At 42.0% G+C, this 70,819-nt stretch overlaps 3 protein-coding genes across 5 annotated transcripts; 1 reads left to right on the top strand and 2 right to left on the bottom strand.

Moving 5' to 3' along the window:
- Positions 1 to 19,565: 19,565 nt before the first annotated feature.
- On the top strand, positions 19,566 to 26,486 carry MRPS22 (mitochondrial ribosomal protein S22). The gene is made up of 8 exons (XM_059854908.1): positions 19,566 to 19,665; positions 19,898 to 20,058; positions 20,804 to 20,968; positions 23,068 to 23,211; positions 23,677 to 23,760; positions 24,693 to 24,838; positions 25,919 to 26,027; positions 26,311 to 26,486. The coding sequence occupies exons 1-8, from the start codon at positions 19,566 to 19,568 to the stop codon at positions 26,401 to 26,403; spliced, it is 1,002 nt and encodes a 333-aa protein (XP_059710891.1). The 3' UTR covers positions 26,404 to 26,486.
- A 523-nt stretch (positions 26,487 to 27,009) lies between these two features.
- Positions 27,010 to 40,773, bottom strand: COPB2 (COPI coat complex subunit beta 2). 3 transcript variants are annotated; one of them, XM_059854905.1, is made up of 22 exons: positions 40,615 to 40,773; positions 39,326 to 39,463; positions 39,014 to 39,100; positions 38,011 to 38,137; positions 37,302 to 37,450; positions 36,042 to 36,188; positions 34,901 to 35,000; positions 34,629 to 34,771; positions 34,212 to 34,411; positions 33,833 to 33,943; positions 33,490 to 33,578; positions 33,308 to 33,414; positions 32,885 to 33,028; positions 32,111 to 32,241; positions 31,632 to 31,839; positions 31,296 to 31,406; positions 30,281 to 30,495; positions 29,912 to 30,004; positions 29,652 to 29,832; positions 29,472 to 29,540; positions 27,745 to 27,837; positions 27,010 to 27,366 (listed from the first exon to the last, which is right to left on the bottom strand). In XM_059854905.1, the coding sequence occupies exons 1-22, from the start codon at positions 40,615 to 40,617 to the stop codon at positions 27,271 to 27,273; spliced, it is 2,742 nt and encodes a 913-aa protein (XP_059710888.1). In that variant the 5' UTR covers positions 40,618 to 40,773; the 3' UTR covers positions 27,010 to 27,270. The 3 variants fall into 3 exon arrangements, with proteins under 3 accessions (XP_059710888.1, XP_059710889.1, XP_059710890.1); XM_059854906.1 differs by having other exon boundaries at positions 27,745 to 27,834; XM_059854907.1 differs by lacking the exon at positions 27,010 to 27,366 and having other exon boundaries at positions 27,799 to 27,978.
- A 17,492-nt stretch (positions 40,774 to 58,265) lies between these two features.
- RBP2 (retinol binding protein 2) lies at positions 58,266 to 66,503 on the bottom strand. Its single transcript, XM_059854861.1, has 4 exons — positions 66,384 to 66,503; positions 63,618 to 63,796; positions 60,481 to 60,582; positions 58,266 to 58,749 (listed from the first exon to the last, which is right to left on the bottom strand). Exons 1-4 carry the CDS (start codon positions 66,454 to 66,456, stop codon positions 58,696 to 58,698), a joined length of 408 nt encoding a protein of 135 aa, XP_059710844.1. The 5' UTR covers positions 66,457 to 66,503; the 3' UTR covers positions 58,266 to 58,695.
- Between the last annotated feature and the right edge of the window lie 4,316 nt (positions 66,504 to 70,819).

The following is a 70,819-nucleotide window of genomic DNA, read 5'->3' as shown; positions in this document are numbered from 1 at the left end:
GCAACGCTGTTATTTCAGAGCAGCAAGAGCAGCTCAGAGCACCTTGACCCATCCAAGGAACACCTTACCCTTTGCTTTACTGTGCTGCCAGGTTTTGCTTCTTTTCATGCAGTGTCCTGATGAAGCTTTAATGTGTGGGAGACAAGGCTATTGCTGTTTATCAGGCCCTTTGAAATGTCCAAAGGCATTGCCAGCACTGGGAAGCACAAGTTTTATTGAACTGACTCTCCAGTGAACTCTCTACACCAGGGGGTTTTTGCTTCCCCCTCTCCAGCCCCCCCAGTTGGTTTTCTAATAAAGCAGCAGCTGACTCAGCAGGTATGCCCTGCTCTTTTCATTATCATTTTGGGAAGCTTAGAGGACAGGGATGCTGTGGAAAGCAGCTTTTCCAGTAAAGGGGAGTGATGGTTTTGGGGGAAGAGCATCTTAAAAAATCACTTTTTAGTAGCTTTGAGTTGCATTGCTTCTGATCCAGTTTCTCCTCCACGCTGAGGAGGCAGAAATGACAGCACTGAGGGCAGAGGGAGGATTAAGGGGTGACCCTCTCTGTTACTCACAGCTCCCATTCCCATGGATATTCCCTGGGAATACTGATTTTTAAGCCTACACAAATTCTGAGCCTGGTTCTAGATCAAGGTTTCAGGAAGGTTTTTAAGATGGGGTGAGTCTGCTAGAAATAACAAACAATAAAATATCCACTGGAATGAAACTAAAAATGCTTTTTGTGATTCCAAAGCATCAAGGCAAGCACAACAGCATTTCTTTTAAAACTGCAAATTAGAAATTTTAAAAAAGCCACAAATTTTTTTCTTACCTATTCCATATATGTGTAAGGGCTGCTGCTTCCATGTGTGTGAAGACTAGAAAGAGCTTTAGCTAAAATGTTCTGCAAGAAAATTCATCTTCTGTTGTCTGTCTAAAGCATTTTGGGATACACCGGGTAATCTAAGCAGTTCTACTCCATTTTTTTACTGTCAAGTTCTACATTTATCTTTGCTCACTTTCTGAGAAAACAATGAAACTGTTTTTGAAGTGGCACAATAACAGATGTTTCTAGAAAGAGAGTGATTTCCTTTCCAGAGAATACTGCACAATTGATTTTCAGCCTGCATTAAAGCACTGAATACAGGTGGTTTGATAATAAATCCTTATAAAATCATGTAAGCACAATGGTTAAAAATTCAACTTTAAAAATAATTATTAGAAAAAATAAATAATAATGATCAGCAACTAAGGGATGTTAGTACCTATTAGATATAACTGAGTGAAACCCACTCATTTGAGCCAAAGAAAAAGAAAAGAAAAAAAACCTCTTGCCCACCAGCTTTGGATGATTGCTTTGCAGAGTTGCAGAACAGCCTGGATTATCTGGGGGGAAATATCACTGCAAGTCTACCCTGTCCATGCCATTAAGAATGTAAAGAATTTTAAACTGCAAGTGCTGACACATGAGCAACTTGGCAAACAAGTAACTGAACAAGAGGTGGAATATCAAGCTTTCTGATAAAAGCTGCAGCTGCACTGCCTAGCTCCTGCCTCCCTTGCTGCCACCAGCTCAGAGATTGCATCCACCTGCAGGCAGCAGAGCCTTGCCTGGGAATTGCTGCTCTTCCCCAGGAGTTCTGCAGCGGGGAAAGCTGCTCTGGCAAAGTGGGGTGCCCTTGCTGGGGGTGGCTTTGCAGCCCTTGCGTGGTTTGTAGAGCTGGGGTAGGTTTGGGTACACAGCTCCTGGGGTGAGCACTTCATTCTGCTTAGGAATGAGTTCATGTTTACTGTGGAAACCTGGTATAAACCAGCTCCTTCTTGCCTGGCAGAATTGGATCTGTAAGTCAGGAAGGTATTAAAATAGGTCTGTCCTTACCCCTGAAATAGGCACTGAATGTACACAAAGGACAAACAGGAATTAGGAAGTAAAAATTAGCCATTTTAGGCAGTAAATTGACAGTGGCTGTTCATGGTGACCAGGTGCTGTGGTACTTCCACAGACAGCTCCAATAAGAATTGAAGGTGGATGTTCCTCACCACTCATATAAAATTGAAATCCTGTGCCTGTGCTAAACATCACTGATTACATTTTTAATTGCTACTATTTTATTATATCCATTAATGATTTATGCATATGCACCACATAAAGCAGTAGATTTGAGTTTTTCTCATATTTGCAAATTGCATATAGCTATGTGATGGTTATAATTTTATCTTCAATCCTGAAAAGCATCAGTTAAGTTTCATTTGGGAAATTTAACTGAATTTTAAAAATTTCTTTGCATCTCAGATCAATGTAGAAAGAAACAATTGAAACCAATGACTGCAATGAGATGAAGAAAGAAATTGTGGCTGCAGAACTATCCAGATGCAGCCAGCTGCTGTTAGGGATATTCTAGTCTGGCAATCAATCCTTAGTCTCATAGAACTAAACAGCTTTCTGACTTCAGAACTATGAGGTTTGTTGATTATGTCTTTGAACTCACATAGTCCAAGTACAAAACAGCTGTTTTTCACAAAAAAAAAAATCAGACTTACTAAAAACGGCAGCATGAAGAGACCTGATGGTTTCTGCTAACACCACTACTGCATGTAGTCTCATTAACCAGGCAAAACCATTGTAAGCAACTAGATTAAATAAAGAGAAAATTATGAAAAAGATAGAATATTCTGACTGAAGCTGGTTTATATTCTCTTTAACTTGCCTTAATTGCAATGAAAATGAATTGCTAATCCCATCACTTTGGATTCATAAGGCATTACAGAAGTAAAAACAACACTACAGCTACAGAGACATGTAAGTATTTCTAAACTTCAAAGATAAAAGGGAGAATAGAGACAACTATCAAATGAACATGGAGCAGTTCAGCTCTGTGCTAATTAGAACCACAGCATACTCTTTCTTAAAAGCATATTCAGACTGAAGTTTTACCTTTTGAGTGCTAACTCTATTAATGCTTTGTTACAGTCTAAGAATTTGACAACCACCTGGCTTAAGACCCTTCCCCTTTACACTGATTTAAGCTGGAGTTCAGTATCTGGATCTGTGCCATGCTGCTCTCATGTTCATTAAAGCTGTGAGTGAGATGTCATTCCTATCACCATCATCCTCCAAATCCTCATCTTCGTTATCCTTCTGCCTTGTAATGGGCTCAAGTGAACGGTGCCATTCCTCAATTCGATGTTTTCTGTTTCATTTTGCAGGACAGTATGTGATGTATGTACTGATTCAGAATCAGTACAGATGTTACAGTGGTAGCACTCACCCCAAAGAATAACTCTTCCCACAACTAAAAGTAATCAATCTTACATGAAAACAATCGCAATCCAGCTGGCTGTCCATTATCCACTGAATTGGGAAAGAGGACAGTAAAGGGAAAGCCATGGCTGAAGTGGGAGCCAGGAGAGTAAAGGGAAAGCCATGGCTGAAGTGGGAGCCGGGACAGTAAAGGGAAAGCCATGGCTGAAGTGGGAGCCGGGACCGTAAAGGGAAAGCCATGGCTGAAGTGGGAGTCAGGAGAGTAAAGGGAAAGCCATGGCTGAAGTGGGAGCCAGGAGAGTAAAGGGAAAGCCATGGCTGAAGTGGGAGTCAGGAGAGTAAAGGGAAAGCCATGGCTGAAGTGGTTTCCAGCCTGCATGGTGCAGAGAGCTGTGTGGGGCCAGGCAAGGCCCCAGGATAGTGGTGAGTGGAGGGAACTCATCCTGCAGAGGAAAGGACTCCTGCACATTGCTGCTCACTGCTCTTGGCTGTAGAAGGAACCAGGAGATGTAGAAAAGCACCTGCCCTCTTGTGGACCCACATCTGCCCCATGGAAAAAGCTTCTTGGGCCCAAGAATGTTGGGGAGAGTGCACCAGGCAGGTCTCTTTGGGTGTCCCTCATGTCAACACTGGTTGGGTTCCACTCAGAGCAGCTCTCTGCAGACTTGTGCATCAGTTTCTGAGCTGGAAGTTAGGCTTTGGTTTTAAACATCTGTAGAGCACAAACCTTCAGCATCCTGCTTATGAAATTGCCCACTGAAGTCTACAAAGGTTTTGCATCCAAAACAATTACACCTTTAATAAGTGATCTAAATGTCATCTTATAAATTAGGAAGAGGGTGTTCACACACAAAGCTCATTTGTTCCCATGTTTCTGTTCAGTTATTTAGCAACAAGAAGATAGAATGAAATTCCATAGCTGTACTGCATTAGAAATGCTGTCAAGACTGGCTGAAGATTACTGATTCTGCTACAGTTGGAATTTGTACAAGTAATGTTATCTAAAGAAGAACCATATGACGGCAAATAGAGAAGCACAGAATGAAAACTATTAAAGTTTAACCTAGCGGCAAAGTAATTTAAAAAAAAAGAGAGACATTCAGCAATCCATGTGAACATCTAAGATACCCAAAGAGCAAACCAAATTCCTCCAACTTCTCTTTATCAAGCCCTAGTAAAAGTCATTGTATGTTCAGAGCATCTCATCCAATGATAGATCCACTAGTTACTTTCCCTTGCTAATGCTGCATCTGTTGATTTATAATTCATTGAAGAGGATCGATGCTTGAGAATAACAGAACATGCCAATTTTACAAAGTGGCATATGCACAAAGGAAAATTACTTATCCAAATAATTTAACTTTATCAGTATGTATTATCTTAGCACAGGCAGTTATTATTTGATATGTACCAAACCTGCTCCTATGAATGCTATTTAGATTAGAAGTATGAGCAGTTTAGTTTGAAGAGGGTCTCAGACAATAAATTACCTTCACCTGCAAATACTCACTTTTATTGAGTTTTGCTTGTTTAAATGCTGGAGTAGTGGTACTCAGCCTTCCCACTGCTTGCTGTACAACACTCACGCATGTTCCATAAAATACAACAAAAAAAAGTCACAGGGTGAATAGACACAGCCTAACATATGGCAGCAACTTGTGCAGTGAACTGGAGCAACAGTAAATCAGAAAAAGAATAATAATACTGGACAGCACTTTTCTCAGCTAAGAAATTCTGGGCCTTGTAGTTACAGCACAAGCGAAGGAGACAGGAAATCTGGGATTTATTCTGGGATCTGTCACAGATTTCCTGCATGGCTTTAAGAAAGTCCTGTGGGGTTAACTTCAGCCATGGGCTCTTGTTCCTGTGAGAGCAGCTCATACCCATATCTCAACCCTGCTTTACAGCGTGAGCTAATTAACACTAAGGGAGGTGATATTGTACAGAAGAAACAGCAGAGCCAGGTCTAATGCAGGTGAAACTGTAAGATCACAAGCAGCCTGGGCAATAATAATCCAAACACCAAGGCAGGCAACACCCCCCTTCCCAGGAGCTGGCAGGGAGGGAATAAAAAGGATGCGCACTCCAGCCAGAGAGAGAGCAGTTGTGACACTGCTGGAATCAGGAAACAGAAACTTATCTCCACTGGAAGCCAAGACTTCATTTCCCTACTTTCTTCCAAGCCTAAAAACTAAAGGGGGACATAGAGGGCTTCTAATTTCTTGAATGGCACCTCCTTTTCGGTTGTCACACAGAGTACGTTCTCCTCGTGCAATCCAGCTATGGGAAACCAAGACCCTCATTCCTCCAAAAGGCACCTTCACATGCTCAGCTAAGTTAGCCCTGAGTTTTCAGTTCCAGAAAGCAGTATGATAATTTCAACACGTCAGCTTTATTTCTCAGGCCTGCATGGCTTAATGTCTGAGATTTGAGCAAAAACAGAATAAATCCCATGTGTTCCTGTTGGGAGCTGATACCCTTTTGGGTTCTTCTGGCTGTAGAGATGGTTCCACTCACTCTCTGAGGACTACCCCCTAATCCAAAATAAACCACTTCATGTTTTAGGTCACTTGCCTGGTGCTCCCAGATGATCCCTTTTCATCCCTTGTGTTCTGAGCCATTTTGTTTCTACTCAGTGTTGCTAACTGCAAGGGAAGTAAAACCTCTAGAAGACAGCTCAGTGATGCTCTCCTGTTCAGTTAACAAGGATCTGGAAGCAGGCATTACCCAATTGAATTTCCTACCCTCTAGCCAATAGGGTTATTGAATCACAGCAGGTGTTTCTACTTGTTTCATGATGTTAATAGATGTTTGGATGCTAACCGAGTTTGTAATGCATTTGCAGCTTTTGGTTATTTATGGAAAATGCAGTCTAGAAAAGCCTTATTTTGACTTTGATCTGTATGAAGAATTTATCAAAATTCTGTACTGATTTATTTTAGTATGTGCATCAAACCTTCAGCTGAAGAATGACATGTTTGAACTTTCATTTTCAGAGAAAGACAAGACTGCAATTGGACACTTGGGTCATAAAATAATATTGCATCCCAATATCTTAAATCATCCTCAAGAAGAAAGATGTGTCAACATAGAGTTGCAACCACGTAACCCTAAATCACAGCTTTTGGTACAAATTGTCTTTATAGACAGTTGCGGGATTAAATTTCTAGGAGACCTGAAACCACATTTAACCACTGAAACAAGTGACTAGTGATCCTATTCAGTCCCACAGCAGCAAATTCTAGAAATAAAATAGGAAGCAGGATAACAGCTTGTGTCCTGAGCTTCAGACTCAGCTTTGAATTCAGATTTGATTACAGATGGAAATGTAAACCTTAAAATCAAAGCTTTATAACAGAACAAAAAGTTCAGCATACAGGGGCACAGGTTGCTTTTTTCCACTCTAAGTCTTCTCCTGGTGTGGAGGCAAATCCCATCCCTACAAACCCTTGCCCTACATTGAAATTGTTGTGTCTGTGTGCTCACACTCATCCTCTTCCTCCTCAGCGCCATGTGCAGCTTCACCTTCCAAGCAGCATGCAGGAAGCAGAGTTCCTGAGCAAATTCCAACATCATGCCAAACACATGAACCTCTTCCTGATTTAGGGCCACTTATCAGCCCTCTTATCCACTAGCTCCTCCAGAGACCTACAGGAATATTCCCAGTTACAGGTCTAATCGCCCATCACAAGCATTAAGCATTACACAGATCCTAAAGAGCTGCGGTGTCAGACCACACCAAAATAACTGGCAATGGGCTTAGGAGGCGCTTTCCCCTTCCTCAGGGCTCTAAGGAACATAGAACAAAAATATTCTGGACATAATTTTTCAGTTTAAATCCACAGTGACTCTAGAGACATTGACAGTGAAAAGATTTCTGACCTGAGGTATAAAACCAACATCTTCCTAAAGTCTCCAGGTTTAAGTTCTATGACTCTTGGACACAGCATAGGCCATGCAAATGTCTGTCCTAGTGAAATGCATCTGATTGCCACTTATTGTTCCAATTATTTTTTCCTCTGATGCTATATCAGAATCTTTAAGAATCTCCTCAGAAAGTTGAAAATTTAAGTTTGTAGTAAAAATCTCTTCTATGGTGGAGTTTAAGATGCAAGACAGTCAAATATGTAGAAAAATTAAAGATGATGAAATACTTCTTGGGCATGAGATGCATTTTGTGTAAGTTTTAATATTGTCTTTTCCAGAATTCACATCCATCTACCTAAACAAACCTGGGTCACCTGCATCCACATTTTCTAGCATGAGTTTTGCTACTTGTCCCTATTCTTGAGTATGTGTTAAATGCAGTTATAAATTACCTGGGGCTGCTCGTGTTGGCCTACAAGGGGAGTTCCCCCAGCCCCACACTGTCAGGGCTCAGCTATTCCAGCTGATGGGGACATCATGGGACTCCTCCTTCAGAGCAAACACTCCCTGCCCACAGTCCATTACTTCCCAGGAACACCAAAACCAGGCTCCAGTTTGGAAACACAAAATGAGAGAGACTTTTCACATCTTCATTTGAGATTAGAAAAACAAAAAGTCTTTCTTTATTGTAGTTCTAAGAATGACTCAAACTTTTGAAACAAAACATTGAGTGCTGCTCTTTTATAGCCTTGGTCTGTCTAAAGCACCTTGGGAAAACTTCTCCACACTGTACTAACAAAAGAAAAGCCTCCCAGTTATGACTGTATCAAATTTGGGGCATGTCTTTTTCACTGTGTTTGTGGGCCTCTAATGCTGACACCTTTCTGAGAATACAGGACCACAAAAACACAAAAGAGAGGCTGAAGGTGATGCTGCAGTTATGGTTGGGTCATTCTAAGCATGGGTATGAGGTTCAGCTCACCCAGAAGGGATGGGCAGACCAGATTGTTTACCACATAAGAAAAAATGCAGAGAGTTTTTAATAAATATTTTTTCATGCTGTTACTGCATTTTGACAACAATGTAATTTTGTTAAAATATTGTAAGAATAGTTAATTACCTCAGAGCACTCCTTCAAAATATAAACTGAGTTCCACAGAACAGTTCCAGAAAATTGACATCAGAACAGTGCCCATCTGTTTTTCTTCCTAGAAAACTAGTACCTCAGAAATGAACTGAAATTAGCAATCACAAAGATTTAAAAAAAAATAAATCTCCTTCAAAAGAGGAAAATGTGTGAGCTAAAGGCAACACAGTCAATGACTGGATAATACGTTATCACAGTCCTGTCTAAATTACAGTATTGTAACTGTTTTGTTCTCTAATATATTACATTTCCAGTTAGTTTTGTGTTATAGCAGACAGCACCTTTAGAATATTTAATTTTTTTTTTCATTTAATATGTCTTTATTGCCATGAAACAGACCCTCAGCCAGAGTAGATTCTTGTATATCATAAACTTTACCAGTTTGTAATTTTTTGCCAGTATCTTACACTATGCATTTAGGAAATTACTGAAAATCTTACATAGATCTTCTAGAATGCAGAGGAAGCATAATGATCCCTTTCTAATTATTGCACTTTGGCTTCCTTAGGTTATTTGTTTAGCATGAAGATTTGTTTATGTTCACTGATACTTTGCTTAAGTTTATTCTTCATTTATTTAAATTTGCTGTTTCAAGGATATTTTACTGAACACTCCTTGTAAGACCTTCAGCTGTGGCCACACACATCCTGAAATTTTCTCTCTACCTAATCCTGCCTTATGTCATAACACAGTATATATATATATATATTTACGCATTATATATATTTACACACATATATATATATGTGTATGTATTTATGTATATATATATATATATATATATATAGTGTTGTATTTACAACACAAATTTCTTTCAGCAAAATATACTGAGTATTTTGTATGTTATTTCAAAAAGCTTGTGGAGCATTGCACAGTGTGTGTGTATACATAAACATGTGCACTTGCTAACCCCCTTAAGAACATGCACAGAGCTATTGTTGAAAATTTTCATTAAAACTGTGTAAAGGAAGTCCATCTGCCACAGCTCAGGATGTCCTGTTTCTCTGAGGGGCTTCAGCTATTGCTTGGCCATTTTCTCACTGAAAACATAAGCAGGAGACTTGAGGGCATTTAATCTGCTATTAAAACAAACTGATCTGGAAAGGGTGCTGTGAAGAGTTTTCCCCCAGCAGCTGAGGAGGCACGGACACCTCCCCAGACACAGCAGACTCAGTTTTGTGTCCTCTGCACTGGTTCCACCAGTGGGAAGGATGGGAGGAAAAATTCCTTCTGTAGGGAGGGCACATCATCTGGTCATTGAGATAACATCAAAGGACAGCTTTGTTCCCAAGCAATATCTGTGCCCTGCTTGCTTTCAAGGCAGACCACAGCAGGGCCCAGCCAGGCTCTGAGGGCTCCTGAAGTGGGCTGGGCTGCAGCTCCTGCCCTGCCCCAGCCTCCTCAGCACAGGTGGCCTCCCTGGCAGAGGGAAGGCACAGAGACCCTTGGCTTTTAAAGCACAGGGAACAGTTTGGAGTTAGCATGGGCTCATGGCATACATCTGCTTGCTCTGAGACTGATTGCTTTGCTATGGCCAGTTTGGATTCTGACTTTCTTTTGAATCATTGAAAGAAAACCTCAAAATTTCAAACCTCGGGAAAATTCTTTCATGATTCATTTTGTTTTACTTTAGCACTGCTCTCCAAAATGTTCAGCTTTAATTTTACAGTTGATCAGTCTGCAGGAAGTCCCAAATCTTATTTCCACTAAACAAGGGCTTTTCTTGTTTGTGTTCCTCATTGAGAAATAAAATATTGTAGCCATGAGAGTTTTACATTTACACACAGTTGTTATGAGTACCCAAACCAAAATGTTTTTGGTGGGGACTGGTGTCAGTCCCAACCAAACAAAACCAAATGCCACAGGGATACGCCCTATTACCAGGAAAAGAAGAGGAGGACAGAAAGAGACAATGGGTGGAAAAAAAGGAAGTGCACAAGGGGTCAAAAATGTCAAAATAAAGCACCGGTGGGGAACATGGAGCAGAGAGACCAACAGCAAAGAAGAGACTGGGGGCAGAGAAGGGTCATTAATAAAAGCTATAAATATCTTAGTTTTCCCATCCAAGCTTTCTTTCCCAATGGAATGACTGCTGGTGTTTATCACAAGACAGCCCTGGATGTTGCACTAGGATGGAGAAGGCAACAAGGAGACACTGGAAATCAAATGTCTGCTCTGGGCTCTGCCTCTCCTTTTGGGCATGGAAAGTAGCATTGCCTCTGAGAAGAGAAAGAATGAGACAGTGCTCCCTTCATCCTACATTCCAGCAGGAACCACAGGCCATGGATGGCTCTTCCATTCCATCAGAGCACAGCTGAAACAGCCTTTTCATCCTCCTGTCGCAGAGGCAGACACACCTGCAGACACAAACCCTTCCTGCCCCACGGAGAGCACTCCAGTGCAGGGGCAATCAACCATTCTGGGATCCTGGGCAGAATGCCCTCCCCTGATAGCCACGGTGGGCCCTCACCATTCCAGATTTCCCCCTAGTCTGAACAGCAATAATACACTCCATGCAAAATTCCTCAAGAAATGATTTCTGCCTGCCTGTCTGCAAAGTGAGTTCATTGAGCCTGACAAACATAGGGCACCAGCTTATCTTGATAAAAAGTGACCCTCACAGGCTGGTCAGGAGGGAGACCTAAAGCAGAGGTAGGTTATGACATGGAAAAGTAGCAACACACCTCAAGGGGTTCAGCTTCCTTTCCAAAACACACACAATATTTTCTAGAGAGCCTGTGCAGGATTGGGCCCTTCAACAATTGTCACTTGTGTAAGGTCAGTGGTTTTGAAGCCACTTCTTTTGAAGTCATCCAAAAGCATTCAAACACTGACAGAGTAACAGCTGCTGCACTGGTTCTTCTCAGGATGGCTCCGTAGCTCAAAATAGGCGTATAAGTTTCCTATTGCCACCTAACACCTTTTGCTTCTACCTGAGGTTTTAAATGTCCATTCTCATCATTGCCCTGACACCACGTAAAAGGTTATTTGAGGAGAGAGGGAAGGGCAGCATCCTGTCATTCCTCCTCCTTCTTTCATGGTAAGGAACACGCTGATGATGCCAGGAACTGAAAATTCTGCCTTTTGATAGATGAACCAATTGGAGAGCTTTACAGTAGACCAAAAACCAGGTAAATGTTGTACTCACCAGTCTAACTCATTAAGAAATGTTCCCCGCGTAGTCATAATGCAGGAAAAAAGAAGTTTGCAAAGCTTTTAGACTGCAAAAAAGGAGCATTTACACATTATAATTGTTTTCATAATAAGAAGGCAATATTACAAATATTTTTGAAACACGAGGCTTCCCTCACGTGTTGAGACTTTTGCGGCTGCCGTTCCCTGGGTGTCGCACAGCCACATTGCCATCTAGCGCCCGAGGCCACACCCGCAGCGACAGCGAGAACTCGGAAAGGATATTCCAAATTAGTTCACAATAACAAACACGGATCAGTTTTGTTTTTCACAAGTGCAGTACTGATGATAAAACAATCGCATCTAACAGATGACAAGGAAGATTTTTTTGTTAGTGTTTTTTTTTTTTTTAGTAGGACTGAGGAAACTATGAGGAGAAAGCAAAAGAATGTCTGACTATAAGCAATTTTGAACTATCATTAGTAGGAAATATAATAATATTTAGAGAATATAGTAAATTGCACATATTGGTTCAGCATTTAGAATAAGTTTTATTGGGTCTACAATGAAAAAAAGAGAGAAGAAAGGAGCTGGGGAGAGTGAACAACTAATTCAAGTGATGCTCTCTGCTTTAAGGGCAAATATTCAGTCCTTCAGGCAGAAATGTGCATAAAAATTGCACAGTTAATTGTGGACTGTTACAAAAAACCCTCCAAGCAATACTCTGCTTAATTTGCATGTATCAATCGAATTCTCCCCTGCCTCCCTACAAAAGTGAAATTGTCTCAGTACTGCCAAACTCTCCTGTGAAACACCCTTGGCTTGGCTGCATCTCAGTAAAATACCTTGTAAGGTTTAGGAGAGGTCCGTGCTGCTGCAGAGACTCAAAAGGGATGGAGTCCAGTTTGCTTTTCCATTTAGGCTCCCTTTCAGAGTCAGATCCTGAATTTCTGTGTCACAAACTACTGTGCTTTTAATCAAAATTCACAAGAAAATTATTGACTCTGTTTAGTGACCGTTATGAAGAACAAAATGTTTTTAGGGAAAACTTGAACAGAGGGAACAGGAAAGTCTTAGGTCAGTTTTGAGCAGATATAAAACTGCATCTTGAGGCTGCAATTACCTGAAAAGCTGTGACAATCTGGAGGTTTGCTGCTAACAAAGTGGGAAGATTCTGCTTCCCCTTTTTCCTTCAGAGGATCTGGAACTGAGTGGGTCCCTCTGTAACTTGACTCAGCTCAATAACCAAAAAAGAAAATTGATTAATTGTTTTCATTGGATAATATACTGAAGGTGTTTATGAAAAGATATAATGTGTGTATTTGGAGTGGGTGTAAAGGGAAAAATCAGACAGCCTGCCCAGAAACAGGTAAATAAAAGGGTAAATAAAAACACTAAGACATTCCTTTTTCCTGTGCAGTTGTAAAAAAATTAAATAAATAAAAATATCTAACCAGACAAAAACACTTGGACTTCTAGCACTTTTCACTTTTTACTTTAATTTTCAGTCTACTTGCTTGCTGAAGGGTTGTTTTTTATCCCCTTCCCCAACAATGACAGAATTCCCTGCTCTGTGTGTCCCACACTCATCCCTCTGACAATGGGGACACCCTGCACTGTGCACAGGGCAGTCAGGCCTGTGTTTTATGTTTCTGTCACTAATATTTCCCCTGCCATGCTTGGCTGTCTGCTGGCTTTTTTTCCCCTTAAAGCATTTCATAAAACTAGATGCCTCCAGCTGCCCAGCTACGTTACTTATTAAGATATGAAATATGTGCCTTCACAAAATGCCAGCACTTGTTCTACCCCAGTGCACAAACCCTGACATCTGTTAGTGCCCATTCCATTTCTGCAGAATGCTGTGGGCAGCATGCAGGGCATGCAGGAGAAAGCCCTGTGCAAATGCAGGGCTCTAACCAGAAACACTCTCTGAAAACCCCCAGAAGCATAAATGCAATTGCTTCCTCAGTGCACAGGTTTAAAACAATTTATGAAGAGCATACATATATATTTTGTCCCAAATACAGCAGGGATAGCATCAGCTGAATCATTTTTTTGTTGGGGCTCTTCTGGAAATCATCTGGTGACATCTTGTTCTCCAATCAGACAGTTTGTCCAAAAATGGATGGGAGCTTTCCTATTAGCTCCAGTGAGCTAATAAAATGTCAAGAGGTTTACTTGGAAATAAATGCAGAAAACAATCTGGTAACTATTTGGCCAAATTAATTATATTTCTGTTTTGGTTTCTAGAATTTTCTTGCTTCCTTTCTACTTAAGCAAATCAGTTAGAACAAACACAACTGGAAGGTGTTCTTGTGAGATTGTCTCTTCCCTAAAGAGCTGAATAACCATTTTTCCCGGACCTAAACACAACCTTCATATCAAACAGGTAAATAGAGCTGTTTGATTAGCAAATGAAAATGCTTCTGCTTAAAATGAAAATGAAAAAAATGTTGGATTTTACAAGTCTAACAGGAATGGCTAAGATTTTAGCTGACACAAAATTCTTTTAGCTCTGCTTCTGTGAGATAAAAATATCTTTTACTTTCTGAGGCTTTTCTTTCACTTATTTGATCCTGAAGAAAAGATAGTGTAGATTTATGTGTTGTTTGTCCTGGAGAGCACAGCTGGTTTAGCTTTTCTGTCATACCCCCAGGATCCTGTCTTTAAAACAACTTTTTAAAATGCACAGTGGGTTTGCCTAAGCAAATTTAATTTGTATTACAGTCTGGATCCAAAGGAAGGAATAAGAAAAACAGAGAAGGAGAAAAACAAACACACAAACAGATCTCCAGTGCCACCTTTAAAAGAGAGGTGATTCTATTTTAAATAGTGTGATATTGGTATGAAATAGTTAAAAATGTTGGCCCTATCATGCAGGCTATTTATATATATGATAGCAAGCCAAAGGTACACATTGCCCTTATCAACAACAACAAAGTAAATGAAAAAGTGCAGACTGTTAAATAGCAAACTACAGGAGCTATTTCCACAAAAAATTCAACTGGGGAAAGACAGAAAGAAGAATCAAGGTGACAAAACAAATCATAATAAACCCAGATGAATTCAAAGTAGTATGAAGACAGGAAGGCTTAGGGGTACTATGAAGAACAATTAAGAGACTTAAAGAAATATAATTGCATAAAAAGAGAAGTAAAATTGTAAAAGAATCCCAGACAGATGAGTCTCAGAGGGAAAATAACTTGAGAAGGGAATGGCATGCAGATAAGAGTAGTTTCTTGGCATCACTAAGCAACAAGATTGTTGGTGTCAAACTGGGAAAAAAATAAACAAACAAATTTATGGAAATGGAACCAGTTTTGGAGAAAAAAATAATGTATTTAACTGTTACAAGTCACAAGAAGACAAATATATTCACCTTCTGAGGCAACTGAAGAGTGAAGTTGTTGCCTATTAATAAAATCAAGAAAGGCTGGAAGAAACAAAACTTGGCTGTTACCACTGAGTGGTATTAAACCAGTTTATAACTAGGAGGATGTGCTTCTTTGCCAGGTAAAATCATTGATAAAATAATTAAATAAAAAAACATAAAATGAGACAATAGCCCAGATGAAACTTGGATTTTAAAAAGCAGGAAAACCAGACCTCCAGGCTTCTTTGCAAAGATGACAAAACATGACAAACTGTAACTAGCAGACCCATGGGATTTAGATTTTTATGAAACCTTTGAAAACAGACCTGGCAATACACACAACACACGTCTAGGTTTAATTTGGACAGTTTTGGTTTCAGAAGATTTTCTCAGGTGTCAGGTTTCAGTGAAAAACAGATAAAAGTACAGTTATGAGAACAAGGTATTGACTACTTGTGCTAGCAACAAGAGAGAAGGAAAATATTATAATTAACCTTTGAATTGGAAGGTGCCATCTTCTCCTAATTTTCCTGTGCCCAAAAAACAAAACAAACCAACAAATCTGCCAGGAACACTGCTCTTCCTTCTCCTGTGAAAACAAAGGGGTCAGGCACATCCCACCTGCCCACACATAACAGTTTGTGCTGCACACCAGATTTAGTTCACAGTGCCCTGGCAAGTACTTGGATTCAGAAGGACAGGACTTGAAATAGTGATGGAATGTAGAGGGAGGTTAAAAACTATTAAGATTGGGAAAAAAACCAATTACTGAAACCATGGCTTACTTTGAATAATACTGAATATGTACTATTATTTCTTTCCTTGATGACTATTTTTAAAAGATAAGTATTACGAGAAAGGAATAATAAAATTAATTTGAAAAATAGAGACTCCTAATTCAGAGCCCGCTGGAGTTAGGAAAGGACTTTAATGGGCTTTGGCTCAAGCCCTTAGAGTGTAGCAAAGAAAACAATATAAACTGAAGTGGGATTTATATCCCTACTATAAATAATGTATGTAATCTCAACTACTGGAGACGGTCTTTGTGTGTATCTAATTCATCATTATTAAAGTGAGATTATGGCAGCTTTATGCGAGACAGAGGCAAATGTGGGTCATTAATGAAAACAGTTTATTTACATTACCGCTGCAGCTCCTCAGGCACTTCCCTTGCTCTAAGCCCTCGCTCCTGCCCCGCCGTGGCCCACAGGAACACAGCACAGAGCGCGGGCAAGCGTGCCTGAAACAAGGCTGAAAACTGAAAATAAAGAGCACGGATAATCCTTCCTGTTCTGCCATTTCCCCTTCGAATTGGAAACACGGATGCCCAGTACGGCCCAAATAAAACCTCGAGGGGCATTTGGTCTTCAACCTCTGCTGACTAGGAGCACTTTCTAAAAGTGACAGCACCAAAGGAACAGCTTTGGGAGCCTTTTGCAGCAGGGTTCCTCAGGCCCTCACCCTGGGCATGTCTGCAGCAGCAGAAGGCAGCTGGCACACAGGGTGAGAATGCTGCAGCTGAGCTCCAGCACCTGAGGTTCAGTGGGCAACTTTGAAAACAGGCAATTCTACTGAAAATGACAACTCCAACAATTTTAGCAAAAAATACCCATTCCCTCAATGCACATGGTGAAACCAAACCATGTGTAGTATTTAGTTCCTTTAAAAAAACTAATTTGATGATACAATAAGGTTTGTGTCATCTCTCTTATGTCAGCACTCTACGCCTTCTCTGGAAAAAAAAAATTATCTTTAGACTAATCCGTGCGGGTTCAGTAAAAAGAGCTTCCAGTTTGGTCCATTTTGTCCTTCAGAAAAATATTCCCCAGGATTGCCAGATTTTTTCTTATCAGGATGAAGAGAGTGAACTGTTAACTCTAAAAAGGCCACACCATCAACTGTGAACACATGCACAGCCTGACTGGGTTCACTCTGTGTTCTTCACATAACAACTGGATGCACAGTTACCAAACCTGACATTTTGTATTTTTCTCTGTATTTTTTCCAAAACTTCCAATACTTCCAAACAACTTCTCACTACAAATTTGACATATTTATGGCTCAGGAAGACTAGTAAACCACAGCCCCTTATTTTATCAGTTATATAGGCAAAGCAACACAAGCTCCTAAGCTCCTCATTTGTCTCCTCTTTCCCTGAGATGTCAACCAACCGGTGCACTCTCAGCAGCAATCTGATCCTTCTGCTATCCTGAAGCTGCCAACAAAAAGGAAATTAATGCCAACTGTGCAGGTGATTTTGTATAGACACTTTCCCTGCAGAATCCAGACTTGGACCACCAATGGGTTTCCCTGGGGACATCTACCCATCATCAGATGGTTGTAATTTTCCAACAGCCAACTGTCCTGAGATGCATTGAAAATAATAACAAAAGCTCAGAAAAAAATCTTTATTTCATTATTGATTTTTACACCACTGATTTCTCAAGCTGGTGTTCTGTTTTTAACTACATCAAAATAAAATATCCTACTTAAAGCTGTTACTTCAGTACAAATTTAATCCACAATAAAATATAACCAACCTACCCATTATAAACGATCCTACTTTATAATTATGTTAACCTGCTATACTTCCATCTACAGTATAGTTAGTTAATATTTCCTTTCATCCCACCAGCCAAAAAGGTTAATCCTCACAGCAGCTGTTACTACTCCAGTACAGACTGAATGTGAATTTAACCTCTCCTGGATATTGCCCAATAAATTCTGTTGTTTTTCTAAGCACTTCTGTGAATTAAAATGGACATTGGCTTGCCATCCAAACTCATGAACAGGTCTGAAGTGGCTTTTAGGCACGTCGCCAAATAACTTCCCAATTCCCTTATAGGGTATAGCTCTCACTCCAGAGATCTTCCATGCAAGAATTGAGAAACAACACCTTCTCCATTTCATCAAAATTATTTTTCATTTCCTTAGCATTTTTAAAATAAATTCTGCACAAAATTACATTAAAATAATATTAAGGGTTTCATTTGCCCTCTGCAATACCCAGCCATTTCAATTTAGTTGTAGCAAGGCAAATATGAGAAGAACATATCCTCCTGTAACCTTCCTGACAAGGCCAGGATATTGAAAAGCCTGAATAATAAATTCAACCCAGAGCACGCGTTTGGATATAAGGCTGAGAAAAACAGGAATACTCCCCAGCACAAAAAAGATCAATTCCAAGAAACAATACACTTTTTAAAGCTGATAATTAACTTTATTTTAACTAAAACCAATATATGTTAAAAAGTTTTCGTTCTCTCCCAGACTTCAATCATCATTTTCAAAAGTAGTATAACTTAGATCTGGCAAAGCCATGAACAACCCTCTAAAGTTTAAAACAATTGGAGATCTACAGAGCATAAGCACCTTGCTCTCATTGCCCCTCCTGGAGATGAACTCTTTCCTGTCTGAATGGGAAGGCAGGAGCCAGCTTGCACTGATGGGTGGCTTTTGATTTTCTGAGGTGTTCCAGCTCTTGGACAGAGACTTGCCTGCTGATAAGAGAATCATAGACTGGAAGAGACCTTTAAGATCAAATTCTGTTTCACATCTCCCTGAGCACAGTCTGTAAGACTGAAATTCACAATAGAAGATATACAGAACAACTAGAATAAATAAACTTCAAGTCATAATAAACTTGCAACCCGCTGAAACAGGCCCAGTTATAAGACGTCAGTATACTCTCTTCACAGACATTAGAGCTATACATTATTAAGTATAAAGCTAATTTTGGTTTTATGGTTAAGTGCAGTTATGTATTTTCCTTCTTTTACAAGAGCGTTAAAGCTCCCTGAACATGAGGGCAGCAGTTCCTCACTACCCGCGGCACTGTAGCCGTGGCCGCGCTGACGAGGCCGGTGCCCCGCACAGTACAGGCTCCTCGGGATACCACGGAGGGCCGGACTGGCGCAGTCAGAGCCAGGTGGGGTTTAATGGGCGAATTCCCAGCGTGTTCCTCCCCCTGGGGCAGCCTGCCCGGCCGCGGGGCCGGGAGCTGCCTGTCCCTCGCAGCGGGCAGCCGCCGGTGCAGCGCGCCCACTGCCGCCCGCAGCCCTCCGGACCCGCGGATCAGCAGCGCTTTAATCCCGCACGGCGGCCTCAATTCCACCGTTTTTCCTACTACGGAGACTCCCTGCTAAGGAAGGGAGCCCGCAGCCCTGCTCTGTGCCCTGGGCGGCTGAGGGAGCCGGGCACCCCGCGCTCCTGCCAGGCTTGTGCCACAGCCGCAGAATGGGCTCTCCGCTCTTACCAGGCCCTCAGCAGCGTTTTAATGGCACAAACGCTCTGGGAGCGCTTGGAGCAGCAACGTTCTTGGCCTTTGCCTCGGGGACAGTGCCGAGGGACCGCGTGTCTCCCTCACGCCGGGAGGAGACTCAGGAGACCTCATAACAATCTACAGCTTCCTCATGAGGGGAAACGGAGGGGCGGGCACCGATCTCTGCTCCCTGGCGACCAGTGACAGGACCCGAGAGAACGGCCTGAAGCTGTATCAAGGGGAGGTTTAGGTTGGATGTCACGAAAAGGTTTTGCACCCACAGTAGCTGCGCACAGGATCTGCAGGGCAGTGGTCACAGCACCAAGCCTGTGTGAGTTCAAGAAGCATTTGGACAACGCTTTCAGGCACAGTGCTACTCCTGGTACACGATGTGACTCTTGGCACAAGGTGTGTCTGCTGCGAAGGGCCTGGAGGAGTCGGGCTCCCTTCTCCCGCTGGGTCCCTGCCCGCCCGGGCTGCTCCGCGGCTCCGTGACTCCATTTCCCGGCGCGCCGCGGGGCGGGAAGGGGCGGGAGCGAAGATGGCGGCGCTGGGGGCGCGGGGCACGGCGGCCCTCCCCGCGCGGCTGTGGGCGCTCTGGGCGCTCCCCGCGCGGCGGGCGCTGGCGGCGGATGCGGGCGGTACGCGAGGGGACCCGGGGCATCCCCAGAGCGCTCCCGCCTGCCTCGGCCTCGGGGTCCAGCCGCCCCGCGTGTTGGTGTGCGGCTGCGGTCCCCTGGGGAGGGATGCGGGTCAGGCCGGTGTGGGGCCGCGGAAGGTCCGGCGGGGCGGGGGGAGCCGTGAGGGCAGGGGGTGTCCCCTCGGTGACCGTCCCCTCAACCTCCGGGTAACGGCGTGTGCCCTCTCCCGCAGAGGGAAAGGCCGCCCAGCCCAAGCCTGCCTTCACGGACGAAGCGGTTCAGACGCTGCTGTACAAAATGACGGGACTCGACCTGCACAAGGTGTTCCGGCCTGAGAAAAAGGGCCTCAAGCCGCCCCACTACAAGCTGATGACCGAAGCTCAGCTGGAAGAGGTAGGCTGCTCTGCTTCCTTCGGAACTAAGTGTTGATTTTAGCAGAATACCTGTAATAGCCCAGATTTCTGCCTTCCTTACTGATGCGTTTGAAAACATACTGGTTTCTTTTCTTTGTTTCAGATTGTTCCCTAAATGAGGGTAAATCAGTGTTTCTTCACTTGGAATAGCTTGGTTTGTCTAGTTTTGTGCGATTTTGATGGAATATGGAAGGAAATTTGATATTTTTTTTCTTGAGTGACAGTTTCTCTTTATTAGCCTGTTATGCTTCCTAACTCTGTCAAATACCTTCATCTGATATATTAGTTATAGTCCTGGGAAATCCTTTGACTGCTTTTTTTCCCTCTCCTGGTCTGACTTCATTTAGGATGACAAAGGGCTTGACTTGAGCCAGTTCTGCTGTAGCCACAATTAAAGCTATATACAAACTGTTGTAGTTTGTGCTTTGGGGGAAATTTACCATGGAAAAACATCTGAAATAAACTTGGTGTTTGCAATAGTTTGTCCATTGTAGTTTTGTAACTTCCTTCAGCATTTTGTCCAGGTTTTAATAGTGGTAAATTGTTTACACGAAATTCACCTACCAAGAGGTGGAATTGGTGTCTCCTCTTTTCTCAACTGCAGAAGAAAAAAACCAGGCTTGTCTAAATGAAAATATTTGTCCTCAAATTGTACATTATCTTTCCTATCATCCATAGGATGATATTTTCAATTGTAAAATTAAACTTTTTTTTCCCCCTACAAGGCCACAAGAAAAGCCATTGAGGAAGCGAAAACAAAACTAATCATGCCTCCCGTTTTGAATGAACGAGAGCCAATTGATGATGTCTTAGCAGAAGACAAAGTCCTTGAAGGAACTGAAACTGCAAAATATGTGTTTACAGATTTAAGTTACTCCATTCCACATCGTGTAAGTAACGTGATCAACATTCTTAATTTGTTCTCAAAATAAGCTTTAATGTGAATGTGGGTGGATCAGTTTGCAAAAGGGCTGAGGAGTCAGTCTGGTACAAGGCAGTAGAGAAAAATGTATTTCTAAATACCTGCTTCTAGCTGATAATCATAAATTACATTCTGCTACTCAAAAGCAGGCATGAGAAAGCTGTGTGGTAGGTAGTTAATTATTTTATAAGCAGGTGCTTGTGATATGCTTGGAGTGCTGAGTTCTTCCATGCTCCTAGAAGCTTTTTGTAGGACTGGATTCCTTTGTAAGATGGAACTACTCCACACTTGCAAAGATCTGGAGGAAAGCTGTGGAAATGATGAATGAGTTGCCAGGAAAGCTGTAAAGAAAGTCTAATGGAATTGGGGAGTATAAGGATAAAGTTTCCTTTATGTAATGAAACATCTCAATTGTCTTTAAGTGCCAGTAATAAGAGGCCAGAAAAATTCTTAACTACCTTCTGATTCCAAGAACCTTTCATGGTTCAAACATGCATATAGTGATGATCCTGTGAAATGAACTGCCCAGCCTTCCATCTATTGCTCTGAGAGCCTTCTCCAGGAAACTGCTGTTTGTTCTCCTGCTGCACCATTGTCTTGGTTTGAAAGACAGGTGTCTGCTAGGGAAGGCAGGAGCCTCCCTTGGAATGGAGAATGTAAACCCCCTCCCTCTGAATAATTACAATTTTGAAATTAAGGGGCTCTCAGGCAAAGATATCGGAATAGGAATAACAGTTCTTTGATAGTATGTATAGCACGGCAAACAAAATCCAGTAACTGTGGCATTAGCACAAACAGAACCAGGGACCCGGTAACTCCTCTCGAGTGCAGGCCCTTCCCCCTCCGGTGCAGTCACGGTCACGGCCGGCAGGAATGAGCGACATCCCGGGCTGGGGCTGCGGTGTAGCAGAGGTTTCACGGCGGCGGCTGGAACTGCGGGACGGTGCCGGCTGCGGCTTGGGGAAAGGCAGAGCAGGAGCAGAGAAACAGCGGGGCTGGGGCAGCGGGGCCCGGCTGCGAGCAGGGCAGGGAGAGCGGGGTTCGGGATCCCCGGGCACTCGGGGTTCGGGTTTCCCAGAGAGCACTCGGGGTTCGGGATTCCCAGAGAGCACTCGGGGTTCGGGATTCCCAGAGAGCACTCGGGGTTCGGGATTCCCAGAGAGTGCTGGAGGTTCGGGATCCCCGGGCACTCGGGGTTTGGGATTCCCAGAGAGTGCTGGAGGTTCGGGATCCCCGGGCACTCGGGGTTTGGGATTCCCGGGACCCTCCAGGTTCGGGATTCCCGGGCACACAGCAGACGGTGCTCGGTCCCTCAGGGCTGAGCTCCAGCGGTGCCGGTGAATTGTCCCCGCAGTAAGCGACAGCCTGGCTGCCCTCACCAGCCCAGTCTTTTACCTGCCTCCATTGTCACAGTATCTCTGTCCCCCCAAGGAAAACTCCCAAAAACCAGAGGAGTTCCCCCTCCCCACCACCTCGAGCACCCAGCCATCAGTGCTTCTTACCAACTCAGTGGGAAAAAGTTCCACAAGTAAAAAGGAAAGAAAAACCCAACCCCCAACAACCATACTGAAAACTTTCCTGTCCAACAAACTTTCCCATTTGCCACCCTAAAGCAGTTATGCTTGTAATCTAAGTATATTGTTTAATTTGTTGGTTTTTTTGCCTTGCACTTGCTCTTACTTGATTCTAGCCTACTTCTTGAGAAAAGGTACAAAGGTGCACAACACTTGCATTCCTAATTTTGAATGTGTTATTAAAAGATAAAATCAGGCTAACTCACTGTCTGGTGTGAGTCATGTTATCTCTAAACTTCCCACAGGCATGGCTTTCAGTGTTGGCATAGCACAGTTGTCAGACAGTAAAACCAAGGTGCAAAAGCAGCACTTATTCAGCAGGTAGTGAGGCAGAAATGATGAATCTGGCATATGGCAACAGTCAGTGAGAAACTGGTGTTATAAGGGTGACTTTAGGAATAAAGGACTTTGACAAATGAGAGGTTTTTTAGGATGGTTCTGGCTATGAAGAGAGAAGGCTTTTGACAATGTTTGGTTTTTACCTCATTTGCAGGAACGTTTCATTGTAGTTAGAGAACCAAACGGGGTGTTACGCAAAGCCACCTGGGAGGAACGAGACAGGATGATCCAGATATTCTTCCCAAAGGAAGGGCGCAGGGTGATTCCCCCAACATTATTCAAGGATGAGAACCTTGGGGTAAGCTCTTCTTGGCTTTGAAACTGAGCACTTGGACTTCATTGCAGTCTGATAGTGAAACTGCTCTCTGGGCAGAGTAACACGGAATAAGCTATTCTGCATAGGTGTGTTTAGTGCTTGAATTCTGTTTTGAACAATTGCCTTTCATTGTAACTTAGTTAAAATACTTGAAACAAAGTTCCAGGCTAGGGCCCAGAAAATCCTGGGTAGGTGTAAATACTGTGTCATACTAGAAATAATTGTACGTTTAATCTGGAAATGTGAACTGGTGTTTCAGAATCAAAAATCAAGAAACATTATATTAATGTCATCAAGGCAGTTGCTGTACTTCTGTCCATGTTGTCTTTTGATGAAGGGGTTACTCATTGTGTTGTCCAGAACAGACGTGTGGCTGCTGTTTTGATTTTGGAGAGTTGGGATTGTGGGATTACATAATCTACCCCTGAATCCAAGCTGTTGTTTCAGACTGTATTTCAGCAAGACCGTCACGAAGATGTCCTGAACATGTGCATTGCTCAGTTTGAGCCAGATTCACCTGACTATATCAGAGTGAGTTCACTTTCCATTTTTCTAGCAAAAAAAAGATCCTAGTGGAGAATTGTAGGGTTTATTTTGTAAACATAAATATTTATCTGGGAGCAGAGGTGTTGGTCAGATGTGCTCTAATTTCTCCCACATAGATTATCCTTGTGATGACTTTGGGGTTTGTTTTTATGCAGAACAGTAACACAGGATTTTGCACAAGTAATTTTTACCAGCCTAGAAGGATACTGCACATACAAAAATAGTTTTTATTCAGGTACTTTTGGTATCAAAGCAGAATTGATGGTAACGCTTGTCAGGGGCTCGGAGCAGAGTTTTGCTGCTGAAGTCACACTGACTGCTGGCTTGGGAGCTGACAGGACCAGCTAGGGAGCTGACAAAGTCCATTTTGAGAAACAGCACTGTGCACAAAGTATTATTTTTGACAAAGACCAGCTACAAAAATGTAGTTCTAGCAGAATAAAATTAGTAGCTATAGGTGCTGGTAAATGTTAGTCTACACAAGCTTTTAAAATGTTTACTTCTCTTTAAACTATAATGTTCTCAGTGATTTGAGAAACTGTAACTTGTATTAGGCGATTTTCCAAGTAGCTCTTTTTCCTAAGAAAAGTTTCACAGCTCTTTGCTCTAGAATTTTTTTCCTGAAAGAATAGATGCAGCTTGACAGCAGTGCAGTAAAGGTCCAGAGCTTATATCCCTGTCTCCCCAAAAGTTCAGGAGAGACAGGATTTAGCTTCCTTTTACCATAAAGATGTCTATGCCTGAGTACCAAGGACTGGGCTACCCAAGCATTACCCTGAATTATAACAGGCATATGGTTCAGCATGTGGCTTACCCCTGCACCTTCGGGAAATGAAAAGGATTGAAAACTCGGAGAGTTTGGGGGAAAGCTGACAGCAGGCTCCAGTTCTGCCATGAACAAGCCCGTGTGTGTGCAGGTTCACCACCGCACCTACGAGGACATCGAGAAACACGGCAAGTACGACCTGCTGCGCTCCACCAGGCACTTCGGGGGCATGGTGTGGTACCTGCTCAGCAGGAAGAAGACAGATGGCTTACTCATAGACATGATCAACAGAGACCTGTGAGTACAGCCTGGCACTTGGTAATCCTGCCTTGCCTTAGAGAAGTACTGCTGTTTGACAATAAAACCAGTATTTCTGTCAGATGTAGGAAAGTTCTCATTTACCTGGTGGTTTAGGCCAGCTCTAACAGTTAGCTGTGTAGGTACTGCTAGCTGTACAGGAGCACCAGTAATAGTCCATGAAGTTGTAGGGTGTATATATAGGTTTCTGCAGAAATTAGCCTTCTGTGGTTTTGGGGTTTTTATTTTTGTTTCCCAGGAAATTGTCAGAACACTTCCAGCTCTGAGCACTTCTGATCTTAAAGCCTGGCATTTCCATACTGAGTTCAGTTTTGGCTTATAAAGTCGATACACTCTGGGTTTTAGAGCAATTCCTAAGTAGCAATTCCTAAGGAACCTTGTAGATAAGGTTTCCTTTTAAATGGGTGAGTTTCTATAAAACGTGGAGCTAAATTTATTCAAAGTTCCCTGAAGTGAACAATATTCCCTAGTTCAAAATGCCACTGGAGCTGGGGGACATTTGTACAATCAGAACTCCAGGTTGCAGTGATAGTGGCATTTATTTTTTGCTGTTTCAGTTAGAAACTTCGAACAGGTGGTCAGATCTTGCTTTTTAACCTGAGCATATGGAGAAATCAGGAAGGTTTCTGGTTTAGAATCGGATTGGTAAAAGGAAAATTCATTTATCTGGCCAATTTAAACAGAGTTTGGAATGTCTTTTCCTGCCACACACCTCAGTAGTTTTAAACTCAGCTGAGAGCTCTGTGTCACAGGATTTCTAATGCTACTTCTGTAAAACATACTGGTCTTTGCAGTCTATGTTAGAAAGTTCCACTAAACACTCATAATTGGTAATTAATTCTATTTTCAGAGGGGCATCAGCTGAATTACTGCTGAGCAGGCCAGCAGGCTTCAGCTGCAGGAGGGATAGATGTAGGTACTTGCTTGTGTATTCCAGGGACTGGATACTCAGTGGAAGCAGCAGTTTGACAGCCTGTGCTGTGCAAAGTACATCACAAAATACACTCTCTGTAAGCACTCTGAGAGGGGAATTGCTAAAATGAGCCTTTATTTGTTTAGGCTGGACGATGCTACAAGTTTAATTACACTGTATCATATGCTTCACCCTGAATGTCAGTCAGCAAAGGAAGCTAAAGAACAGAAACTTCAAGGAGTTGATCTGATCAAGGTAAGCCTTTATGCTTCGACATAACCTGCAGAAGAAAGCTTTTAACCAGCAGAATCCCAGGGAGTAGTTACATTTCTCCTTACCTTGGGAAGCAGACACTTAACCAGAACTGTTGTACATGCCACGCTGGGGTTTTTGTTAAACTCTGTACCAACAGCTGCATCAGGATTGCAGTTGTGGCTGGCTGATCTGGCACTGGCAGATCTGCCAGTTACATTAACCTCTCTAATGCCATGTTACATTACATGGCATTACTTTAACCTCTCTCCTGCCATGGCTGCAGGTATTTGTGAAAACTGAATCCCAGAGAGAAGGTTACATCCAGTTGGCCCTGCAGGCTTATGAAGAAGCAATGGCTACTTCTTCAGCTTCATGAAGTAAACCTCAGCTCATCAGAAGTTTTAAGTCTGTTTATAAACATTTTCTGTACAGGATTCCACAATAAATACTTGAAAATGACTGCTATAGAATGTATTTTTCTTTACTGAAATACATATGAATCACCACAGCAATTCATTTTGAAAAGTTCTCTAAGTGAACTTAGAGCAGCCCTCATGACTTGTTTTCACTGACACTGTACCCCGAGTTCAATTTTTTTATTGTTCTAAGGCATTGCCCACAATTCATTTTAGTTACTGAGGTAAGTGCAGGGTCTGGACAGCTTCATTTAGGAAAGGGTGTCACAAATACCACTTCTAACCCTTAAGCTGTATCACTGCTCTGTTGGAGCTTTTAACTACAAGTGGTGTCTGAAAGAGTAACTGAGCTGATACTGATGGTTACCAGTGCTAGATGGCAGCACAGTGAATACATAACCTCATACCTCAGTGGCGGTGCTAAGAAAAGTCCGGTTAAAATACTATGTTTCAGCTACTGTGCTCCTGTTTCACAGACTTGGAATATATACTATGGAAGCTGGGTTATTCTTAAAAATTTTACTATTCTTACTAAATATTACTAGTAAATGGAGAACTGAAGAGCAGAATGTTAAAAGGATTTATTGAATTGCTTGATAAATGAAAACATTTTTTAGTATGTTCTGGAGCAGGCTTACATCTTGAATTTCAACATACTGGAAGCTGATTCTCTTTGTACAGTTGCTAGCTGTATACTTCCTTCTACATGTACATGGTCCACTTCTGATATAAAAATCAAAATAACTTGGAGCACATAGTCCACAGAACTTCATTCCTCTGGATTTTGACCAAATTATTTCCTGATTTGGTCATCTAAAAAAGGATGTTCACTCATCTAAGATCTCTTCATCCAGATTGATATCTGTGGTATCAATATCCTCCAGATCCAAGTTATCTAAGTCATCTTCCAAGTCCAGCAGTGTCTAGGGAGAGAAAAGACTGGATGAGGGGATACCACTATGGTTACATGTGATGCAGCTTGTGGGATGGATCTGCACTCTGCAAACCCCAGCCAAGGCCTCATGAGGAACACAATGCTAAAGGAGGCTGGAGAGCAGTTGCCTGCTTGGTGAGGAAGCCTCTTCCCCCAGTGCAGCTTTTTACCAAGTGAGCAGCTGGGTTTGAACTCACCTTGCCACCCCTGCCTGCTGAACTGCTCTGTTCCTGTGTGCAGGGCTCTGAACACTGCTTTGGGACTGCCAGAGTCACGTGCAGTAGCTTGGTTAAACCACACTCACTGAAGTCTTTAATGTAAAATGAATTGTGTGCTTATACTTCCATTCAAAAAACTGTTTGGGTACCTTTTGATCTCTTGCTGGAAGGTTGTCAGAATTCTGCACACCTGTCTTCATCACTTCTTTTTTAGGAGAGGGAACTGGTTCTTCAGCTTTCTTCTAATGGCAAAGAAATTCCTTTAGTTTTTTTTCAATTTAAATTCTTTCAACAAAAGCAGGTAAACAACAGCAGACTTCTAATGCCCCTTGCCCAGTGGCTCTCTTTCAGCTTCCCTCAGTTACTCTTGAGCCAGATCTTCACTGTCAGAAAAGATTATAAAAGAAAATACTCTAGAAGAAAAGATTCACTCCACTGGAGACTATTTCCCTTCCCAGTATATTTGAAGCAGTTGATGACAGAACTGATAAAATGAGAACCTTCAGAAATTATCAGTTCATTTAAACACTGAAATGTTGTTAGTGATTTTCAACATCCTCGCAGGAGAGACTGAGTTAGTTGAGACTGACAGCAAATTTTAGTAGTTGCTGGGCTTAGTGTTCCAAATCCTATAATGGTTTTCTTCTTGCTTCACTGCTGCACAAATTTTATATTAAGATAATTCATCAGCCAGTACTATTATTGAAGCAATGGTACTATTCAATTAACTGTACTTAAAAACAGAATTAATCTATCTCTTACAAAATGTCCCATATTCGGCCTCAGCTGTAAGAGACAACTGGGGTTTAGGGCTTCTATGAGAACAAGAGCTGAATGCAAAGATACACTGAGGTCTTGTTTTCAGCTCCTACGCCAAGCTAGTTCTCAGTTCTTTCCATTTATTTCCATAGGTAGCCCAGACAGTGCTGTTTATCATCTTTAACAAATGTGCAGACAAGTTTGATTTTGCTTTAATAGTATTTCCTTTGATGCACAAGAGGCAAAGAGTCACTACAGAGGCTTGAAAGTAACCTAAGCTCTCTGCTCTGTCAGGGATGTCCAAAACTATGTTTTGTAGTACACCTCCCATGAGGAAAAACATCCAGACAATGGAGAGCTGTAGCTTTTTTGTTTCTCCTTCAGTTTCCAGTGCAGTTTTGATTTTAGATGTTTATAACCTCAAAGAGTTTGTGCCAGTATCACTGCCTTTAAGAAACCCTGCATTATGATTTTCACATACAAATGTAAAGTGTATTCGACTTGAGCAAAATTAGAAGTTGTCATCTTCTCCTAAGGCTCTGAAAAGTTTTGAGTTTATTTCAATCTCTATGCTTATACCTTATTTTCTACATAAGAATTGGACAACTGAGATGGTAAAAAAATTAGTTTGTTACTTCAGACATTGATTAGAACCTATGGTCAAGTACCTGAGTAGGATTCCTGGCCAGTTAGTTATGGAGCAGTGTTATTCCACAACCATGGAGCACACCAACAAAGAACACAGAGCATTTGTCATTGCTGTAATAGGCAAGAGTTTCCATTTCCAGCTACTGAGCTTTTAGAAAACCAGCTGCAGTTGAGCCAGTGCTTGTAAATGCAACTGGAGTTACTTTTCTGTAGGATGAATTCAATGGAAAGACTCTAGAACTACTCAAACTACACAGGGTGACCCAAGGTAAGGAAGCACACAAATAATTTCACAGTCAAGAAGCTGTTAGTAAGTACAGATGTAGATAAAAAAGAACATAAGGCCAACTGCAGCACTTACAGTCAAGGTAACAAAAGCACCAATTTGTCCATTACTAGTGAAATATTCTCCAGGGTAGAAGTTACTGTAAGACAGCAAAGTTCTCCCTTAGATTCATCACTCACTGACCTGAGATGTCATTATTCCAGAGGGCTCAAATCCTTTTGCTTCCTCAAGTAAGTTTCTTTCTTCATTTGGCTAAAAGTAAAAAAAACCCCAGACACATTTAAGTTGCCCTGAGTTGCTTAGAGCTGATTTTACCCAGCACCAAATGTTACTCTTCTAGAGACAGTAAAACCTTCTACTTACAGTGACAAGGGGGTATTCCCTGGCTGGCCTCAAGTCAGCAAGATTTTGCTTAACGTACTCTTCAGCAACAAAAGCTTCCTTTAATCCAGGGAAAAGATTTTCATATTCTGTGGGATCAGCAAGGGACTCAGCAGCCTTCTGATTGACTTTAGAGAGGTTCTCCCGCCAGAGTTTAACAACCCTGGGGATACAAACCAGATTTGTTACGGGCAGCTCATTCAGACAACACAGCTCATGCTCTGCATATGCTTAGAAATTACCTTGAAACTTGGCTTGGCAAATACGTCCGTGCAAGGAAAGCAGCTTCAGGGAGACGCCCAGTTTTGATCAGGAGTTCCAAACATGAATCAAGCCTAAAAAGATTTCAAAATGTGATTTTAACCAGTAAACTTAATAAAAACAAATTTTTATATTAGACTAGCTGTTTATTCTATTCCATTAACTTAAGGTGCTTTCATTTCAGACTTTGAATCTAGCAGCCATCATAGAATGAGCTTTTCTGAGAAGGACCTATGCTCATCTTTCTCCATGAAGTTTTCAGTTAGCTGAAGTTAACCACTTGAAGAACCTGAGGGTCTCCACACTTGAGACATCAGAACAGAACAGTCAGAAGCTCATTTGCTACTTACTTTCCCTGCAGGAAGTAGCTCATAAATGCCACATTATTCTTGCCATCCTTTTCTGCACCTTCTGCCAACTTGTTCACCATGCTGGCGTTCCCTGAAGCTGTGGCCAGGAGCAGCAGCCCTCCGTAGTCTTGGGCATGGTGGAGACACTCCTGGGCTAAGCCAAACTGGCATTTACTGATGGCAAGCTCTGCAAGCTGCTTCCACTTCTGTTCTGACTGATTGTACAAAAAGGGGAGAGGGAGGGAAAGAAAAAAACCAAACCACTCACACTTTGAACAGCATTTAAAGGTTTTCAGAGCACTCAGTATGAAAATACAAGTTGACTTGTGAAGGTGCTGTATCCCATGACTACACCTGTCTTCCTGCTGAGGCACTGCGATTGCTGCAGCTTCCCAGCATGACACAGTGAGTGCTAAGAGATCCCTACCTAGCTGTAACACCACATAAAATAAACAGCTTCTCAGTAAACATGGAGGAGGGAAGGAGGAACACTGGAAATTTAACTGTAACAATCTCTTAAAGCTCTCAAGTTAATCCTCAGAACGCTGAAAGGCATTTGTGTCTGTAACTAAGTTAATATTCCTTCTAAATAACTGGATTATTTTACAGCAGGAACAAGGAGATCAACTCTCTGCATAATAATGATGGGAGAAATCAGTTTTTTTAGTGCAGCAGTCTAAGTCTGCCAAGGCTGGAAGAAAGGTCTGAAGGCTTCAGCCCTGTATTTCCTCCTCACTGTTAAGCACTGGAGATTAAGGCTTGGTTCTGGGCTCAAGTTCTGTATTCTCCAGGCGTTCCTGTAGCTTTCTGAGCAGACACCATTCTTTGTCCATATCCCACAGCTTAGATTCCTTTGAATTATGGGCAGAACTCCACCAAAGGAGTTGGAGACATTTTAGCTGTGTTTAGGGAGTTGTATTGCATCCCCACATACCACTGCCTTTTCTTATAGGGCCTCTCAGACTCCTGCTAATACTCAGAATCCAGGATGAATCACCCAAATTTACATCATTACCTCTGCTTCCGCTGCAAGCTGATAGGCTATTTTTAATTCTCCAAGTTGAAGAGCAAGTTCAAAACGATGCTCTGGATCTGTAGATACTGCAAGAGCTTGTTGTTTGAAGCCCTAAAATAAAAATCTGACAGTGAAGCTCGGACCTGCCAGGTCAAACACAATCCTAACTACTTTAACAAAAGCACTCTGAACAGAAGGTTACAGTGTTCTCAAACAGGATATTTAACAAGAGTTAATGCTCACAGATAATATCACTGTGTTTTGCTTAGCAAACTCAATTAAGAATGTGAATAAACTGATTTATTTAGTTGCATAACTAAGAAGTAGTTTTCTTGCCTGTTTTTCAAGAAAATGTGCAACTCTGGTTCTCTGTTCTTTTGGGATTGTGGGAAGAACTTTGTCAGCCATGCCGAAATCCCTCCTCATCACAGCAGTTTGATATTCGAGCACTGAGACCAGCAGAGAGTAACTAACAATGTTTAGCTCTTTATCACCCAAATACAGCCTGTTGTCCTTGGGGATATAGCCCAGGAGATACATTGTTCTGAAACAAAACAAAGAGCACTCAGCTTCAACAGATCCACACAAACAGTCTGTAAAAAACCATTCCAGTAGCTCTTATGGCAGCAAGAATACTCCCATCAAGCACTCTGCTTTTCCTGGATGTACCCTTTCACACAGCACTGGTCATCCCCCAGAACTGCACTGCTGCCTCACAACACGCCACTTGTTCCCACCCCTGGTGCTAAAGCAGGCACAGCAGCAGCTGCCAGGGTGCACCTGGAGCCCCCTTCACTGAGAGAGCAGCAACTCACCTATCCAGGTGGGCAATGGTGACAATCTCGCCTCCAACGTAGTAGTTGAGTCTGTTCACAGAACTGGTGTAAATAAAGCAGTCACCAACCCACAGACCTGTTTTCACAATCTCCTGGATCTCACCAAGAACCTGCAAAGCAAATTTTGGGTAATTAGATACATAAAAAGGTACTTCTAGGTAGCAGAAAGACTACTGCAATTTAAAATATAATTCCATGTTCTATACTTTAATTGTTGGGCAAGCTGCAAATATAAGTTTAGATATAGAAGTACATAAATGATAATTTCATTCTACATGCATGCTACCCTAATTCTTAACTAAGCCAATTATAAATCTAGGAAACAAACAACAAACGAAGCATTAAGCAAAACAATCAAAGGTAACTTTCCTTCTGAAATTTTGATTCACTGCATGAGGTTTTTTCACTTCTCAAACTTGAATAACATTTCAAAACTTGAAAATTGTAGAAAAAAAATATTAAGCAATGACCCGAAAGTGTATTTTAAAAAATATCTCTATAACTCTCTGACAATAGTGAACAGATGAAGAGAAATGCTGCCCTCAAGGTCTGTTATGCTGGGATTCAGACAGGAATACAGTCCTTGTGAATCAGAAAAAATGATTAAGTGTTCCTCAGGCAGGTGCACAATGTGTGATACTAAAAATGGTTTGGAAACTAAAATTTAAATTGGACTGCATTAAGGACTAAGTTTGTTGCACTCTCTTGCTTCTACCATCTCTAATTTTATTCCACTTTTTAAATAGAAAGTACCTCAAAGGCATCTTCAATTCCATCTTCAGTGACACCTTCATGTGTTTCTTGGGCTGCTGCCACTTTTTCTGACAGGTACTTGAGAATGAAGAATGACTCTTCTGTAGCAATGCACACGAGCTCACCCGAGTCAGACCAGAAAATCTGTGACAGCAGAATCAACAGTGGCAGTGTTACACACCCCAGGCTAAGAAGGCTGATGTGGGAATTAAGGGTTAAACACCCCAACTCTAGAAGCTTTAGGACTGAGAAGTCAACACATACAGGAATTTTTCTGCTCTTGCTGCTACATGACTGAGAAAAACTTAAATTATTACTTTACTATTGACAGCTTTGCTTCATGCAAGAAAACTAGTTTAGTAAAAAAAATATAAATCAGTAAGTCAGACAGGTAAGTATCTTCAGTCCCATGTAGAAACTCACATGTTTCGGCTGGATTTCAATCCTGCGAATCAGCTCTGTGTTCTCCCAGTCATAGAATGCCAGGCCATTAACAGATCTGACTCCCAATAGAAAGCCACCATAGATGCCTACAAGAAAACAAAGGTGGAAGAAATCCACATTGTACAAAAACTATACCAGCATATCTATTTTAAAGTATTTACCTTCTGCTCCAAAATCAGGCTTGAACGACTTCTTCTCTTTGAAATTTTTAAATATCTTTACAACACTGTTGCTCTCCCTGATTGCATACCTAAATAAGAGATAAAATTGTAAATAAACAAAACAATTATTTTGTTTCAAAAGTAGTAAATTACTAAACTATAAGCTGATACAAAACAACTGCATTTGAGCTATCTTCTAAAACCAGCAGAGTGCTAAAAATCCAAACTTTTCAAGCAGGACAACTACTGAAAGTTCATTTTACATGCATGTTTCATGGCCTGAAAACTAAACTAAAGTAGCAGCTGCAAATGTAATACAAAGGAAAGAACTTGCAAGACTTACTCTGAAGAGTCATGTGCCCACACAAACTCCTGTGCAGAACCAAAACTCTTGTTCCTCAGAGCCATGGCTGTGTAGATGATGTATTCACCATCACCACACACCACCACAAACCTGGGGCAGGAGAGAGAGGCACTTGTCAGATATCTGTGTCCAGGTCAACAGGCAGATCATCTGTAAAGGTAAAGGCTCCCATGCCCAAGGTAATCACTGAAACACAGAGCTTTAAATATGCCTAAAATGTCATGGAACTCCATTTCCCTCCTGAGTCATGCTCCTTCTGGTCTCCACTGAGCATCTCTTGGACTTGGATCCCTTTTATTTGAGCCTGTTAACAAAAAAACCCAACCAGTTCAAGAGGAGTGATGAAGGAATGTGTTACCGTCCATTAGGGTTGTGCTGGATTGTCTGAGGATAGATTTCACAGCTGCCCATATCCTTCACAGCCAGTGGCAACCTCTCTCCATCTTTGATTTCAGCATCTCCCATTGCTTTCAAGTTAGCCTGCTGGACTTCAGAATGTTTAGCCCAAATAATTTTTCCATTTGCATCCATGGACATGGCAGGTTCTTCACGACCAAGCTAGAAAGTAAGAAAGAGGTGAGGCTACGGAAAACACACATTGTTGATTTTCTTTTCAGTTGAAAATATCAAGTGAAATAGCCAATCTCTATCAAAAAATGCCAATTAAAATGCCAAAATGCCAGTATTTTACATATTATCCCAGAATCAGAATCCAGCTGTTGTGCACACAGGACAGGATGAATCACAATTTCTCACTCCAAACCATTAACTGTACCTTAACAATGATGCTGCCCTCATCATAGCCCAGAGCCACGTTGTTGGAGCCCCTGAGGCTGGCCACACACCACACCCTCTCCATGCCGTAGTTCAGGGTGCTCTCCAGGCGGTAAGTGCTGGAGTGCCAGATCCGCACCGTGCCTGGGGAAAAACACAGCCATGGATTCTTTCATCTCGCTGTGAGGGCAGCAGGGGTGCAGCCACAGCACCACAACAGCTCTCCCCTCAGTGCTTTTCCTGTCCTTTCTAGACCAGAAAATCCAAAGTTACCATCTTCAGAGCCAGTGATGATGATGGGCAGCTCCGGATGGAAGCTGACACATGACACATTCTGAGCGTGGCCTTCCAGGGTCTGGACACAAGTTTTATTCTGAAAGAAAGAGAAAACACAATGCCACATTTTAACCCTTATTTCTTAAAAAAAATCTCCCCCAAATCCTAAATAGACCTGAAAATTCTCTAGATTTCTTATATTTGCAAGGTGTTCAAACAACAGCACTAAGCTATTAAAAACTGATTGTATTGAGCTGTACCTCCTGCCCAGAAGAAAGTATTTCCCTTAACAGAACTGTTTTCTTCTATTTTCAGATGTGTTTATGGCTAGAAAATATGCTTTCTCAGAGCTGCATAGCACAATACATTAAAGCATGATAGAAAGCTGAGTTCACTGTGAAAAAAAACATAACCAAACATTGCATTACAGGTGAAAACAGATCTAATTTAGGTCTTTGGTAAGAATGTTCATTCACACAGTTTTGAAAGACAGGCTACTCTACTTGAAGTAACTAAGACTGGAGCACGTACAGTGTCTCCAGCTGCACATGGTGTCAAAATCTCAAGCACTGTTGTGTAATATTCATGACTGCATTGAATGCTTAAATTGACAGTGCCAGCTTCACCTTCTGGGCTTGGATTTACTCCAGGGCAGTAAGTTTTAGTGACTAGAAAGTACCACCTAACAACTTCTGTCTTGCCCTTCTGGCCATTCAGACACCTGTAGACAGGAAGAACTCTGGAGCTCTAGGCTGGAGCAACAGAAGTGAATCTCTGGATTAGATCTCTTTCCTGAGGAGCATTCAAGCAGGGCACCTCAACACTCCTGCCCTGTTTGGGGATACAAGCATGGGTGTCCATGCAACAGCAACACATGGGACTGTGCCAATGTGCGCAGGATGAAACAGGAGGGGGGGAAGCTATAAAGATTGAAGAAAAAAAAGAGAGGTGGAAGGATAGAAAGAGTTGATACATGAGCAATATTTACACTTGAACACAGAAGAGGAACAGCTTACTCCACAAACATGAGGCCTAAAAGGCAGAGAATTAATTTGTCACAGGAAAAAAATCTAACAACAGAAACATTACACCAAATGTGGCAGCCTGCACAAAGGCTTCTGAAGAGCTGAGCACACACCTGGTAGTCCCAGATCTTCACCAGGCGGTCATCTGCCCCAGAAATGAGGTATGGCTTGTCCCCACCACTGTAATAGTCAATGCAGTTCACTCCTTTCTCGTGGCCTTCCAAGGTGAAGTTGGGAGAGGATGATCCAAGCTGCCACACCTGACCAAAAAAACACAAACACCTGTACCCAGCAACCTGCTGTGTCCAGGTCACCCTTGGCACACACAACAGGTATCCAGAAGTATTTCACAAGTCCAAAGAGAAATAAGACGAAATTCCAATTCACTGTTGTTTTCCTTAGATGAAAAACCTCAACAACTGCTCAGCAAACTAACAGTCCTTCCCCCAGTAAACACAAATAACATGCTGAATTGCCCATGCTCTCTGCTCATAGCTCTAAACATTGAAATTGGTTGCTTTAAACTTTTTTTAAGGACATGAAACCATATAAAGCACTGTTTTTAAAAACACTACGTGTTTATAAAATTAACTAGTAACTGTTATTATACATAAATTTCCTCCAACTGTGTCCTGAATTTTAATTTTTCCAGCTACACTAAAGAATATCAAATCTCATGTTGAATGAGGATACAAAATGAAGCAAGTCAAGTGTAGATATACTAGTGTTTTCTCATGTTTATCACATCAAATCAACATTTACATGCACCTGATCTCAACATCTGTGGCCATATGAAATCAGTGCTGGCTTTTTACAGCCAATATACTGATGATGTACAGGGAATGTGAGAAGGTGTCCCTGCTCAGTGGCTGAAAATCTTTAGTCACAGATATTTAGTAACAGCTGCACAGCAAATGAGACCATGAGAAGGCTGAAGGCATCACTGGAAACAATTCCATGCACAGACAGCCAAGGACATGCAAGTAATGGGAGAGACACCTTTACCAGGGTTGTTTTTTCTTTTTAGTGCACAGTTAAAGTCTTTACCTGCTATATGGCTTCAATGCTCCCAAATCACTCACTGACAGTAAAACCATAACTCCTCTCCCATATTTCTGTGCAGTCCAAATGGAGATACAGCACTTAAAAAAGTTTAAAGAACTACTTTCCAACTGTTAGACACAACATGTCATCGGGTAAATTTACTGAATTACTTAGCAGGTGCCTGGAGCAATGTCCAGGTCTTTGTTCAGTCAAAATTCTATTATTGCACCTGCTTTTAAGAATACTGACCCATTATCCATACAAGATTATTGGTTTGTGTACACTGCTAATCACTTAATGACTAAAAAACCCAAATACAGCTTCTTTACCTTAATTGTCCTATCCAAAGAGGCACTGGCAAACTGGTTATTGTCTTTTGGGTTTATGACAATCTGCATGACGTAATGGGTGTGTCCTTCAAACACCTGAGAACAAGACCATTTCTTATCCCAGTCCCAGAGTTTGATCAGCATGTCATCTGGAAAAAAACAGAAACAACAAACAAGCAAGCTTCAGTGGGTGATAACAACCTCCTTAAAGTGCATAATCCTCCAGAACTTCATGGCACAGGCTGGAAAGGAGGCACTGCTAATAATCTACTTGCATCTATAGGATTACCAGTCCTTCAGAAGGACCAAAGGGGCATGAAAGCTGTCTGTTGCTTTCAAGTCAGATTCCCAGCTCAAAACTTACTCCAAACCATGATGAATTTTTTTTAAAAACATAACCTGAGCTGTTACTTGAGAATTTGCCACACTAATTGGCACATACACAAATGTTTCCTCTGGCAGATATTAAGAGAGAAAGCTCTTTTCTCTGACCAGAACACAAGCCATTATATTTTAAATTTAAAGTGCAAATGATATTCCATTAAAAAACATGAACGCATCTACCAAGAAGCAACAAAATGACAACTGTCACGTTGGCTTCTTGCTCAAAGACTCCTGAGTCTTGCCAGGAAGACCTGCAAGCCCTCACCCCACAGAAAACAGGAGCCTGAGAACAGCTGAACACAAAAAGATCCCAAAGGACTCTCACCACTGCTTGTGAGGATGAAGGGCTGCGTGGGGTGCACTGCAATGCACCGGATGTAGTCGGAATGGGCCTCAAACATGTGAACTCTTTCCAGGGTGTTGTAATTAAAAACTCTGATCTGCATGTCATCCTGGGAAAGGGAGGAAAAGCCACGTGAAAAGAAGTCTCTTGTGCAGTGCCCCTTCTATGCAATGCAGGGGAGCTAGGAAAAAACATTCCACCATTGAAGACAAATGTTTAAGGAATTTTGCTTGCTAATGATACAAATTACACTTGGATTCAGAAAGCTATAAATTACTGCTGTTTCAAGTCATTTATGAACTGGAAAAAAACTTCACTCAAATTTTCATTTACATTTCAAGTAACCAAGTCATGGCAGCATATGGTAATGAAATGAAAACACATTTTTATTCTGGGTACAGGGCAGAAGACTAGGAAATGAAAGTTGAGAAAAAAACCATTTAGGCATTACCTTAATTTAGCCAAAAAAAAATTCACTCCATAAGGAAAAATGTGTTACCAAGACCAGAATACAGCTATTCCTCTCAAGGTACATTCACCAAATAAAAGCAGGCATTTTTTTTCTAGTGGTGAGCAAAACTAAAAAACTATTTTTAATATAACCAAGAAAAAAAAGTAGAAAGCAATTTCAAATTCATCTTACCTAGGATTGTCAATAGTTTCATCTTAGTTAAAGAGGAACCTATGATCTGGGTCTGAACTCTGTGCTGAGTATGTTCCAGCTGGCAGTAAAAGCTGAAACTCCATCTACCTGGCATTACCTGCAGAGTCAGTCACCTTAGCAGTTGCTCTTTTTTGAAATGAAAATTTAAGCTTCTAAGCCTTCCATGAAAGAGAAAACTTCTGGGTAACTGTAGTGAAGTATTCCCTTCTCCTCTACAAATTCAGATCAGATCAGATTATTACATGATGCAGAAAGTAATGGCATGAAAATTGATCAGAGAAAGTGCAGCTGAACAGGAAATCACAAGAGGAAACAGCTTACAGCTCCAGTAACAACCCAGTTCTTCCTCGCCACGAACTTGGCAGCTCTCACAGGCAGGTCACACACTTCAAAATTCTTCACCAGAGTCTGAAAATAAAATCAGTTAAGTTTATAGCACTGGAAAAAATACCAATTTTGAAATGAGGTCTTTCTATTTTCTTAACAGTGTCACTTCTTTGTCTAGTGATACAGTGACTCTAGCACTCAGCCAGAGGAGAGCAGTCAGTTAGCAGCAGTGACTGAAGAGTCCGTACAAATTCCATTTCCAGCACCAGATGCACAGCTATGCACATTTCCCAGTAAGGCACTCACCTGTGTCTCGTGGTTCCAAACACAGACACTGCCGTTGTAGAGGCTGGCCAGCATCCATGGCTCCGTGGGATGCAGGTCCACGCTCTTGACGCGGTCAGAGCGCGCCGTCAGCTTCCGCTTGATGTCCAGGCGCAGAGGCTGGGGGAACAATGGGGAGCACCCGGTGACTGAACAGCAAACGGCTCAGGAAAGGGAAAGCTGCAGTTCACTCTTAGAATAAAAGGATCCAATCCTGCTCTCCGTGCAGACAGAAGGTTACTACTCTTTTCTATCTATCTGTGAGTCTGTTTTTGTAGGAAGACATCACATCCTCACCAATGGCAGTGGCTCTGGTTAATTTAATTCTGTGAAATTCAGATTTTCTTGCCAAAGTATCTCCAGCAGAGTCAAAAAATAAAAAGATGCATTGCACATCCTTCTGGTGTCCCTGAACTATGAAAGCAAAGTGAAGAGAATTTGCTCCTAATACAAATGTTAGAAAATAAATCTTCCCGCTACTTCACCTGACAAACCAGGAAGAAAAGTCAGTTACTACAATAGAGCACAACATTTGTCCATTATAAATTTACTTCCATTCACAATTCCAAAATTATATTTTAGAATGGAACACTGTCGTGTAAAAACTGAGAGCAGGGAAAAGTTTAAGTCTTTCCCTTACAAAGAAGGCTCTGACCTTCCACTTTCATCACTGGCAATATAAAGCCAGAGTATTTAAAAGGCATGAAGTCTAGCAAAGTGATTTTCTAATATATTCGAGGCATTGTGATTCCTTTAGACACTCACTGGAGATCATTTAACGCTACTTTTATCTCAGAGAACTCAGTGGATAATGGCTGACCAAAGAACACTGCAGGCATTAATAAAACCCGCAGCTACCTATGTTAGACACTGCAAGGAAGAAACCCCACCTGATTATCAGGTAGTACCTGAACCACGGCTATAACATGGGATGTGGACATGAGTTTGGGTTCTCTTCTCCTGCTACAAACACCAGGAAGGCAAGCACAGCTACGCTTGGCTCCGCGCTCATCCCGGGAACCGCCGGGACCTGCAGCTCCCGAGGGCCGGGAAGGGCGGCTCCGAGGGCTGAGTGCGACACGCACCCCGAGCTCCGGGACAGCCGCTCGCTGGGGTTGAGAACGTCATGGGCAGCACCGCACTGCGGCCCCGGCCCCTCAAGCGCCCGGTCCGCCGATCGCGGGGCTACGCTGCCTCGCCGGGGCCGGCTGGGATGGTCACCCTCCCGCAGCGGGGGCAAGACACCCCCCGGGACCCTGCCTGTCGCTCACCATGGCCCCGCAGTGCCGAGGTGCCGCCCGGTGTCCCCAGTGCCGCCCGGTGTCCCGGCCCCGCTCCGGCGCCGCCGCCCGGGCTCGCTCCGATCTCCGACGTGGAGCTTCCGGGCCCGCCGCTCTCGCGACAGCGCCGCCTGCGCGCCCCCAGTCTCGCGAGAGCGACTCTCTCCTGTGGGATGCCGGGACCTGGAGTCGGCGGCGCGGAGCCGGATGGGAGTTGTAGTCGGCGCACGCTGCCTCAGGCGCGGGGGCGGCTCGGGGCCGGGGAGGTACCGGGTGGTCCGAGACCCATCGGGACCGTGGAACCCAGCCCCGGGCCCTGGTACCGCATCCCGAGCGGCACCCCGTGTGTCGGAGAGCGCTTACCAAACACCTGAACCCTGTCAGGCTCGGTGCTGTGCCGGAGCCTGTTCAATGCCCAACGTCCGTGGGAACATCCTGTGTCTCCTGATGCGGCTCTCTGCCGTTCCTCAGATCCTGTCGCTGTCACTAGAGCAGAGGTCGCTACCGGCCCCTCGCTTCCCCTCACGAGGATGCTAGAGATTGCTGTGACCTCTTCCCGAAACTCCTGCGGGCTGAACAGACCAAGTGTCCCAAACCACTCACACGGTATCTCCGCCTTCACGTGCCCATGGCCTCTGGGCACTCCCGAACAGCTGAATGTCTTTTTCTGTACTGTGATGCCCCAAACTGTGTCTCCTCAGTGTTCCCTGCAGAGCCCCCGCTGTGACCCTGACCCCTCAGTGAGGAGATGTGTGATCTCCAGCAGTGCCCGGCTGTGCCCGGTGCTGTCCCCTCAGTGCAGTGTGGCTGTGCCGGTGCTGTCCCCTCAGTGCGGTCTGGCTGTGCCCGGTGCTGTCCCCTCAGTGCAGTGTGGCTGTGCCCGGTGCTGTCCCCTCAGTGCGGTCTGGCTGTGCCCGGTGCTGTCCCCTCAGTGCAGTGTGGCTGTGTCGGTGCTGTCCCCTCAGTGCAGTGTGGCTGTGCCGGTGCTGTCCCCTCAGTGCGGTCTGGCTGTGCCCGGTGCTGTCCCCTCAGTGCAGTGTGGCTGTGCCGGTGCTGTCCCCTCAGTGCGGTCTGGCTGTGCCCGGTGCTGTCCCCTCAGTGCAGTCCGGCTGTTCCCGGTGCTGTCACCTCAGCGCGGTCTCGGTGCGCGCCATGGTGGCACTGCTGGGGACAGGAGCCTGGTGACAGCTCTCCGGGGCCATCTGCCAGGGAGCCCGGCGTGCCCATCGCCCTCAGGGTAAGCACTGAGCCTCGTCAGTGCTGCACACCCCTAGACAGGCAATGGGACACTTTTCTCAATCATTTTGCCAGCTAAAATTTCTGCAACTCCAAACAGCATCTCACAGAAACATGGGGAATGTGAGCGTTTGGGAAGCACAAGAGCACGAGGAACCACTCCTGAGGGAACTTCTCCTACTCCTACTCCCAGACTGAAGTTCCGTCTCTAAAAATTGCATCCCCCGCATTTTGTTGTATAAAGGAGAGGAATAACACAGAGGATCTTTATATTCATTGAGATCCCGTTAAGGAAAATTCTCCTTTCGATACAAGTGTTCAGCTGGGGATTAGGAGCCCTGTGTCCTCTATCCCACAACACTGCAAGAAGGATTACACCGGCCTGGAATGTTTAGTCTGAAGGACATAAACAAACAAAAGCCAGAGAGACAGAACAGTTACTGCAATTCTTGTCATTTTCACTCCGAGGGAGAAAAGACAGATATTAATTAAATCTTAAAAAAAATCTCACAAGTCTGATGAAAAGTGAGAAGAGAAATGCCTGAAGCAAGAAAAGGGGCAGAATATTGTCAACTGCTATGGATGAGTTTAGACTTTCAGCTTCCTTTAAGTCTTGCTTTCCATTTTGAATTCATTATAGTGATGATTCTACAATGTAATGAATAACACTTAAAATGTTTGAGTACAGAATCTGAGGATGCAGCATATGGATAACCCTGCCTAAAAGGAACAATTTGAGTAAAATATATGAGTTTTGAGTGTACTTCAGGATTTTTAGATGGCTGAGGTGGCACACTGAAAGAAGTGATGTAGTGGAAAGTGACCATAATAGAGTATGTAGGTGGTGGGGGATATACACTGTGTGTTTTTCCTTCTCAATGAAGTCCTGTCCAGAGAGAGAGGAGACTATTACAGGGCAATTAGAGATGGTCAGCAAGGTAAGGGAAAGATGAAGGACTAGAGCTTGTTAGTCAAGAAAATAACAGCAGAGAAAGGAAGAAATTATTTTGCTGTTAGCTTCTCCTGGGAAGTTGTAGTAATATAAAAGCTGAGGGAGAGAGAAAAAGCACAGGGTGTAAGCCAAGACTGACCTTACAGGAGGAAAGAAGAAATGGAAAAAAGCAATTAAATTCGAAATAAGAAATATCCCTCACAAGCTGTAAGAGGCAAGTTTACCAGCTGGGTATGAGTTCTGAGTCCAAACCATGATCCATTGTGGAAATTAAATGGGTATACAGAGGGAATATTCTGTGTATTGGTTTGCCTTTCCTGTGGTTTCCCCTGTATCCTGAACTCACCACTGTTTCACCAGGGGCTGCATACAAAACAGCTGGAACTCTGGCGTGTCCCTGAGAAGCCTTTCAGTACAGGGATTACATGAGAACACAATCTCAGCTTCAGGTTTTTTGTGTAACTCAACAGCTATTCCTGTGCTTGTTTACTGAAACGTAAAAACAGGTAAAAAAACCCCAAGGCAGTGTTTTATTGCAGAGCAGTGAGAGAGGTAACTCTGTTCCTTGTGGGCACTGCCCTGAAATTTCTCAGTGCCCCTGTCTCACCTCTGCCTGCCTGGCTCTGCAGTAGCACCTGCTGCAGCTTACCTGGAGCAGCACGCCTGGGCTGGGTATTTGGCTCTTTCCTCCCAGTCCTGGAAGAAATCTGACATTTTCTTTACTCTGGAAGAAGGGCACAAACCTGAGTTTGCCTGTCTCCTGTAGCTATCAGATATCGTCCAGACCACAGACAGGGAAAGGGGAGAGGAGAGAATGATGCAGGGAAATGATGAGATCGCTGCAGATGAGAAGAGTGCAGCCACAGGCCTGGCTTCCTTCAAAAACCAGAATAAAGCTGTACAGGACATTTTCAGTGCAGTGGAACCGGCCATTCCACAACTGCCTTTTTGTTAGGAACACATCCTATGAGTGTGGATATAGGTGTGTCTGCAAGTGTATAACAGAGGAACTGCTAATAGGGTGTTGGAGACACATTTCTTGAAAGTTCTCAGTGCAAAGCATTAAAAAGCATTTTTTATTACCCACATAATTGTCTCTCAGGAAAGCCAATCCACTCAACCTTACTTTTCTGAGATTTCAGCCTAATTATTTTGGCTATAAAATTATTAGCAGGCTTTGAATTTATTTGGCAATAAAAAGGCTTTTTGGAAGTAGGTATAGCATTTTAAGGTTTAGGAAAAAAGGTACAGTATCATTATTTCAGAGAAAAAGATGAAAACAGTTTGGGATGCTAATCACAAGCACTAGTTGTTTATTTTTAGTGTACCAAATGAATTCTAACTGCTGTTTTAATAATAAAATACCAATCCACTTTCTTCTTCTCTCAAGTAAAGTCTAGAGGTCTGGAAACAAGAGTCATATCTATGTGGCACATCCCATATGTGTGAAAATTCCTGTTCAGCTCTGGAGTGCTGTCAGGTGGAGCCATACCTAAAAATAAATAATCAATGTAATTTATTATTAATATAATAATAGATGCAATAAATAGAATGTGATGCATATGTATTAGATGTAATATTTATATGCAATAAATATGTGTGCCTCTACTTGCTGCAGTAGGCAGCTCAGTCCTGGGGTCCAGGGTTTCTTTGCCCTGACTGATGTACCCAGGACACAAATTCTTTCTCCAGGCACTGCTGGCTCTCCTCACAGGGTTCTGTGGCACCTCTCGGGATCTCTGCACTTCACCTGGGGCTCAGCTCCCCAGCGCCTCGGGGCTTGGCTGACTGAGCTGCTGTTGGTGATAACCAATTCCCTAAGTGAGCTACCCTGTAACCAGAAGTGCTCTACTGTTCTCATAAGGTCCTTGCTTTTAGGAGAAACAGAGGCACTCACCTCTTCAGGTCAGCTCTACAGGATTGTGAAGTGTTTATTTCATGTGGAATTAATGTGCTGTGCTGCTGATTGCCAGGAGTTAATACTTGCAGTGCAGTGAACTGAAGCAAACTCGTTGCAACCTTAACTTGGCAGCCAGCGAAGATTGATGGAACGTGGTGGGTTTAAAGGAAAGGTGTTATTAACGTGTAGGAGGCAGAGCTGTGAGACAAACCCCTCTGTAAATCTGAATTAAAGCCTCCCTTGTTAGGACAGCATTTCACTCTGTGGTGACTCAGGGACAGCCAGTGGTGTGGAATGCACTTTGTCTCCTTTAGTCTGAGCTGCCCAGCCTGTCTCTAACTCTCTAGGAAACATCCCAGCCTTGGATACAATCCTGACCCACACTCCAAACGTTGCCCTGACTAGAATAATGAGGAATTTAAATGCCAGTGAAGAAATAAAAACTGTCAAAAGGCTAGAGCCCAGATTAGAAAAAATAGAACCCCATCCCCCCCAAAAACCTGCAGCCTGCCTATAGCAGCGTGGTGGTGCATAAAATGATTGTTTCCAAAAATGGTTGTTCCTTCAAATGCAATCATGTATGTGGCGCATGCAGAGGAACGAGCTACTGCAGTCAGTAAAGGAGAGATTAGGAATTTTGTATTTTGTGTCATCTAATATAGTATTGCCTGACACTTTCATTACAGACCTGCCTTTTCAACTCACAATTCTGACAAACCTCAGCACATGGGTTTGGATTTTTTGTACTGGGTGTCTTCATCTCAACAAGATAACTATTTCAGACTGTTTTCAAATTTCAGCAGAAAGGTTTACTATTTTTAAGAGGTTTTCAGTGAGCACAAATACCACCTTCTTTAAAATCAGCAACAGGATAATCAGCATACTTTCAGCAGCATCTGATATGGATTTAATTTAAAAAGAAAATCTAAAGTATTAATTGTGGTAGCACTGTAGTATGTGATAATGCTAATAACAAGGAGAGATATCCTTAAACAGACAATTCTGAGGAAAATAAAGGTTGTCAGTGAGAGAGACCAAAGTGTTGTATATAATGTAAAGACTCCAGTTCTTGACCTCTTGTGCTACAGCTTCTTTGGGCCCATTTGATTCATTAGAAAAGTGCTATCTTTATGTCATTCATGTAATCACTTAGCAAGAACCATCCTGATTGACCTGTTACTGCTCCTGATTTATTAACACTTGCTTCTTGTTTTATTTCCTGGAGGCCACAGTTCCAATTCTGGCATGATTCCATTTCCATTAAGATTGGTGGCAATAGGGCAGGCCTTAAACCACAGAAGTGCTTTGGAAGGCAGCAGTTTATATCCTCCCAGGTATTCCAAGTTTGGAGCTTGTAATTTCTTTCTTTATCTGATTTACAATGCCTTCCACTATAGTTGAATGTTGGTGCTAATGTCCTTTTACTGAGTTTTAAGGCTTCAGATAAACGTATTCCATTTTCTCTGCTCATCTTCAAACCTGCCAAACTGTTCCTAAGATCTGATTCAGTGAGCAGTTTAGTTTGCCCTGAATATAGTCTTGAGATAATGTGAACTAGAAATCCTAAAATGATTTCTTCTTGTCTGAGGAGTATCAGTCCAGTAGCTACTTAAAAATTTCTGTAATGACACTGATTTCAGGACAGAGAGATTCTGTGATTTCAATTTTTTTTTTGCTATTATATATTTTTAACTTATCGCTGCTGACTACAAAGTTGGAGCATTCTTGGGCAATGATTCAGCATCAGATTTTCCATAAGCTTGCAAAAATTGTTTATTGAATAGCATGGGTTGCCAGCACCCTGGAAAACTGAGAACACTGTGTTTGTTTTCTATTAAAGTTAGACAAAATTGACATAGAGTTATTTTTTTATCCAGATACAAGGTGGTAATAAAAGGAAATTTAAGAGAAGCACTATGGATACTGAGTCAACGTGAAAAGTTCATGGCCAGGCTTTGATAATTGACTGTAGCTTGTGAAGGAAGTAGGTTGTTTTCTCTTGATCTGGCAGTTTTGCATTTTCCAGATGCAGAGGTGAGGCTTCAGCTCCTACTGCAACGTCTGTACAATGTCCAGAACAATCCAGAATCTGAGGATCTCAATATCCTGTCCAACAGCCTACACGGTGTCTGCCTCAAAGGAGCAGCAATGATGGAAAAACTGCTTTTGGGGCAGGGCAGTGATATCAGACAATACCTTCCACCTGTGCATTTCATCAGCAAACAAAGGAAAGGGATTGGGTTTAAAGCACAGATTGTCACTAAGATCCCAAGGCACAAACTCTTTTCCTTTTATCATTAGATAGCAGTTGTTTCCCCATGGGCTGAAATGCAGCTCAGCCTTGTGCTGTGCCAGGCACAGAAAAGCAAACCCCACTGCTGTCTCTTGGTAATTTACACAGGGTGTCAGAAGAACCTCCCAGAAACCCCAAATGTGACCATAATCCAACACTATTCTCTCAAGATATACCTGTCGAATGGAAGGTGGCTTTGTCAACAGGTTTGAAACTTTTTTTAAAAAATCTATTATTATTTTAAAATTAGTTTATAGCAGCGTAATATGTAGGTGCTTTTCTAGGAAAGGTCAAAGCCCTCTGTATTTATGGTTGGAGCTGCATATTTACATGGTTTATGAGTTTGCATTGTGTTCAGAAAACCAGCAGCACACAGGATTCTGTGGCATTTCCGCAGCACTGTATCTGTGTCTTTGTACTGGAAGATATTTCTTCACAATAAGCCCGTAACAAGTTGTTTATGGAGGAGAGCAGGCTGTGATGAAATCTATATTAAATTTTATCCTTGCTCTTTTACAATAATCACACATAAATAACATACTGCAAGAGGGAAATGTAACAATATATTTATATGTACAAGTCTTATACAAGCACTGTTTTTTTGTTTTTCCATTTCCAGTAGAATCTGAATCATTAATTTTTTCAGAAATACAGCCATATTTAAAAAAATTCAATATTAGTGCGTGGTGTGTAGCATCTCTGTGTAGTCTGAAGACTGCAAGTCATCTCAACAATCTCTGCTCATTGTTTGAATTTCTAAACTCAGAATATAGCAATGAATTTTTTTAGCTTTGAATACCTCTTTTTCAATCCTTGCTCAGTATATTACTTAAATAGAACCTGAAATAGGATTTGCAGCATTCAGGTTTTCTGGACAAATTCATTCCCAAAAATGAAGTATAAAATCAGTTGATGAGTGAGGATCAGTACAGAATCTCAGTTTAGTCTAAAACAGTTTAGGCTTTTAATGCTAGAGGTTTCTGGTTCAAATCTTATGCTGCTATTCTTGCAATTATGTAAAAAAGTCAGCTTCCCCCTCCCTCCAAGCAGTGATAATAACCATCACCCACACATACTTTTATATCCTTTAGCAATTCTTCCATCGAAAATGGAGACGGATTATTTCTTACATGGCTTTCCAAATTAAAACTGAGGAGTTTTAACAACACGTAGCCAGTATGTTGTTGGAATTTCGTCTCCCCAAAGTAAAAGTACTTGGAAAGTTGTGATAGGTTGTGAGTAAAAAAGTTATCTTAACAGTTCTGTTCTTGAAAATAAACGACAGGGATGTTATTCAATTTTCCACAGAGGTATGACAATAATGACTATTTTTGGTTTGAGGGAAGAGGGCGGTGTGAGTACAAGATTCACCACTCGATGGCGCCTTGATTCTGTGCAGCTCCATTTCGTTTTTCTCTCTGATGTCTGGACACAAAATCCCAAAACTGGTTTTGTAGTAAATCTGTCTGGGAAAAAATATTTATCACATATTTCTAAAAGATAGTTTTTAATGCCTTCTGCAGAAGTAAATAAAATTATTTAAATTTTCACTGATGCCTTTTAACTCCAGTCTTTCAATGAAAAAAGGTGAATTCCCTCAGTTTTGGTTCAGCGTTTCTTCAGTGTAAATATATGTGGGCAGACAATGGCATGGGAATGGTTCCTGGCATCAAATCGGCCAACAAGGCTTTTTTCCTTTGTGATACCTTTTTCTGTGTCCAGGGGCTGCACTACACCCATGACAAAACCCCAAATGTAACAGAGTTTAGGATTTTGCTCTGTTCTGTGCCCACTTGTCTGTTTTGCTGACAAAATCAAGGCTTGCTGAATGGGTTTGTAACTGGAAGAGGTGTCATCCACTGTTTGAAACGTTTTAAAATTAGTTACAGAATTACTTGAATGAAATGCTGTCTGATTTTCGATGTGAACTCTTCCATGACAACTGATGAATATTGTTACATTCAATGTATTAGAAATTAGTGCTGGAGTTGTTTGAAAGCTCCTCTGAGAAGGGATTCAGAAGGTTGACTCTGTCTGCAAATAGAAGCTGGAAATGTGCGTAAAATAACACTGGAGACAATGTCATTCTGCCAGCAGGATCTTTAGTGGTTGTGTGTTGGCTGAGAGAATTCTGCTGTTTGGGAAAGTAGATTTGATTTGCACAAGATGAAAACTGGGCTTTGCTGGCTGTCATCATGTTTGTGTTTATAGATTTGTGACAAAAGGAGTTTTTTGGCAATAAGCCTTTGCAGTGTAGACCAGGCTTTGAGGAAATTTTTCTATGCTGAAGGTAATAGTATAGAAAAAAAGTGCTTATTGCACTACTCATATAGGTGCTCTTAAAAAACCAAATATCACAAAGTTAAAGCATTTATCTCCAGAGTAGATGCTGCAAATTCTTCTGTGGCTCCAAGTAACTTCTGAAAGTTACAACCTCACACTTTACAGGGAACTACAGAAACCAAGATTCATTTCTTTTGCTCTCTAAATACTGCCAGATAAGAAGACCTGACATTGAACTGGATATAGAATTTCTCACATGAAATCTTCTCCTACCAAAAGGTGTTCTCTGGTGCTTTTTTTTTTTTTTTTTTTTTTGCTATATAATCATTATAATGCAGAGGGGAAATGGTGATAAAAGCACCTTTATGCTCCTCAGTCAGTGGAGATTAATTACTGCTGAGGCAGCTAGCAGGGAAGGATAGGATAGTAATGGTTTAATGGTTTTATTACCAAAATCCATGGAGTGGTCAGGGAAGAAGGATAAATTATAACCTTTTAACAAAGTGAGATTAATTGATAGGAACATTTTCATATTTTGGTCCTTAAGTCCAGGTGAAATCCAGAAAAATAAACAAAACATGTCCCTCAAATGCTCTAGCATTGACCTAATATTTGAGAAAATTACTTATTTAAGGGGAAACTGGTTACTGGGTGTGAGGCTGTAAACACATTTGGCTGCAGAACTCTACCCAGACTGAGGATTCTTGGTTGTCCTAGAATTGCTGGCCATCAAGGCAGAGGTCTGCAAATATTTGGAATAAATTGCAAGCCCAGATTATTAGATAAATTGTTGCACTGTTGTGATACTGATTTATTCCATAAAAGAATTTAAATCTGTATCAATGCCATTAGGAAACAAATTTGCAGGGTGAGGTGAGATATTTGGGCCTTATTTAACTCATCCCAAGGTGCAAAAATGTGTTCGATTTTTCACTGGAAGAGTCCAAATATGTTCTGGGTCTCTTTTTATTTAAATTATTTGCAAAAGGACAGGTACCAAGTTTTGTCACAAACTTTATAAATAAAACCTGAGATCTGAGAAGCTGTTATGCTGTTTTCATGCAAGGCCTTGCTTATATTTGTTTATATTGAGAGACACAGTAAGCAAAACAGGGTTTTTTTGTTTGTTTTTTTTTTTTGTGACCTCACAAAGGACTGACTTTCTTATTTGAAAGAGACGACAAAAACTGTATTAACAGCATCTAGAGATTTATCCTTGTGAAGAGGCCAGTTATAAAAACCTGGAAAGCCAAGCTCAGGCCAAGCCTGGAGCTGCCTGGGCTTCCACTGGGACCACACTGATGTGGCCAAGGGTTCAGCTCCTCCTGCCACTGTCCCTTAGTCCCTGCCTCTGTCCTTTGCTGCAGAACCCTGTGCAATCAGCAGGGCCAGAGAATACCTGGGGCTGCTTCTTGTTTTGGATGACACAAGTCCCCTAAACCAGAAATCCTTCAGTTCTGATCATCCAGGGCCTTGCTGTGGAAAACAGTTATTTTCATTTAGCAACTCTGGCTGTGCTAACATTTTAACTAAGTGCTCGTGTTTGCTGTGTATTCAGTTTATGCCATCAAGGAAAGCAATTTGCTGTAATGCTACACAAGGCACCCATTAGTAGCAAACAGCAATCTGTGTTTTCAGAGAACCAAGGCTGTTATTTCACAAAGGGAGGAATTCAACTCTGCCTTAATCCTCTAACCAGTAAAGCTCATCCTCCAGATGTTTTTCCTGACTATTTGACTGCTTTTGGCTTTTCAAAAGTGTTTAGAAAATAAAAGTCTAATTTAAATTAAGTTGTGCATGATTATTAAAGAAATACAATATGATATGTGTATATGGAAATAATTGTAAATTCTCAAATTTTTTTAAATGACAGAAAAGAATGCCATATGTCACATGCCTTTATTTTTAGCTGCATCTTTTCAGTATCTAAGCAAATAGAAAAATGTTTAACTTAAAACCCTATCTCTAAACTTTCAGGAACTTCGCTGCATTCATTTATTGTATCAACAACAGTGAATAGCAATACACATTTTTCTGACCCTGATACTTTGAATGCATGAAATTCAGCAGCTTCAGAGTCTACAGTTTGTTTTCAGTAGAGGCCTGATCAGGATCTGATCTGGCTGAACTGAAAAAATGACTCCCTGCAAGTGCTCTGACTTAAGCAGAACTACTTGCAGAATAAGCTCCAATATCTAGTTTGACACCCCTATAATTATTTCAAAAGCTGAAAATTAACTAAAACCATATCAAGAAAAGATAAAATTATGTATTTTGAGAACCTACTGTTGTCTCACTTATTACACCAACGGAGTTTTATTACAACTGTGACTCACTTTTGTGCCAAAGCTCAATAACCTTTCTCTGCTCAAGCTGGAAAGCATGACCAGTGGGGGGATGTTCAGGCAATGTGTAGAAAAGGCACACTAAACTCTTCAGCTGGCCTTTAGCACTGCTGCCCTGTTGGAAGAACAGTGCTTTAGTCTGATCATCAGGAAACTTAAGCAATCTTTGGCTTTATGTCACCTCAAGAGAAAACGTATTCTTTCATTATTAAAGTTCTTTTCCCTTACACATGTGTAGGGAAAGATGAGCTAATTTTGACAAAACAAGAGAGAGACAGCCAGAAAAAGACAAATCATATCTTTTTGTAAGTAGAAAAAATATCAAATATTGTAAAGTAGACAATGAAACAAGTACTGCTGTGAGCAGCAGAACCACCAAAGCTTGGTTTCTAGGGGATTTTATCTCATGGTTTAGTTCATTGGCATCCAGCTGAAGGTTTTCCATGGTTACAGGCATTTATCCTAAATTATTTTCTGGGACTTGATAAACATGAGCTCACCCTGTAACCTTTCTTTTACTGGAGGCGTTCTATCAGGCTATTAATTTTCACACAATTTTGTAGAAATATTACATTTAGAGACTTTACACTTTACAGTCAGGTTTGCTTGACCAGTCTGCCCTGGACAACTGGTTCAAAAGATGTGGGGGTGTAGGCAAACAAATATCGTGGGCACCTATGAACCCTTCTACCCCGGATGTAAATACACGTGTGTATAAAGATGCATAAATATATATATATATATATATATATATCCATGGATATGGTACATGTGTGTATCCAAAAGTGAATGAAATAGAGGTGACAGGGGAACACAATTAAGAAATGACAGGAAAACTATTACCTTTGGGTGCAGTGACAAAGGCAGCAAGGGCACTGCACATTAAAAAGTATGCCTGTTGCAGTTTTCACAGGGTGCCATCCCATTTAACTTCCATGCCATGATTTAATTCTGAAGTCATAACTAAGTTTACAGGAAAGCCTTTGTGAAGGGTTTACCAGACATTCAGGAAGCCTTTCTTTGAAAGACTGTAACCCAAACCAAACCCAGCCAAAATCCAAAGTACAGTAGCATGAAAACAGATAAAGAGAACTTCCAATGTTCCTGTTTCTGGGTCTTGCCATACATTAGTAGCTTTTCTCTTACTGCAGGGACTCTATTTGACCCTTTTACCCCATAAAAGCAGTCAGAATTGTAACATCTGTGGCATCTTCTTGCCAATCTTTTTGCCAGCTGTTGCTGCAGGCACACTGATAGGTTTGCTGATGGAAGAAAGTGGACTCTGTGGTGGGACCACAGAGACTCTCAGGCTCATCTGCCAGTCTCTTCCGGCCCTTCAGCTCTTTGCAGAGCAGAGGCACTGTCTGATGGCCACCTGCAGTTTCCATGCTGCAGTTCCAGGCTGTTCCTTCTTGTCCTGTCAACCTTTTCCTCTCCTGGAGCCTGGAGGAGTGTGCCTCTATTCCTTCCATGTTTATATTCTTCCTCCAAGTGAAGCCATGTTTGCTCTCACATAAGACAAAGCTCCTCATCTTTCCATGGATTCTGCCACCTTGAAGAACTCTGGAATATCTACTGTCATCTATTGCATTCCCATTTCTGTTTAATGGTGACTGAAGCACTGCAGTGTGAGATATAATTAAAGCAAATGTGCTATTTAGAGAATAACTGACAAAATTTTTGCAGCTATTAAAAAGCTTGTCTCATTAGTGTCATTTTAAATCTAATTTTTACAAAATGATTTCTTCTAATCCTCACAATCTGCATAAGAAAGAAGTAATCAGCAAGCTGAAATTAAAGTATCTGCAACCTCTGCCCTTTAAATCAGTCACAAATTAAAGAAAATAATCTCTTCTAGTGGGAAAAAAAACTTGCTAAAGAAATCCTTTCTATCAATCTCTCCCCACTAAAGGAAAATATATACCCTTACTTAAAAGAATACAAATAAATCTTACTAAGCAACATTTTTTTGTTTAATTTTGTCTTAATCAGATCTTGAAGTAAATGCTGATTTAAAAACCACAGACTTCTTGCCAGATGGCAGTGGAGTATCTTTCACAAGCAGCAGAGCATCCAGGATATCCATGGCAAATTCAGAAGGCATTCTGTGCATGTCTGTGACCCTCCAGAGCTGCAGAGGAAGACAGCACTGTAGGGCTTTGCCACAGAACACAGCTGGCAGCAGCTTTTACAACTTTATTCTACAGCCTCTGCCAGCAGTGTTGCTCTCTTCTTTTAGCAGTTGGCAATAAAATGCTTAACTTTTTGGAAGAAAAATTGGCTCAATGCAGAGCCAGTTGGCTCAATGCAGAGGTTTTTAGAAATTCCACCATAAACATTTGTTCCCCACAGCTTTGTCATTGTCATTTGAAAAGCCCAGTGATGGGTAATGGTACTGATCCTTTCCCCAGTACTACACTCACAAGGAAGTAGTTTTGAGTTGCTCAGGCTTTTCTGTTCTGGATTTATTTGGTTTGCATGGCCAAGCTTTGGCAGGGTGGAGCTCCAGGGGTGGCTTCTGTGAGCAGCTGCTGGGAGTTTCCTCTGTGTCCAGCAGAGCCAATCCTGGCAGCTCCAGAGAAGGACGTGCTGCTGGCCAGGGCTGGTCACTTAGAAATGGTGGGAACACCTCTGGGAGAACAGATCCGAGAAGGGAGGAAAAGGTAACTGCACAGCTGTGGCCAGGGAAGAGGGGTGAGAACATGGGAGAGGAACAGCTCAGCAAGGGCAGGGAGGAAGGGCAGAACTGCTCCAGGCACCAGAGCTGGAATTCCTCTGCAGCCCAAGGTGAGGCAGCTGTGCCCCTGCAGCCCATGGAGGGCATAGGGGAGGCAGAGATCCACCCACAGCCCGTGGGGATCCACCTGCAGCTCACAGAGGGCATGGGGGAGGCAGAGATCCACCCACAGCCCGTGGGGATCCACCTGCAGCTCACAGAGGGCATGGGGGAGGCAGAGATCCACCCACAGCCCGTGGGGATCCACCTGCAGCTCACAGAGACTGGAGATCGACCTGCATCTCATGGAGATCCACCTGCAGCCCCTGGAGATCCACCTGCATCTCATGGAGATCCACCTGCAGCCCCTGGAGATCCACCTGCAGCTCACAGAGGGCATGGGGAGGCAGAGATCCACCTGCAGCACATGGAGATCCACAGGGATGCAGAGATCCATTCACAGCCCGTGGGGATCCACAGGGATGCAGAGATCCACCTGCAGCCCCTGTAGGAGCCCAGGCTGGAGCAGAGGAATCCTGGAGGAGGCTGTGACCCCATGGGAGGCCTGTGGTGAGAGGGGCCCTGCTCCCAGACTGGAGCAGCCTGTCCTTGAGAACTGACCCATGGGAGAGAGACCCACACTGCAGCAGTTTTGGGAGAACTGTGGGCCTGTGGGATGGACACACGTTGGAGAAGTTCCTGGAGAGCTGTGTCCTGTGGGATGGACTCACACTGGAGAAGTTCCTGGAGAACTGTGAGCCTGTGGGATGGACACACACTGGAGAAGTTCCTGGAGAACTGTGAGCCTGTGGGATGGACTCACGTTGGAGAAGTTCCTGGAGAGCTGTCTCCTGTGGGATGGACTCACACTGGAGAAGTTCCTGGAGAACTGTGAGCCTGTGGGATGGACTCACACTGGAGAAGTTCCTGGAGAACTGTGTCCCATGGGAGGGACCCCACGTGCAGCAGGGGAAGGACTCCTCTCCCTGAGCAGCAGGAGAAGCCACGGGTCAGGAACTGACCATAACCCCCATCCCTGTCTCCTTGCACCATTGGGGGCAGGAGGTAGAGCTGGGAAGGAAGGAGGGGTGGGGGGAAGGTGTTTTCAAGGTTTAATTTTGCTTCTCATTATCCTGCTCTGTTTTGTTAGTGACAAAGTCAATTAATATCCCTAATTAGAGCCTGTTTTGCCCATGATGGTATCTGGTAAGGGATCTCTCTCCCAGTCCTTCTCTCAGCCCATGAGCCCTTTGTTGGTTTTTGTTCCCCTGTGCAGCTGCAGAGGGGAGTGAGAGAGAGGCTCTGGTGGGTTCCAAGAATCCATCCAGGGTCATCCCACTACACTGGATCAGAAGGTTGCTGATAAATTCCCTTCCTGGGGCTGTATTTCAGCAATATTCTCTGTGAGGAAAAGAATCCGTGCAAATGGTAATCCTTCAAAACACCTGAGACAGCACTGTGTGCCAGAGGGCTTAAAAAATGTGGATGAACATTCTTTGATTTACCAGCAAGGTCTGTTCCTCCAGCACAAGTATTTAATCTACTGACAAGGAGATAAGGGACTTTGAACAGCTTAGAGACCAGCCTAACATCACAAATATGATGCAAACAAGGATAACTTTGGAAGGAATTATAATGTAACAGAATGAGTATCTCCTCTGTCTCCAGCACTGTGCGTGCAGTTGTAAAGGAGGCCGCAAGTTCTTGTGTATCAGTCTGTGCAAAAAGAAAATGTTGTTTGGGAAAGTAAAAAAGCTTGCATATTTCCTCACTTCCTGTTACAGTGTCAGAAATTTTCATTTTTGAGCTAGGCAAAAAAATAGGGTCAGATCCAGTTTCCTCCCAATCAAAGTCTACTTGTGCTCAATTGCCTTGCTGCCTTCTGAACCATAACCATCAGACAGAGCTAGTGAGCATAATAAGAAACCAGTTGAAGAATGTTTGCTTTCCCTCTTCAGACTCATCATTAGTGAATTGATGATAGTTCCTTGTGGTATATGAAAGGTTTTCTTTGGATTTATGATTTGGTGTGAATTTACAAACAAGATTACTCCTGGCAAGAACCAACCAGGAGAAATGTCACTGATTAAAACATGCACATTTTGTTTCCTAGTGATTACAGTCTGGTAATAATTTAAAAGCGTAATGAGCTGTGGTACTTTTTTTATCCTTGTAACTAGCAGAGACTTGGAACTATGAATTGAATGCATTTCTACTGAAAAGTCCAGGTCAGGGCTGAATAAGACAAAATAAGGAGTTTACTAACTCCAAGTGCAGTTTCCTCTGTGCAAGCTAACATGAAAGCATTGCCCAGGCAATGGACACAAGAAGTTTGATACCAAGTCAGCTTTTATCAGGAGAAGCAAAGTCCAATTCATAAAAATATCCTGACATATGCACTTCTATGCTTGTCGTGATTTAAGTCCAGCTGGCAGCTAAGCACCACGGAGCCAATCCCTGAGAAAACTCCAGGGCTGAGCTTATGACAGTTTAATGGGTGAAGAAAAAGCTGCCTGCACAAGCGAAGCAGAACAAGGAGTTCATTCTCCACTTCCAGGTGGGTGTTCAGCCATGTCCAGGACAGCAGAGTTTATCTTGTGTAACAGCTCCTTGGGATGACCAAGGAATTACTGGGGAATGCCATCCCAAACACAGCAGTTTTCTCTCTTCCTTCTTGCAGCTTTATATGCTCAGCATGATGTTCTGTGGTGTGGAATATCCCTCTGGCTGGTTTGGGGCAGCTGTCCTGGTTCTGCTCCCTCCCAGCCTGTTGTGCACCTCCTCACAGGCAGAACAGGGAATCTGGAGTCCTTGACTTAGAGGAAGCACTAATTAGCAACAACTAAACCAACATGTGATATCAACATTATTCTCATACTAAATCCAAAACACAGTCTGTACTAGCTATTAAAATGAAAATTAGTTCAATCCCAGATGGAACCAGGATAATGGCCATGGCCATAGAAGTACTGGTGGTACATTATTCAGATTTTTGCAGACATAACCTGGTTGTCAGCTGGGAGACTCCCTCCTTTCCTACCCTGAGCTATTGACAGTGAGTGGGCTGAGGAGCAGGTGGAGATGAGGAGAAAGCATATGCTCCTCCACTTCTGCCAAAGCTTTTTCACATATTTTCTGTACTTCCACTGAGCCACTGATCTGTTCAGTGGATTTTCACTCCTCCCATACTAAACAGAGGATGGGGGCCTATGGACAAGAGGCAACTTAACAGTGCTAAAGCTGATGTGGAAGTTTTTATATCTGAAAGGCAAGGTTGTAGGAAAGACAGTGTATTTTATTAGAATAATTCATGTCATTGAAAAAAGCAGATGAGCTTTTGGGCATACAAGCTCTTCTGGGGAAGGTGTGCAAACATTTTGTTGAATAATAAAAGTTTCTATCTACTGAAGTAGTGTTCGTCATCCGTGGTTAACTGAAACTTGCCTTTAGCAAAGAACACGAATTCTTTTGAAAAACCCTGAATAAAACTGAGAAGAATTGCATGGAAAAGATTTTTCTTTTACAGTCTCTGAAAGGTGGTACAAGGTGAAGATTGCAGCATGCTGGGCACTCTTTCTGCACAGGCTACGTGCAGGCTGTGTATAGTCTGCAGTTTTCCTCTCAGTCCCAAGTGTGCCTTAGTTTTCCCACCATGGAGCAACTCTTCAATGCAGGGTTTGCTTCAGACAGCAGATTTCCCCACGGGCATGGTTATTAGGCTGCTGGCTCTAACTGGAAGTTACAGCATTGTCATTGATCCATGTTAGGATGGTACTGAGGAGCTGCAGCACTTCACAAAGGCCGTGAGATATTGATCAGGTGATAATCAGCAGCAGCTTTAGACCTGGGCCAAATCCAAGGGAACAGTCCTGATGTGAAAGGACATGTATTGTGCTCAGTGAGGCATTCTGTTGCCTGAAACTGTGGACTTAGTGATCCAGGACTAAATGAACTAGAAACAGTCCAATGAATATCCAGTGTTACCCAGTCACCCAGAGACATTATGATAATACAGCACTATGGAGACACAGACTGTGACTGAAATAATTGTGACTGGTAATTCTCAGCCTTGTTGCTAACAGACATTCCTCTGGAAGGCATTATACAGATGTAGGGAAACATAATTTGAAAGACAATTACTTTTATTTAACTCCAGACTGAAAGGTAAAGAAATTTATGTGCTTTGTAACTGTTATTTCTATAAAATGTGTTTGTTTCCACAAACAGGCACATAATATCTTCACATAGAAGTGTCAAAAGAATGAAAATCTGGCTTCATTCTTCTTTTTAGACAAAACATAACAGCACAACGTTGTGATGAAAATCTGGGAGGCTTTCTGCTCCATTTTAGTTCTTCTTCTTAAATGTCTGATGGCACACCTGGTCTTCACATGTCAGTTCCTACAGTATTAAAACACTTAGTAAGTATATAGTGGTAGAAGTTTTCTTTTGCATATATATCAGATCCCCCCAGAAATTGCTACAACAGAGCCACTGCATTAAAAATGTATGCTGATGAAACAGAGAACAGTAAGAAAAGTGCATTATATGGAGCCAAACAGCAGGTATGCACTTCATGTTGTAGTAATTAGTTTTTGATACATGAATTGAACGCTAAGAAGAATAAACATGAACAATACATTAAAATTTTGCTTTAATTCAAGGCTTTTTCATGTTCTGTTATTAAAACAATATCCTGTAATAGTTATAATTCATGTTACCTCAAAATTCATGAGATGCACTGAAACAAGGAAATAAATACAAAAAGAGGAATGCTTTCAAAAGCTGATTTTTTTCAGAGGTGTGCCCAGCTGTTTCTCAGGGGCCAGAACAATGCACCATTGCTGCCCAGTGCTGCAGTGGCCCCTTAAAGGCTGGCACAAGTGCAGCCAGTTTAGCTGGTGCCATTAGGCAGCATTCCTGAGCCAAACAGGGCTTGCAAGGGACTGAAAAAGGTGGCCAGTGATGGGCCAAACCTGCAGGACAATTTCTGAAGACTGCTGTAAGGATCTGCTTGGCTTTGTTTCCACCAGCTTTAGCCAAAGCCTTGGTGCCAGCTTGTAGAACTTTCTAGGCCAGCTCTTGAATGTGTGTTTAGACAGAGCTGCAGAAGAGCACTGAACAGGAGATTTCAGTTGGGTGGCACTTTGTGGTTTTGAATTCCTGTCTTTGCCCTTTCAGGCACAGAGATGGGAGGCACTATGACTGCCCACACCAAGCATAAAGCAAAGCTGTGAAGGAGCAGATTGCTTGCAGCAAAGCTTAGGACAGAACAATGGGCTCCTCTCAAGAATCTCTCTCCATCCACCTGCTGTGCCACCCAGTATTGTCATGCCCATTTCTTGATTGCTTTCCCACGAAACTCTGCAATCATTATCATTATAAGAAATGTTCAAAAAATGAGTAGATGTGGCACTTTGTGACATGGGTTAATGGACATGGTGGTGTTCAGTCAAAGCTGGGACTTTGTGATCTTGGAGGTCTTTTCCAACCTTAATGATTCTGTGATTCTACAATACTGTTATTTTGAAATCTTTCTGCCCACCACTGATTGCTGATTTCCTGCACAGGCTTTTCTGGCTTCTCTTGGACTCACCACATCTATCTTTGGGCTACAGCTTCCTACTTTAGATGTTTGAATTTATTATTGAACTAAGAAAAAATAATTTCAGTATAGGTTGTTTGTGGGATCCTCTTAAATATCCAGGGGTTTCTGATCTGTATTACAGCACAGTGTGCTTAAATTTCATATTGCTTTGCTCAGAAAAAAAGACTAACATTTATCTTGCAATCTGATTGGGGTTTTTTTTTCTTCTTTTTTTTTTTCCCTATCAGTGATTATATAAAAAAAATATTATGTTAGAGGTGCAATGTAACAGGAGGGGTTGAGAGCTGGAGGGAAGTGGACTGGAGCAAAAAGCCACTGCAGGGCTATGACTTAATTGGGAGCAGGTGGACAGAAATTGAGCATTCCTGAGTTGGAACAGAGCAGAAATTTCCTTAGAGTTCAGAGATCAGAACTGTCTAAAGACCTTTCTAACTAGAAAAAAATAACAAATCCTTTGAAATGGAAAACCTGAGCCTATGGTGCAGCCTCAGTGATGTGCTGTGGGTCTGTGGAGCAGCCCTTACCAGATGCAGGATGTCTCCTTCAATCCAGTGCTTCCAGCCCCTGTTGTTCTTTTCACCTTTCTGAACACAGACCAGTTTGTCACCATCCCAGGTCACCAGGGACTGCATGAATCAGATAATTAACTCAGTTACATTAACCAGAAATTTTTGAACATATAAAATAAGTTCAAGCAATGGGAATACACAATTACAGTTCCTTCCTATCATTCTCCAATTTCCTCATTAAAAAAACAAAACCCAAAGCATTTAAACAAAACCCAAATGCATTCAGGGTGACAGCAGTGTGACAGAGGGAAGCTTTTGCAGTGCTTTGTTGTCATTTCCATGTGTTTCTTCACATACATGAGTAACAAGTGTTCACACTAACTGGGAATTGCTGAATGTGTTTACAGCTACTGGTACAATATATGCAAAGTGCGTTTTCCCCTTGCTGTTTAAAGCCATTATTGAAAAAAGTTATAGAGTTTCATGAGTGAAGACTTGAAGGCTTGTACTGCAAAGTGCAGTGCCAACACCTTTTCTAGCTCTGCATAAACAAGAGGAACAGTACGTTACTGTTCTCATCCACTAAATTTGTTTTGTGTATTTGTTTGTGTACTTTCTGAAATGTCTGATGGCACACCTGGTCTTCACATGTCAGTTCTTACAGCATTAAAACAATCAGTAAGAAATTTAAAGAGATGTGATCATAAGCTGGACAATGGGCAGTAGCTGACCCTGCCTGAGCAAACAGGTTGGACCTGGGGCTCTCAGGAGATCCCTTCCATACTCAACCATCTCCTGCTCTGGCAGGATTCCAGCTAGCAGCAGCAGACAAGGTCCTGCTGATTCTTGTCCAGAAGCAGGATAACCCTCAGCAAGGAAAAGTTACAGGCTGAATTATCTGTCTACAGATGTGCCAGGGTACATTCAAAGCAACTTTGTTGGAATTGCTCTGCATTTGAAGCACTGTCCTTTAGGGGTGTATTTAACCATGTATCAGACAACTCCTTATTAGACACCAGTTACATGAAATCTCTGTTAGTCCATGAAAGCTCTGTTATTATAAAGCTCCAAGCGTATTGGGAGCCTAATTTATTTTCTAGTCCAGCACTGGTTGATTTATTTCTCTTATGAGGGAGCTTTCCATTAATAACAAGAAAAAACTCATTCCATTTCAGTTAATTTCTTTCTTATTTACGGAATTTTCAAGCTACATGCTCTTTAAATTATCCATGCCCTCTTTACATTTAAATGTTGCCTACGAATTTTATTACCTTCATCTAACTTTAATGTGTTTGAGGCATTGTTTTGTTAATAAAATGACCAGAAAATACTTTTAAAGCAATTCAGAAAGTAATGGCATGACATGCATCCTTTTTCCTTCTCCCCCTAGAAACAAATAACATGATTTGTTTAGAAATTAGTATTAGGCTAAAGTAATTAAATCTGGTAGGGTTATAAATGCACAATTCCTTCCTTCCTTCCTTCCTTCCTTCCTTCCTTCCTTCCTTCCTTCCTTCCTTCCTTCCTTCCTTCCTTCCTTCCTTCCTTCCTTCCTTCCTTCCTTTTCCTTCTTTTCCTTCCTTTTCCTTCTTCCCTCCCTTTCGAAGGAAGGCTTTTGTAGTGGTGATGAGCACTAAAGGAGCACTAATTGATGGATTTAAGGAGTGATGAAATTAATGAGTCCTTAGATCCTTAGCAATGCCTTCAACTGATCTGAAGAGATGTGGGAGCAGTGTTTTTAAGCATAGACTTTGTCATGGGAATTAGTTCCCCTTAGTGCCCACTGGAGAAGGACACAGAAAGAAAATTTAGATATAGGGATGTTCAGGATAGTGAAAAAAAATGGGTCTTACTCTTTGATGGCTTGCAGTGCTGTGAATGAGAAATAAATTGGAAGAAATCATAGGAATTACCCTGCACAAAGTTAGTTTGAGAATTAAAAGTGATCTGTGGTGAACAAGATGTGTCTTCTGCTAAATTTGTGCCCCTCCAGTGAGGGATGATGTGAGTTCAAATACAAATATGTCCTTTATGCTGCTGCTTTTCCTGTGGCAATTGCCAAAACAAGCAGGTCTTGTTGACAGAGAGTTTTGATCTCAACTTCTCCGAGTTTGGCAGCTGCGAGCTGGGGGGCAGAACAGAGGTGTGGAGATGGAGGTGTGGAAATCAGCAGAGCTGATAACAGAGATTCAGTGAGTGATGACCAAGGGAGGAAGGGGATGCTGGATTAGCAAGGCTCCCATGGGGACGGCCAATGGAAATTTCACATCTACTGGCCTTTCTACATCTGAAAGTGTTGCTTAAGCTTTTAGGGTGAGAAGAAAGTAAAACAGAGGCAGTACTGATGCAGAAACATGAAGCTGAATTCAGGAAGTGAATTGGTGTATTGTTTTCCTCCCTGACTTCTCTGAGAGCCTTGTTGGACTCCCCCAGGAGCTGACTCTGCCACAGGAGGTGGGGCAGGGGCTACAGCATGGCCCTTAATGCTGTCCACAAACACCCCTGAAATGTGTCTGAGCAATGGCCCCGGGTTCTTGGGGCAGTGCTGAGCTCAGGTTTCTCCAGTTATCCCCAGGGCACTAAAGCACCCACTGCTGGTCCCCCTGCCCTCCTGCCCTGCCAGTGCCCACCCTCCAGTGCCCACCCTCCGAGCTTTGTTTCACATCTTTGTCTTGCCCCTTCCCAAAGCTCCCCTGACAGTAAAAGCTGAGGGCAGGTTTATTTTTAACAATGCCTGACTGTTAAACTGCCCAGCTGAGACTGATCAGTGCAAACCCAGCCATCCCAAAATGAAAAGTTCTATTGATGCAGTCCTAAATTCACAGGGATCAACCCCCAGTTTCCTTAAGGAGGATGCATAGGTAAAAATACAATTTTGCAACTTTCTAGATACATAAGGTGTATAAGAAAAGCTGGAAAAATTCCCCACTAGAAAAACCTAATTAATGATTGTCCTCACAAATCCCAGTAGCCATCCTGATTTGCATTTCTAATAAATGCTTGTAGCAGGAAAGAAAACTGTCTCAGGATGCAAATTACTTCTGCTTTATAAAAATCCTCTGGTGTCTGTAAAACATTGGGGTTTGACTTTGGGAACTGCAGGCTCCTGGTGCTGACTGTGGTATGAGCACACACCAGCCCCCGGTGTTTACCTTCACCACTCGGTTATCCAGTCCTTTGGTGTGCTCCTCAAACTCCACCCCCACAGTGTAATCCAAATCATAGTTTCTGAAAGTGCTGAGTGTTTTGGTTTTAAAATTGTCTCCATTTTGAACAATCTCCTTTGTTTGTTTCAAGTGTTTCGCAATCTTACGAGTTGCAAAATCAATACCTGTCAAAAATCAGAAAAGAGAGTGAAAAGTCCAGTATTTGGTAATGCACATAAAGCCCCACAGCATTTATATTTACACATTTCAAAAATAAAGTAGGTCAAACATAGTTCCACAAATGGTCCTTTTACCTGCAACATTTTTCAGAGAAAAAGATAATTTCAAATAAAAATCATCTTAAGTTTACAAGTACACTTTCAACTTGAGGCTCTTCCAATAATAATAAATTTATTTATTAATAGGATATCTGTGGGAATGTTGGGAGCATACAACATACAGCCAGGAGTGAATAGATGCTGGTGTGTTTAATCACCTGAATTTTTCTGAGAATGTGAAACAAGAGGGGCTGTTAAGCCTGACAGTGCCTTTTTTGTCTCACTAAGGAAGGATCTCAGAATAATATTCCTTATCAGAGGTTTAGCATGTTAGACTGGGTATGTAATCAAGGGAGAATAAGTATGTAATCAAGAGGACCTGGGCATGTTACTTTTATGATGAACCTGTAGTCTGGGAGTATACAAGAGGTTAATTAATTAGTGTAAAAGAATGAAAATTCTAATAATGAAAAAAGAAGCAATCAAATAAAAAGTGAAATCCATTATTGTTCAATAGCAGACACACAAATAAATTGCAGTTCAAAAGGAGACAAATTCAAAGTCAAAAGTCAAAAAAGAGCATTTGTGTAGGGCACTTGACAGTTTCTGTTTCATACTCTGTCAACATTTCCTGCAGTACTGATCTCCTTGGCACCCTGACTTTGCTCCCCATGAGGACTAACGTGATGCTGCACACACTGCTTGGCACTGGGAGCACTGCTGTCAGTGGGAGAGCATCCCTGGCACCATCCCAGGCTGCCCAGCAGCCCCAGTGCCATCCCCATCTGCAGTGAACATTTCTGAGCAGCTGCCAGGGGGTCCTGTCGGGTGCTGTGTGCACATGAAATCACCTCCCATGCTCCTGCAGTTCTGAAAGATGGGTTTGCTTTGCTGGCCATCCCCTGGTGGCTGTTAATCACTGCCAGCCCAGCAATGGCACTCACTAATGGAGCCCTTTTCTTCTGCTAGATTCATTATCCTACTTGGGAAGTACTAATTGAGTTGAATAAGAGGATAGGCTTGAAAAAAAATGTGACTTTTAAGCATGGGGAATAATGGTCTTGTTCAGTATTTATATGCAAGACTTCTTGGGTATATTTTATCTGCTGTGGTGGATCAAAGGAATCTCCAGGGCTGATTTATAGACAGGCAACATAAAATTTAGTTCTCTCTGAGGGCAAAAATGTCTAGACCTCTAAAGAAACGCTATTTCTGACTAATATATTGGTCTTGTAGCTCCTGGAGAAAAATCAGGGTGGTTTTATTAAAGCATGGTTTTCATTACTGCATTTTGAATAATATAAGCAATAAAAATGATATGTAGTTCTATTCCAGTATATTTAAATACTTTGTAACATGTTTATGATAAAATCAAACTTTCTGACTTAGAGGGCAAACCTAATCTTTAATTAAAGTATAGAAATGTGTATGCATTAATTAAAAGGACAGATGAATTAAAAATACCCCTCAAAACCTGTGTGCTTTGAATCTAAGCACATTATTACTTAAAATATCAACAAAATGTAAAATGGGGAGAAAAAGAGCAGAAGAATATCTTTTCACCCTTTCCCTGCCATTTCTTTCTGAGACTCACCTACAGCATATGCATCTTTGCACTGGTTTTGGTGTTGGGTTATTTTTGCTTATTCATTGGCAGTTTTGAGTTACTATAGCTGATTGTGTAGATATAACTTATAGTTTATATATGCACATATGCACAAAAATCACTTCAAATAACGTGTATCTTTCTCCTGAAATTCAAGACATTGTCCTAATCCTTCTCATTTTCAAGCACTCTCTCTTTTTGTTCCTCACAAGTGCATATACATATTATTTCCAGATGTCCCTGAAGTTATTGTGGTTTTTTCCCACAAATGCAAAAGCTAAAAACCATGAATAGTGAAACTTGCCTTTCTCTCTTAAGAGAGTTAAGGCTTTGGAAAAATTGCAACTGCTTTCAATTGATGATGAATAATGATGAGAGTTTATTTTTATGTATTTATGTATTTCTTTTATTTCAGTCTGAACAGATCAATCAATTAGGATTAAGGTTCTTTGGTAAAACTAGTAGAAAATCAGTTAAAGCATCAAATTTTTCATCCCTGTACCATAATTAGTTCAAAGTACTAATTAAATAATGGCATTATTGTTAATTCACTGCTATAGAATATCTTATTCCTCTTTAATCAATTTGTGGCTCCACTGTTACAGTAAGAATATACCAGGAGTAAAAAAGAGCTTTAAGATCTGAAAACCTGTTGGTATCTGTTTTTTCATTTATCTAAATAAAGAATAACATCTTTGGCTACCAGTCTTCAAATGCTTAAATATTTAGATCATTGCAATTTTGAAAACAATTCCTTGATTTATAATGTAATTGGTAGAAACCCTTATGCCACAATGTATTTTACAGAAAAAGCTCATTAATTTTTAGAAGGATTTGACTTAGAATTGAATCATTTTCTCTAGATATAATTAATATTTTGTCATTTACCTAAAGCAACCATGTAGCCCTCGAAGTTTTCATTATTCACCATCTCCCAGGTCCCATTGTAGTTGGCAGGCATGGTGGCAAGAGCCCAAACCCAGCTTCAGCTCAGGAGCACAGGCTGGACACAACCTCTGCTCAGGGAATCTTATATAAACCTTTCCAGACCTTTTTTTCCACTCAGGTTTATGGTTTTGTAGATAATGCAGTTGAAGGGGCAGAGTGATAACCCTGGGAACTTTGCTTCCATTGACAAAGATCAGTTGAACAGGTGGCGGACAAGGAACAATTTCAGAAATATGTAGTAATACAGGATATGATTTTACAGTGACCTTTGTAGAGAAGTGCTGGCTATTATGGGGTACCTTTGAAATATTTTGAACACCGTGGCAAATTGTACAAACCAGTTAAAGTTTCCAAGGTAAACTGGTTTTTAGCTCCTATCTACGTGTCACTTTCCCTGTGAATCTGAGTCTTACGGAGTTGACCTATCCAGAACTCCCACTTAAAGCTGATGGAAGTCTTGAATGTGAAATAAATGTTAGACAGGGCAGGAAAGAGAATACTCCTGTTCAAAATATTTTTGGCTTTGTTTGATTTTCAATATATCTGCCATATACCAATAGCTGTATTATACCAACTACACTTTCAATTTTTTGTTTTGGTTTAAGAGCAAGTTTAGCAAATGTAAACTAAATCAAAATCAATCATAATTAGTATCAATCCTGCCCTGAAAATGATTTCATAATTCCTCTGAAACATGTCAGTTTTTATTGGAAATCTATTTTATACACAGTTGTGGAGAAAACCATGGATTTCAGTTGTGCAGATAAGCACATTCAGAATGTGTTAGAACAGAGAATGTGCAGTCAAACTTTATTGGAATTTAAATTAAGTAGTAAAAGCAAATTAATTTAAGATAAGGTTTTATGTTGTGGCTTTAATCAGACAAGATAATGTACAGATGGCTCTATGGAGACAATAACTGAAGTGACCAAAAGTAAAAAACTTGAACTCCTTGCTTTCCTATCAATTTTTTTTTAATGGGAATATTATTTAAAAATTTACTAGAAAATGTATTAAGGTCTAGATCTTCAACTCAGAAATAAGTAAAGGGAAGAGTTACTGATCTTATGATTTCTCTTCTACGCCTTTACTTTGTTCAAATTTAACCAAGTTAAAATTCCACAAGTGCTGAAAATTTGTACGGGGATTAAAAAACCATCAAAACAAAACAAAGAAAGTTGAGAGTTTCTGGGGGTTGAGTTCTTAAAATGCCTCAACTTAAGGAGCTAATTTAAGACAAGGAAAAGAAGTATCCTGATGTGTACTTGTAGGAGCCCTGAAGAGGGTTCTCAGTGGGGCAGAGGCAGGGGAGGCTCAGTGACAGGAAGTCACTGAGCTGAATTCCTGTGGGAATGCCCAGGAAATGTCCTGCAGCCCTGGCTGGGTGTGCCCTGTCTGCAAAGCAGTCGATCCCTGTAAGCCGACACCTCTACACTGGATGAGAGCAGCTTTCTGAAACCTGCCTCATCTCCAGCACAGGTCATTGGGCTGATCATCTACTGCTGATGTGTTTGTTCCACTCTGAGAAATTCCAGATGGAGCTCTATGCAACACTGAAAGTGAAAAGTAAACCCCCTTTGTTCTGTAGTGTATTATGTAATACCTCTGCAAGAGTTGGATTTTGAACATCTTTGTGTACTTGGCTTCTTAGCCTCTGTGTTGCATCCATGTCAACAATACATTATTACTATTTACACATTTTATGTACAGACAAAAAGGTCCTGTAAAAATAAGAATATATCAGACTGTTGACAATCACCTCCTAGAGTCAAAGCACGTGCTGGAAGCTCAAGGTGGGATATTTTAGATGCTCACTGATCTCAGTTCTGACACAGTTTACTTCCTATATAACACTCATTTTGTGAGCTGGGGAAGAGACTGAAGCTGTATTTTGTGACCATCAGCAATTAATGTCCATTAATAATTATTAATTAACGCCCATTAACAACTAATAGAGTAACAGAAGGCTCCATTGCTCTGGATATGCAGAGCTAGGCACATTCTAAGAGAATTAATTATAACATGAATACATCCTTTGCACAAAATATCATAACTAGTTAACAGCATAGACATATATTTGAACAGCTTTTCCCCACAGTGTTTTGGTTATGCTCATCCCTTATTAATTGTTTTACATTTTTTCCCCAATATATGTATTTTCTAAGCAGGTGTTTATCCATCAGATTAAATTAGCATTTTGAGCCTTTTCAGGTAAAAGTATAACTAGGAGGTTTACAGACACTACATTTACCCAATCAGAGAACTGGCTAAGTAGGCAATTAATAAAACATGAAATATTGACTTGACAGAGTTCTGTGATGCTTCATGAGCTTTAAAAGAGTGTTGCACTAAGGTCCACAAAGAGAATATTCAGTTTATGAATCAATATTTTGAGAGACAGTAAATCCTCCAGCACAGCCAAATGCCTGAATCACAGGGTGCCAGGGCACAGCACAGGCACTGCTCACACTATTGCCTGAAACTCTGGGGGAGAGTTCCAGGTCTCAGCTCTGCCTTGCCAGTTAGACTGACCTGCCTCTCAACAAAGTTTTAAAATTTTTACTTATTATCTACTTGAAATCTTAGAAATTATTCTTTGTGCTTTGTATTTATTATTTATGCACTCCATACACAGAGACAAACTTTCAAAATGGCAAAACAGTATTACCTTGCCATGGAAAAATCTACATTTGGAGCAATGCAGGTAAGGTGCCCTCTCCTAATTGTCACGACTGTCTTGTTCTCAGCACCCTTTGCTTGCAAAACCACTTGCTAAAAATGGAACACTGAGCTCATGTCCTTTTTTTTCAACAAAGGACTAAGATTTATGGCTGAATATTGAGTTCCTGGAATTAAAGCAAAGTCAAAAAAATCAACTTAGTTCTGCTAAAAGCCTAAGTAACTTTTCCAGTCTTCATTTGTGTGCGAAGAAACAAAGATGGCATTGCTTGCCTCGTTCCTATGAGTCAGGATTGATTAGAGGCAGTTTGAAAGAAAAGCTCTCATGGAAAACACTCAAATGCTGTTTGTGTGGAAAAGTCAGCAGTCACGGATACTGCTTCCAACACTTCCAGTTCCTCCCATTGTGTCTGAGACCTGCCCAGAGAGAAATTCTGTGTGGGTAGGTGAACAAGGTTCAGCCTTTCTTGCTGTCCGAAAGAGCTGCAAGTGCATTCCCCTTGGAAAAGTTCTTCTGTCAGAGCTCTAGATAAAGCACAGAAGGACCAGTCAAATGGAATTTTCCCTGTAAACTTTTGGGGATTGTGTTTTGAAGAGTCTGTAACATGCTTCCCACTCTGCCCTTTCCTCATTTAATTTTTCTTTTAAATTATCCAATATGTAGATATAACAGGAGAGAAATGCCTGGTACTCCCCCAAGCAGCCCCTGCACTCCTCATGCTTGACAGCTGGGACTTTTGCCTGTAGTGATTTGGTTGTTGTTTAACACATGGGAATATGGCAAACTGCAGAAGTTGATCTCAGCAACTGAATCCCCCTGAAGGATTCAGACAGAAGCAGCATGGTCACAGACACCTATTATTATTTTTAACTTGTTAGCACATTGCACTCACTAGGTTTATTTTAATTTTTTTAGAAAATTAATCACTTGCAATGCATTCAGTGATGGCTGCTGCTGCAAAAGCTGTCAGAGGTGCTGTCCCACGGGCTCTGTTCTGCACAAACCCCAGGAGCCACGCTCTGAGCAGCAGGAGTGCTTGGAAGGAAGCACTGGGCTCCTTGTCCATGGGTGATGTCCTGCAGCCTCAGCTGCTGCCCAGGGACCCAGCAGGATGTGCAGGAGCAGGAGGAGAGGCATTCACAGCAGGAGGGGACTGAATCCAAAGGTGTTCTTTGCAAAAGGGGCTCAGCAGTGCACTTTGCTGGCCCATTGGGGTTGCCTCCCCCAGCACTGACTGGCCCTGCTCTGCCTTGGCCATCCCTGGCTGATCCCAGCCTTTCTCAGGATCAGGCACACTCAGTACAGGCAAATCCACCTCAGTGCCAAGCTGGAGCTTGGCTGTGTCCTGGGCTTTATTGCTGTGTTCAGCCCTCCAGAGAGGGAATGCAAGGATTCTGGCCAGTTGTACACAGAGTTCTTGCTGCCCAAACACTTGTATTTGGCGTCGTGCCAGAGCGGAGATCTGCAGGGACAAACTTGTCTGACACCTGATGACAAAGCAGGGACGGGGTGCAGACACTGTGGGAGGATGAGGGTGTTGATGACAGTTTGGGTTTTGCCTTTTTTTTCTTTTCTATGTTCTCTGTATCCTTTGCACATACATCTGTGGCTCTGTCACCTATTGTATTAATGACAAGTTTTCCCAGTACTTTTCCATGGCCGTTCCCTGGGCAGAAAGAAAAAACAAATTCCAGAG

Source organism: Haemorhous mexicanus, chromosome 10 (genome assembly GCF_027477595.1).
Source record: "Haemorhous mexicanus isolate bHaeMex1 chromosome 10, bHaeMex1.pri, whole genome shotgun sequence".
In the NCBI taxonomy this organism is placed as follows: domain Eukaryota; kingdom Metazoa; phylum Chordata; class Aves; order Passeriformes; family Fringillidae; genus Haemorhous; species Haemorhous mexicanus.
This window is presented reverse-complemented; position numbering and strand designations above follow the sequence as displayed.

Coding starts and splice junctions, on each gene's coding strand:
- COPB2 (XM_059854905.1), bottom strand. Junction 36,189..37,301: donor CTTTGGATAGGACAATTAAG/GTAAAGAAGCTG, acceptor TTTTTTGGTCAG/GTGTGGCAGCTTGGATCATC. Junction 33,415..33,489: donor GCCTGATTTTGGAGCAGAAG/GTAAATACTTTA, acceptor GTTTTCTTGTAG/GCATCTATGGTGGCTTTCTA.
- RBP2 (XM_059854861.1), bottom strand. CDS start 66,456: ATGCCTGCCAACTACAATGGGACCTGGGAGATGGTGAATAATGAAAAC. Junction 63,797..66,383: donor GGGCTACATGGTTGCTTTAG/GTAAATGACAAA, acceptor GATTTTTGACAG/GTATTGATTTTGCAACTCGT. Junction 58,750..60,480: donor AAGGAGACATCCTGCATCTG/GTAAGGGCTGCT, acceptor TTAATACTGTAG/GAACTGACATGTGAAGACCA.
- MRPS22 (XM_059854908.1), top strand. CDS start 19,566: ATGGCGGCGCTGGGGGCGCGGGGCACGGCGGCCCTCCCCGCGCGGCTG. Junction 19,666..19,897: donor GCTGGCGGCGGATGCGGGCG/GTACGCGAGGGG, acceptor CCTCTCCCGCAG/AGGGAAAGGCCGCCCAGCCC. Junction 24,839..25,918: donor GACATGATCAACAGAGACCT/GTGAGTACAGCC, acceptor TTATTTGTTTAG/GCTGGACGATGCTACAAGTT.